This window comes from Papaver somniferum, chromosome 3 (genome assembly GCF_003573695.1).
Source record: "Papaver somniferum cultivar HN1 chromosome 3, ASM357369v1, whole genome shotgun sequence".
Lineage (NCBI taxonomy): Eukaryota > Viridiplantae > Streptophyta > Magnoliopsida > Ranunculales > Papaveraceae > Papaver > Papaver somniferum.
The window spans coordinates 44,168,856-44,240,944 of record NC_039360.1 but is presented as its reverse complement, the minus strand read 5'-3'; the positions used below and the strand labels follow the sequence as shown (position 1 = coordinate 44,240,944).

Below are 72,089 nucleotides of genomic sequence, written 5' to 3'. Positions count from 1 at the left end.
CAAATCTTCCAAAGCTGACAAAGGCGGGAATATCAAACACAACTCTAACCGTAGTCTTCATAAGAAAGGTATGTTTCGTAAAACTGAATCCGGCGTTACTTTAATTAAGGGTGATTGTTATGTTTGTAAAATTCCGGCCATACGGTAGTAAAGTGTAGACAACATAAAACCTTAATAAGTAGAAAGTTAATGCTAATTTAGTTGAAACAAATTAGAACGAGTTTTGACATGATGTCGGAAGTTATTTTAACAATGTGAGAGACTGGGTGGACTCTGGAGCCACCAAGATGTTTGTTGAAACAGAGACCTGTTCACCTCTTATCAGAGGATAGGGATGTCGAGAAACTCTTTGAGTAACTCATCTGCAATAGAGGTTGCATAAAAGGAAAGGTCGAGCATAAGCTCATATCTGTAATACTCCACATGAATGAAGTTTTCATGTTCCGCATATGCAAGAATCTTGTATCTTGTTCTATTGAGATGGAAAAGATTGATCTTAATTAATCTGGAAAACTTGTTGTAACAAGGCAGTTATTTTTTAGCAAGAGTTATAGGACTTAGGGTCTATATAAGTTAACGGAAAATCTGATGAAGTGAACATAGTTGATTCTTGTGCTTTCTTTATGTGATTGATGTTTTGTGGTAGCTTGGAACCGTAAAATTATAAGTCAATGCTAACTGGATAGCATAGGCTGCGTACCCAAATTTAGTTTGGACTTGAACACAAAAGTGAAATGTGAAATCAATTGCTTAAAACTTTTAGCACAAATGTTCAGAGTAATTCTAAGCCTTTAGAATTAATTCAGTTAGGCCTAGTGACATGAGTTCAACCCAAAACACTGTGGTAAAAGATGGTTTATAACTTCCGTAGATGATTGTACGAGGTACTGTCTTGTATACTTGCTTAGGGATAAGGATGATGCCTTAGAAGCCTTAAGATGTATAAACTTGAAGTTCAAAACCAATTAGAAGCCTTGAACATAACATGTATCCTTAAGAGATGATAATTGCCATGTTGATTAGTTCAGGATTACCTGCGGCTTGTGGGGGAGGCAGTCCTCTTAACTAGTATATCCTGAATAGAGTACCCTTAAGGATCAGATGAAACTCCATATGATTTATGGAAAGGTAGATGACCTTCTTATGAATGCGTCAAAGTGTGGGGGTGTTTGACTAAGATTTCATTCCTCTTCCTAAAAGAACTAGATAGAAACCAAAAATGTTGATTGTGTCTTCATATAAGGTATGCTGAGTATACTTCTACATATAGATTTTTGGTTGTGTGTTCTGATTTTTCATACTTTGGTGTGATTTTTTGACTTTGTTGTGAATACTATTACATAATCTAGGGATGCTGAGTTCTTTGAACATGTTTATTCTTAAACCTGTACCTCATTAGAGATGTGTTGTTGATCCCCTAGATTTATTTTCAAATAGTCAGAACTTATCTTAAAGGAAGATGAAGTTAAGGTTGAGCCTAAGAGAAGTAAAACAATTAGACTTGAGACTTCTTATGAAGCCGACTTCATAACATGCCTAGCTTAGTCTAAGCCCTGGACTTGTAAAGAAGCCTTGATATCTACTGAAACCCCATTCTGGTAAGAAGCTTCATTTAGTGAAATGGACTCAGTCCGTCGGAACCTGACTTGGGAGGTTTATAGTTTACCTCCAGAGAGTAAGACCATGAGATGTAAATGAGTCTTTAAGAGGAAACATTAGGTATATGGAACTGTAGAAAAATATTAGGCTAAGTTGGTAGCTAAAGGCTATAAACTAAAAGAAGGTGTATATTTCCTTGATTCTTATTCACATGTGACGAGATTTACTTCGTTGAGATGCTAATTGTTATTGTGTCATAAACAAATTAGAGATACATCAGATGGATGTTAAGACAGCTTTTCTAAAATCGTGAATTAGATAAAGAAATTTACATAGACCAACCTGAGGACTTTGTAGTGAAAGGTTATGATGACAAAGTTTGTAAGTTGAACAAAATTTTGTATGGTTTATAAAATAAGCACGTAAACAGTGACATGGAAAATTTGATCATGTGATAATGTAGTGGATTTAAGTTAATGAATCTGACAAGTATATTTACAAGTAACTTGTTAAGGATGCCTGTGTGATTGTATGCTTGTATGTTGATGATATGCTTATACTTGATACAAACATAGATGTGATTAATTCCACTAAAAACATGCGCTGAATGAGAACGTTGACTTGAAAGACTTAGGCCCTGTTGATGTAATCTTAGGGATGAGGATTAGAAAATAATCTAACATATGTAGTCTTAGTCATTCTCATTATTTTGAATTTTGCTTAAGAGATACAATCAGTGTGATTGTAAGCCTGCTTGTACTCCGTACGATTATTCTTGTAGACTCAAGAAAAAAGGGTAATGGAGTATCTTAACTTGAATACTCAAGAGTTATAGGATGTCTGATGAATTTAATGAACTGTAAGAGTCCAGACATTGCCTATATTGTGAGTAAGTTAAGTAGATATAATTGTAGTCCAGAGCAATAGCATTCAGATGCACTGAGTAGAGTATTATGGTACCTAAAATACTCTATTACCTTTTATTTGATTTATCAAAGGTATCTTGCTGTCCTTGAGGGACTTTGTGATGTAAACTGGATAGTTGACTCAGAGGAGTCTAAGTCTACGAGTGGATATGTTTCACTCTAGCATCAGGGTTTGTTTTTGGAAGATTTACAAACAAACATATATTGCTCAATTCATTATGGAATCTGAGAGTATTGAGTTAGATAAAGCACGAGAGGGGGCCGAGTGCCTAAGATGTTTTTAGAAGACATTCCTCTCTGGCATAGGCCTGTGCCAGCTATATCTATACATTGTGTTAGCCAAGATATAATAGCTAAAGCTGAAAATAACTAATCTCAATCGGCGTTATTTCCATTGATTGGATAAAGTCCAAGGAGAATATCGCGCAATCTTTGACGAAAGGTTTATCCCAAGAGATAGTTAGAAATGCATCGAGGGGAAGGGGCTTAAGCTCATAAATTAAACTTGCCATGAAGGATACTCAACCTTGCTGACTGGAGATCCCAAGATCAAGGTTTTGAATGAGACAACTAATTTGTGGTGGGTAAAGGTAAACACTATCAGAGAATTTTATTCTCTGTCCCTTCCCTATGGTGTAGACGTGATAGTGTGACTGCATGTGAAGGATGACTTTTAAGAAGTCTTAATGAGTTCTATAGTTTCAATTTAAGATTGAAGTGGGGTGTAGCAGTAACACTCTTTATGGAAACTCACCTATCTGAATGAGGAAGTGGGCCGCTTCCTATGAGAATATGAGCTTTGATTCTCTAGAGCATTCTGAAAAACAGGATATGTCCAGGGCCAAATTGGACAAAACGGCACGAGCTTGGCAGCAATCTTGGAGATATCACCCGTGGTTGTTATCACGAATTACATCAAATGCTAGCAGTTCAAGACATAGTTCAATGTCTCTAGCAAGTAATTCCGGTAATATCTCACTAAGCAAAGGTTCAAGACCTCATGGAAACCTCTGCCTAAAATGGTATTTCCTGCGCTTTTATGTGATTTTCGTTTTGATGGTTTTGGTATTACTGGAACTTAGGACCTGAAGGTCACTAAGGGTTCACTAGTTCATGCTTTTTCACTTTGGTGAAAGATACCTATAGTCTCACCATGTGAGAACTAAAGATGAAAGCTCTCAATACTATTACAATTTATGCAATCCATAGTATGACCCTGGGGTCAACACACTTTTGTGTGAGGGGAAGGACGTAGAAATGACTAGTATGATTTCAACACTTGCACGATCAGTCTGTTTGGATCGTGAGGTTGGGATGTTGATTTACCAAGATCTATCTGTGTTTTCATGTTTTATTGAGTTTTCATTCATGTGGGGGATTTTTGGAAAACGATTAATAAAAAAATAATTTTTTAAAGTTTTAATAAAAAATTATAATTTATTGTTTTATTTTGTGAATGAAACTTTTTAGTCCCACATCGTGGAGTTTCCAATTTTTAGTAGTTTTAAGAAACTATATAAACCTTTTAGTCCCACATCGGGGAGTTTTTCTTCTTAAATTGTTTTATTCCATTATATAAAGAAATTCACTACTTTTGTAAAATCTATGGGAAAGGGGTTGCTCTATATTTTAGAGGGACCCCTAAGAGAAAATATTTTATAGCGTTTCTTAAGAGTTCGCGATTTTCCTTAACGGTTTTTTCGGAGTTGCCAAGCTCAAGTTGAGCATCTACTACATATGCTAGTAGTAGGTGTAGTAGGGTGTTTTATCCTAGAGATATCCGTCCTGTGAGGGCTATATCATCACTCTTGAGTGTAACCGGGCGCTAATGTCTTAAGGGCAACGTGTTGAACACGTGACTCACTCTGTTTTTCCAAAGTTTTGCCTTGTTGCTGTTGCGGAGATATAGGGAGCTCATTCGTTTCATCAAATCGATCACTTCCATTATAAAGGAGCTAAGTATCAATAACTTTTTCTTATTTGATTTTTCCTTGTTTTTAATTATTGCACCCAACACATCCTTTCTTATCAGGAAGAGTGATAAGAAAATACCATAAGTGGAGACTCTGCCTACATGCCAAATCTGGCAAAAGAAAATGCCACCCTTGTCATGAACAGCTTGTACAATTGGTTTCCATGCTTCTACATGCTCTTTGGTCCAAATTCCTGATGTTTCTGGATACCTGACAAATTAAAATTAACCTTAATTTAATTTTGCTAGACTTGGTTTAAGTAAAATTATCTTCGCCAAACAAAATATCGAAAATGATCATCTATTCCAAAATGAGAAATGATATACCCTTGAGCTGTTTCAGATACTCCAGTAGCTTCAGTAATAAGAAGGCCTCCATTAGTGGTTCTTTGCGAGTAATACAGGGCCGCATGTGGTTGGGGTACGTGTCCATAAGACCTACTTCTTGTTAGAGGTGCTAAAACAACCCTATCAAAATAAAAATAAAAAAGTTGTTATTATAATTTTCACTTTCAGATACAGCAGCAGGATCATTACTAAACAATACATGCAGTAAGGGTTAAACTCAAGCACAAAAGATTAATCACATTTGTAATAGGGAGCCAGTTTTTCTGATGTCAGGTTAGGCCCGTGATGGTTAGCTGGACAGTTTATTGCAAGGTCCATTGTATTACTGATAATTAACTACAACGTTAAACTGTGGAGAACACAAAATAACACAATTTGAGGTTTTTAATCCTTCAATCTGAGATTACTTAAATCCTTTGATCAACAAATCATAAACTCAAACTCAAAGGGAGAAAAATGATTTGTTTTTGTGCAAATTTTATGAACCCCTGAACCACAAAACAGTACACACATACCTGTGGGAGAGTTGATAATTCCCCATTTTGTAAGGTTTGAGTAGTGGTATTCTTTCCATTTCTTCTTTCTAATTTCCTCACACAGTTTTGCTTTGTATTCCCCTTCTCTGAATTTTGTTCTCTGCTTCTTCAGAATTCTCTCTATCTTTTTATAACGTGAGAAATGGAATCACACACCAATGATTGTCACTGTCACCCCCACCAAACCGACAACTGTGTTTACATTTGAATGGCAATAATATCAGAGTGGCTTGTGGAGGTAGCCACAAGAGTCTGTTTTGTTGATCGCCAGGATATCGTTGTGTTCCTTATGGTGAATATATAACAATTTTGGGACCGAGCTTTATGGGGGTTTGAGAGGTACCCAACATCATTAAAACCAACCAAAATGTTATTTGGGGTTTTAATACGGGGGTTGTCTTAAAGGTCCTACTTTCGTCCTCATACGGATAAAACAAACCCATGTGAATGGTTTTTTTAAGGTATCTGAATACATTATTTATACCATTCCACTGACACTGGATTGGTGCATGCTGAGCTATATCTAGGTAACAAGTTCAATGAGAATGAAATGTCTGGTCGAGTGCATTGTGCTAAGTATAATAATGCACCTATTTCACTTAGGTAAGGAGTTTCAGCTCCTAATACTTCTTCGCCATCCTTCTTGGGACGAAATAGATCCTTATTTACATCTAAGCTTCGACCAATCATGGAAGTGCTAGCAGGGTGCACTTTGTCCATATTAAATTGCATGAGTATCTTTTGGACATATGCAGACTGGTGGATTAATATACCACAAGTTCGGTGTTCTAGTTCAAGCCCTAGACAAAAACAATTTTTTCCAAGATCTTTCATCTCAAATTCAGATTTCAGATAACTTGCGGTTTCTCTTATATCATCAAGAGTACTTATTATGTTCATATCATCAACATAAACGACTATAATTGCAAATACTGAACTTGTTTTCTTTATAAATATGCAGGGGCATCATTCATTATTTGTATTTCCCTTCCCAATCAAATAACACTTAAACGACCACATCTGCACGGATATGGTTTTATCCGTAAAATGAGTGTTTCAACTTAATTGAAAACGCACTCCGTGGTTTAAAGTTACTTGAGTTGGGAAATGGAAGGTCATCGGGCACTTTCATGTATATCTCTGAATCAATATCCCCATAGAGATATGTTGTGACCACATCGATAAGAAGCATTTCAAGTCCTTCTGAAACTACCAAGCTAACTATTTAGCGGAAATTTATGATGTCCATTACAGGAGAATATGTTTCTTCATAATCAATTTTAGGGTGTTATGAGAAATCTTGCGCCACAAGACGAGATTCATATCTTACAACTTCAATCTTCTCGAGCAACAATATATGCAAATATATCATCAATATGCGTGGAGGATCTTTCCATCAACACTATGCACTCTCATAATCCATATAAATTTCTTTGTTTTCTATAATCATTTCAAAAATCGGAGCGTCCTCCAGTATTGATTCATGGACATAGGTATAATCAAAGAAAATTTCATGAGAGGGATTATCTGTATTTATGATAACTGGATAGGGTTGTGTCTTACTCACTCTTATCTTCCTTGGGTGAGTATTTATCGAACCAGGTGGTCTTCCCCTCTTCTTTTTTTTGGGGAGGGGGGGGGGGGGGGTCACGACCGCAGCTACACTTAGACCAAGTGTAAATTTGACACATCTATATAGGGTTCCTTTTCCCGTATTAAGGATTTCTAACCTTGCAGGCACGTTTGCAGCTAGTATGTGTGATCTCGTCACTTTAGTGATATAAGTGAATGCATCGGTCCTTGAATTTGCCACATTCCGAAGATTAGTAATTCTTTTCACTTCACTTTCACATTACGAGGTGAAGGGATCAAGATGAGACAAAGTGGGAACACACCGCGACAATTATTATCGTTTCCTTAAGACATCCTTTTCCATACCTCCCCCTAACGATGGGAAGGTTATCTAATCAAAGTGACCTTCCGAAAATCTAACGGTAAAGAGATCGCCTGTCAAAGGTTCCAAATAGCATATAATTATTAGTTATTACTTAATCTTCTTCCCACGGGTTATGTTTTGTTTTCATATGCTTGAATGTGGGTACGAATAAATATGGTTTTTAATTATTAGTTATGACTGTTAAAATTTGGAATTTAAAGTTTGTTGTTGCAGTATGATGGAGTTGGACATCAAATTGTTGTTTGGTAAGCAAAACCCTTTCAAGGACCTGTCGAGCGATAAAAGCTAAGTCATTTAAGTATTGCTGAAAAAGCGGGGGTATAACAACCACACTCAATAATTCGTTCGACAATGTGTATGGACTAAACTCTGATATAATTCTGAGAGCACCAACTTAAAAGTGAGACTCAGTCAAGAAATATATCAAAGATCTTTATCTCTTTCTCAATAAAATCAGCAAATCGAACAGATAGAAATCCGTGAGCCTGATTGATATGAGAAACAACTTGGAAGGTACCAAAGACCAATTCCCAAGTGTCAGTTAAGTTATATCCAATATCAACTGTGATTGAACTACGCACAACCTATGATATTTCAATTATATTAACAAATATAATGTGGAAAAGAAATAACACAGACACCATAAATTTTGTTGACGAGGAAACCGCAAATGCAGAATAATCCAGGGACCTAGTCCAGCTTTGAAAACCACACTGTATTAAGCTGCTACAAACTCTAGCCTACTACAAGTTAACTTCGGACTGGAATGTAGTTGAGCCTTAACCAAGTCTCCCACCGATTAAGGTACAGTCGCGTTCCTTAGGCCTCTAGAACCACACCGTATTCGACGCAGTTGATTCCCTTAGCTGATCTCACCCACAACTACGAGTTGCTACGACCCAAATTCGAAGACTTATAAACAAATTTGTCTTCCACAGATATTCTATCATTTATTCTTTTGTTCCGTCTTTTGATACAAAGATCAAGGTGAACAACAACTAACTAATAATACAGTCTTATACTCCGGAAGAGCGGCCTAGAAATATTAATGTAAATTTGACACCTCTATATAGGGTTCCTTTTCCCGTATTAAGGATTTCTAACCTTGCAGGCACGTTTGCATCTAGTATGTGTGATCTCGTCACTTTAGTGATATAAGTGAATGCATCGGTCCTTGAATTTGCCACATTCCGAAGATTAGTAATTCTTTTCACTTCACTTTCACATTGCGAGGTGCGGGGATCAAGATGAGACAAAGTGGGAACACACCGCGACAATTCTTATCGTTTCCTTAATATATCCTTTTCCATACCTCCCCCTAACGATGGGAAGGTTATCTCATCAAAGTGACTGTCCGAAAATCTAACGGTAAAGAGATCGCCTGTCAAAGGTTCCAAATAGCATATAATTATTAGTTATTACTTAATCTTCTTCCCACGGGTTATGTTTTGTTTTAATATGCTTGAATGTGGGTACGAATAAATATGGATTTTAATTATTAGTTATGACTGTTAAAATTTGGAATTTAAAGTTTGTTGTTGCAATATGATGGAGTTGGACATCAAATTGTTGTTTGTTAAGCAAAATCCTTTCAAGGACCTGTCGAGCGATAAAAGCTGAGTCATTTAAGTATTGCTGAAAAAGCGGGGGTATAACAACTACACTCAATAATTCGTTCGACAATGTGTATGGACTAAACTCCGATATAATTCAGAGAGCACCAACTTAAAAGTGAGACTCAGTCAAGAAATATATCAAAGAGATTTATCTCTTTCTCAATAAAATCAGCAAATTGAACAGATAGAAATCCGTGAGCCTGATTGATATGAGAAATAACTTGGACGGTACCAAAGACCGATGCCCAAGTGTCAATTAAGTTATATCCAACATCAACTGTGATTGAACTACGCACAACCTGTGATATTTCAATTATATTAACAAATATAATGCGGAAAAGAAATAACACAGACACCATAAATTTTGTTGACGAGGAAACCGCAAATGCAGAAAAACCCAGGGACCTAGTCCAGCTTTGAACACCACACTGTATTAAGCTGCTACAAACTCTAGCCTACTACAAGTTAACTTCGGACTGGAATATAGTTGAGCCTTAACCAAGTCTCCCACCGATTAAGGTACAGTCGCGTTCCTTAGGCCTCTAGAACCACACTGTATTCGACGCAGTTGATTCCCTTAGCTGATCTCACCCACAACTAAGAGTTGCTACGACCCAAATTCGAAGACTTATAAACAAATTTGTCTTCCACAAATATGTCTATCATTTATTCTTTTTGTTCCGTCTTTTGATACAAAGATCAAGGTGAACAGCAACTAACTAATAATACGGTCTTATACTCCGGAAGAGCGGCCTAGAAATATTAGTCACCTCAGAATAACCTAACTGATTAACATAAGAAGTTATTGCGGAATCACAAGAGTCTGAGACGAAGAAATGTTGTGATTTCTTTTTATATCTTACCTATCGGAGATAAATCTCGAGTAAATCTTAGAGAAGATAAAACTCAATAAGATAAAACAAGTAAGATCAGAATATGCAACTACAGAGAAAATGGTTGGATCTGGCTTCATGAATCCCAAATGAGGTCTTCAAGTCGTTAACTTATAATGGTTTTGGAAAACCTAAGTTAAAAGAGAGTTGAATCTAGTTTGCAACTAGGACACACGGAAGTGTCGAGATTAGGTTTTCCAGTTGCTAGAGTTCTCCCTTATATAGACTTTCAAATCAGGGTTGCTTACAATCAAAGCTAAGACAACTTAGTAACAAAGTATTCAATATTCACTGTTAGATGAACTCCTGATTTAAGATTCAAGCTAAGTCTGCTTAGAAATTAAGCAATTAATCTCCATCGTTAGATGATCTTAGCTTGTTACACAGAAATGAAATATACTTATATTTAGATATGGATAACCGTACCTAAACGTGTATATTGGGTTGGCTCAATAATAGTTAACCGAAGTTAGCCATATGAACATTTTTGTCTTAACCATATTCATCTAACACTTCTAGATCAAATATGATGATCAATCAATCATGATAGATAATCAAATGAATCTAATTATTTTTCAAATAAATTTGTTCAATCGTTTACTATCTCATAGAAATATTCATGAATAAATCAAATGAAATCAGTTTGATTAGTGTTGTACAAAGTACTTATACAAGAACCAATTCATGAACATTAAGCCACGGTTTGCAAGGTTAATTTGCACTAATTGAATCATAAATGTTTTAGTTCATGAGTATGAGAATCATACATAGCCAATTTTAGAACTTAACAACTGTGTTCGCAAACTGGGTACGGGAACAGCAGCTCCGAACCTTGGCCTAGTCAAGCCGTTCGCAAACCCGGTTCGCGAACAACTGTTCTGGACCCAACATAGGTAAACATGTTTGTACACTAGGTACACAAACAAGAGTTCCGTAACTTCTCAGGTAAATTGTTTCATACTAGGTACGCAAACAAGAGTTTTGGACCTGAATCATCACAATACAGTTCGCATACTGGGTATGTATACCATGTTGTATCTAGACATGGGTAATCGTTCTAAACTCTTATTTCAATCATTTAAACATCCTTAGAAGACGATAAGGATAATCTTACACATACCATTAGCTTCAAGTAATTTTTAAGTGATCAAATGATCAATACAAAACTTTCCAAGCTAACATCAAATGATTGTCTCACACAAATCATATAAGATGTTCACGGTAATTTTCACATGATCATCTTTTGACTTAATATTTATTTTCCAACAAATAAATTATTTCCAACTAAACTCGTCAAGAATACGATGAACATAGCTAAAACAAAAAGCTTCCAACACGTATTTTGATAAATACATAAGCGAGATAAACTCGGCTCGAAATATCAAATGTGTATAATGTAAAAGTCTAAATAGTTATATGACTTAGTCTCACTAGAAGATAGAATAGAATAGACTTCTGAGTGATAGATAAGTTTTAGTCTCCACATACCTTTTGTTGATGAAGTTCCTCCAAGCTCCTCAGCAGATCTTCTTCTTTAATTGGTGAACGCCGTGAAGTCTTAAGATCAACTACACATTCTATCTTAATCCGAGACATAGCTATAAGTATACTAGAAATCAAGTATATAGTTTCGATCAACTAAGCTTGACAAACAAGCTTGATATAGCAACGCTTGCGAGTTCGACCGAACAGTTCTCTAAAAATCTCCCAATTTGTCAATTTTAGTGACAAAACTACCAATACATATGGATTACAAAATAAATAAACTTTGTAGCTTCTCATCCATCATGCTTGATTTCCTTGGATCTTCAACTTTCCTTGAATTATTCGTTACTCCAAGTACTCAAGCGATTTTGAATGTGTTCAACTCAGCATCATTGTTGTTGAAGATCCGTATCCATAATAATAAGAAAGCTGTTGTTCTCAATCTTTGTTATACAGTTCCATAATATTATTATATCGAATCAAAGTTCAATTGCATCACAACTTTGAAATAATATTGTGGTGATATGTATCATTCCTCCTTAGTCAATACTTCCATATTACAATGAAAACTATTCCCCCTTACATAATGATCCGTAAACCATATGTATGTAGTGTGAACTACCAAATAATTCTCCCCCTTTTTGTCAATATAAATTGGGGAAGGTACGAAAACTACGGAATCATAATGAAATTCTCAAAGAGATAATTCATGAATAAAAGAGAACATAGCAACTTTGTTTCGATGATTTCACATAGTCGAAACTTAGTGTATAAATCAAGGAGTTTATAAAAGATACAAGATAACTCCTACAATATTCCACAGCCGCGCTCCCTACAAAGATGATGACGTAAGGTTTTCTTATATCTCACAAACGTTATATGATTCATTAATCATTATCCGTATATTTTATCAGGACTTAAAGGCATATGATGATTTTTCATTGCTAAGATGTAAAATCACAAGTCACATTCTTTAGTCTAAAATTAGTTGAAGTAATAGTGTAAATCAGAAAATTCAGATGTGTTGTACTTTCTCATCATTTCTTTGGTTATCTTAGCTTAGCTGGTAGAGGGCATTGTTAGAGCATTGCTCGGTCAAACTCGCATGCGTTGCTATCTCAAGCATGTTTGTCAATGTTAGTGATCAAAACTATAAGTCTTGATTTCTAGTCTCTTATAGCTAAGTCTCGGACTAGGATAGTAAGTGTAGTTGATCTCAAGGACTTCATGGTGATTCATCATTCAAGTAGAAGATCTACTCAAGGAACCGGTGGAACTTCTCGACAAAAAGGTATGTGGAGACTTAAACTTATCTGTCACTCAAAAGTCTATCTATTCTATCTCCTACTCTTTGATACAAAAGTCGTATGCTATATATATAGACTATATCATACACATTTGGTATTTCGAGCCGAGTATACCTCGCCTATCTATATATCTAAATATGTGTTGGTAAGCTTTTCTCTTCGACCAAGTTTATCTTTACCTAGTGACGAAAGTCATGAATGTTTCAATCACTTTGAAAATTGCTTTGACGAGAAATAGTGTGACAACTATATAACGTCCTCTAAGAATGTTTCAATGATTGGAATCAGAGTTTAGATTACATAACCAATGGATTCCTTGAACCGAAGTTTTCGAACTTTGTTGATCAAGAGAACCGGAAGTATGGCAAGTGCCAAGTCCGCGAACTGCCGAAGTTCTCAAACCAGAGAATTTCTGCTGGAGTTGACAAACTACTTGCTTGAGACAAGTCCGCGAACCCAGTCCGTGAATCGGCGTAGTTCTCGAACCCGAGAATTTCTGCTGGAGTTTGTAAACTCTATCCGGTGTCTTAAATCCGCGAACCTAGTCTGCGAACTTGAGAAGGTTATATATCTAAAGATGATTTCTTAACTTAATCTTAAAAGACTAAGGAATGCATTTGCAAACCGTGGCTATTAAAGTTCATGAACCGATTCGAGTGAATCAAATCATCTTTGCTTCAATTGTGTCTTGTGTAGTTACATAAGATTTCCTTGCGATTGAACAACTCTCTTAACTAGTTCATTTGAGTCAATTGACCTAGTTATGGTGAAGAAGAACATGGTCGGTATGAAACGCTCATATGGTTAACCTCTTTGGGTATACTATTGTTGAACCAACAATGTACATGTTTGGGTGCGGTTAACAAACCTATAAGCGTACAGTCATTTGTGTATAACAAGCTAAGTTTTCGATCTAACGGTTGAGAAGTATTAACTTGAATCTAAATCAGGTTTTCATCTAACGGTAAATATTGATTGCTTTGTAACTAAGGAAAAACACTGATTTGAAAGGATATATAAAGGAGACATCTAGTATTATGCAAAACTAATCCCCACACCTTATGTGTGATACTAGTTTGCGTGCTAGAGTCGTTTCTCCTTTAACCTTTGGTTTTCTTCTTCTAAAACCAGGTTAACGACTTAAAGACTTCATTGGGATTGTGAAGCCAGACCGATACTACTTTTATCGTAGTTGTGTGATCTGATCTTGCATCTTCTATCGTAACAGTACAATCATATTGATTAGCTTGAGATCGTGAGAGTTCTCCGATAGGCAAGATATAAAAAGTAATCACAAACACCTTCGTCTCATCATTTGTGATCCACGACATCTTGTTTCGCTACCATACAATTAAGATTGTTGTGAGGTGATTGATTAATCTAGTTTGTTCTTCATGAATGTAAGACCGTATTATCAATTGGTTCCTGTTCACCTTGATTATTATCAAAAGATGAAACAAATTTTTTAGGGTTTTTCTGTGGGAGACAGATTGATCCTTTGATAGACTTTTCTTTGTGAGACAGATTTGTTTATTGTTAAAGCCTGCGATTTTGGGTCGTAGCAACTCTTAGTTGTGGGTGAGATCAGCTAAGGGAATCAAGTGCGCAGTATCCTGCTGGGATCAGAGACCTAAGGAGCGCAACTGTACCTTGGATCAGTGTGAGATTGATTGGGGTTAAACTATAGTCCAGGCCGAAGTTATTTGTAGTAGGCTAGTGTCTGTAGCGGATTAATACAGTGTGTGTTCAATTTGGACTAGGTCTCGTGGTTTTTCTGCATTTTCGGTTTCCTCGTTAACGAAATTTCTGGTGTCTGTGTTATTTCAATTTCCGCATTATATTTTGTTATATAATTGAAATATCACAGGTTGTGTGTTGAATCGATCAATTGGTAAATCCAACCTTTGGTTGTAGATTGAAATTGATTGATCCTTGAACATTGGTCTTTGGTACCGTTCAAGTTAATTTCTCTTGTATTCAATTAGACTCGCAGATTTGTATTTGCTTGAGTAAGTATTGAATCGAGAAATTGAGATATAACTCTTTGATATACTTTGAGTCTGGATGTCTAGTTGATTCTATTAAAAGTATATTGGAGTTAGTCCATACAGATTGCTAAGCGAAGTATTGGGTGAGGTTGTTGTACCCCCACTTTTCAGTATGCACATAAGTTAATTATTTGTAAGGCAATGAAGAGTCAATGATTCGTTTCAAAATATTAAGATTGTTTCCATCGATTTTACTAGCTTTTTTTTAATAGCAGGTTCGAACATAAAATCTTTTAATCATTGTTCTGATGTTGCCCTTATTTTTTATGAGAATGATATATACCCTGGATGATAACAGAACAAAGTTCAATCCTGCATCATCTCCATACGGTTCTTATGTCCATGATATTCTCGCAAGAGAAACGACACATGACTATACGTCCAGTGACTATACGGCTATTAAATTGTTAATTCTGTGAATCTATGATTGATAAGAGGCATAACAACATGATTAAAGATTGGATACTGCAAAGTTTTACAAGCAACATTTACATATGTAATCAAGATGAGACAAAACACTTTGGTAACATTCTTTGGGATGATGAACTCAATACCATGCAAAGCACTGGAAAGCAACTAGTTTTTATTTGATTTTATTTAGCAAAGAATAATAGATGCCCACTGCTCCTGGTACTGCCAGTTAATTTGGTTATTTTTACAACATGCTAGAGCAAAGGCTATGGGTAGTGTCACTCCTTCTAAAGTCTTTTATATACTCCATTTGAACATTAGACGGCATGTCATCAGCTGTGTGAAACAAAAGAATCCACCATAAATAGTTAGTCGTGTGGGGTGAAAAAAAACAAGACAGTAATAATATTATACCATCCAACAAAGCTGGAATCTGTAAGTATCTTCGAAAATACTTTTTTTATATACTGTATCCAGTCTTTGAAAGTATCTTCGTGTAAGTCCGCTTTAATCCATTACGACTACTTCTGTAACCTCGTTCATTTTTCCAAGATGAGAATTATAGCATGAAATTGCTGGGGAATCAACCAACAAACTACCATACAATATCGTGTAGTTACACGATAAATAGTTAGTCGTGTGGGGTGAAAAAACAAGATAGTAATAATATTATACCATCCAATAAAGCTGGAATCTGTAAGTATCTTCGAAAATACTTTTTTTATATACTGTATCCAGTCTTTGAAAGTATCTTCGTGTAAGTCCGCTTTAATCCATTACGATTGCTTCTGTAACCTCGTTTATTTTTCCAAGATGAGCATTATAGCATGGAATTGTTGGGGAATCAACCAACAAACTACCATACAAGCTTGATATCTCTACATAAAACATCATTTGGTTTTCTATTTAAAACTCTAGCTACCAACAATCGTATGACTTTTATCGCACAATCATTTCAATTTCATAACCATTTATTTGTCCCTAAAGTTGGTACGCAGGAGGAGAGGACTATGCTAAATGTGGAAGGATAACTACGATGTGCAATCCAACATTCCAAGAGTTATATACACGTCAGTGTCACTTCCCTCGTACCTAACCATCCATGGTGGTGCACGGGCATCAATGGCACTCCATATCCAGATGCAAGAAAAGGCTCTGAGACGACTTCCCGTCAATTTTCTCCAACATCAATGCTCCATGGATCCTCATTGATGACTTCAATGAAGTTATGGATCAATCGGAAAAAAAGGGGTAGAGAAATAACATATGCTCAGACCCTACCATTCCTAAACTTAATTGATCAAATGGGACTCATGGATCTGGGATTCTGAGGCTATCCATTCACCTGGATGAACATTCAGCAAATAAAAGATAACATCCTAAAAAACTCGACAGGAATATGGCAACTCAATATTGGAGAACGTATTACCCACATGCATAAGTTACTCATCTACCAAGAATAGCCTCCCACCATGCCCCAGTTCTGCTTTAAACTATAGCAATTGACTGGCATTAGAACATGAATTATATATAAATTCGAGAACTTATGGCTTACCCACCCACAATTGCAACAAGTGGTACGTTTGGCATGGACCATACAGAATGATGCAGACCCCACAGTAAACCTGCAGCTCAAGCTCATCTCGACCGGTGAAACTCTTTCTTATTGAAACAAGGAAACTTTCGGCCACCTCCCCACTATGATCAAGAAATCAACAACCCAAATCGAAATGACATGGAATTAATGCTCTACCTATACTGGAAATGACTTGACATATTGGTTGATCCAGGAAAAGAAACTCTGAGTTCAGCACATGACATTACTTGATTGTCATGCAACTTACTGGCAGCAAAGATCAAGAATCCAATGGCTACAATCAAGCGACCGTAACACCATTTTCTTCCATACAAAATCAACAATCCATCAAAGGCGCAACAACATTCAGCAACTTCTAGATCAACAAAACAATTGCGTTGCAGACAAAGACACCATTGTCAGACTAATGATCGATCATTTTACCGATCAATATACGACACAAAGTACAGTGATAGATGAAAGGTTGTGTAATAAAATAAATCCAAGGTTAACGCCCCGCCAATACGCTTCATTGAAGGAAGAAGTAACTCCCGAGGAGATTAAAAAAAACATCTATTCTCTATTGGTTCTAAACGTGCTCCAGGTCCGGATGGATATACTACTAAGTTTTTCAAAGTCTTCTAGGAAAAACCCATTTATAGTTGATATAAATGGTATGTATCTTCTTCAACTCCCTAAATATACATCCACTCATGAATCACACAAACCTAAATTTAATCTCCAAAGTGGATCATTCATCCGAACGATCACAATTTAGGCTTATAGGACTTTGTAATGTCACATATAAATCATCTCAAAAATACCAGTCAACCGTATAAGCCCATTACTTTCATTCTTAATAAGCCCTTACCAAAGCGCTTTTGTACCCCAAAGATCTATCCGGGATAACATAACAATCTTCAGCGAGTTATTTCACCATATCAGAATATCAACCAACATCAAAGATCCAAAAAAAACTCTTAAACTGGATATTCAAAAGGCTTATAATAGCTTGGAATGGGGCTTCATTAGAAAAATCCTTTACCCAATTAGGTTTCCCAACAACTTTTATAGAATACATCATGCTATGCATATTAACGTCCACCTATTCTATCAACATAACCGGCACACCATATGGACATATCACTCCAACCATATGAATAAGACAAGGGCCCCACCCTCCTCATATGTTTTTATCATTTGTGTGGAAATACTTTCAACAAACTTATGGAATCTTGAGATACAAAAAGCAGTAGAGGGACTTCGTATTTCACAAAAATGTCCACTGATTCTCCATCTTATGTATGCAGACAATCTCCTCATAACATACGGGGCTTCAACAGAAGGTGTGAATCATCTCCAGTAACTTCTCCAACGATACAGTACCTCAGCAGGGAAACAAATTACTACATCCAAATCCATTATTATTCACCACCCAAAGCTTGAACCTTCACGGGTCAGCGCCCTTCAACAAGATTTTGATATGACCATATCCTCAACACCCCATATCTATCTAGGAGTCCAATTCAAAAAAGAAAGAGTCTCTCGCCATTTATTTGAACCTTTGCTAAACCGGCTAGCACGTAAGGCGAAGGGTTGGGTGACAAAATGAAAAAGTGGGGGGTACAACAACCTCACCCAATAATTCACTTAGCAATCTGTGTGGACTAACTCCAATATACTTTTAAGAGAATCAAATAGACAGTCATACTCAATCTTAATAAAAAGTATATCAAAGAGTTATATCTCAATTTCTCGATTCAATACTTACTCAAGCAAATAGAAATCTGCGAATCTTAATTGAATACCAGAGAAATTAACTTGACCGGTACCAAAGACCAATGTTCAAGGATCAATCAATTTCAATCAACAACCAAAGGTCGGATTTCCCAATTGATCGATTCATCGCACAACCTGTGATATTTCAATTATATAACAAAATATAATGCGGAAAAGAAATAACACAGACACCAGAAGTTTTGTTAACGAGGAAACCACAAATGCAGAAAAACCACGAGACCTAGTCCAAATTGAACACACACTGTATTAATCCGCTACAGACACTAGCCTACTACAAATAACTTCGGCCTGGACTATAGTTTAACCCCAATCAATCTCACACTGATCCAAGGTACAGTTGCGCTCCTTAGGTCTCTGATCCCAGCAGGATACTGCGCACTTGATTCCCTTAGCTGATCTCACCACAACTAAGAGTTGCTACGACCCAAAGTCGGAGAATTTAATAAACAAGTCAATATCGCACAGAAAAGTCTACAGGAATAGATAAATCTATTTCCCACAAAAATACCTACGAGTTTTGTTTCGTCTTTTGATAAATCAAGGTGGACAGGAACCAATTGATATAACAGACTTATATTCCCGAATAACAACCTAGAAATATCAACCACCTCATAATAATCTTAACGATTAGCGAAACAACAAGCTAATCTTACGATTGTACTCAATACGATAGAAACAACAAGATCTGATCATGCAACTACAAAGAAAATATTTGGGTCTGGCTTCAAGTCGTTAACCTACAGGGTCTCGATAGAAACCTAAGGTTAAATGAGAATCGACTATAGCTTATACAACTAGTATCACACAGGAGATGTGGGGATTAGGTTTCCCAGTTGCTAGAATTCTCCTTTATATAGTCTCCAAATCAGGGTTTGCAATCTAAGTTACCTTGGTAACAACGCATTCAATATTCACCGTTAGATGAAAACCTGATTATATTCAAGCTAATATCTTTCAACCGTTAGATCGAACTTACCTTGTTATACAAAAATGAAATGCACGTTCATTTAGGTTTGTGTAACTGTACCTAAACGTGTACACCTAGTTGGTTCAACAGTAGCTAACCAAATGGTTAGCCATATGAGCACAAATCAACCATATTCATCTTCACCATAACTAGTACAAATGACTCAAAAGAACTAGTTAGAGAGTTGTTCAACTGCTTAGATCCTATAGAAGTATACAAGACATAATCGAAGCAAAAACGATTTTGATTCACTCGAATCTATTTATGAACATTATAGTCACGGTTTGCAAATATGAATTCCTTAGTTTATATATGTCTTAGTTCACGAATAAACCGTTTTTAGAAAATAACCCACTCAAGTATGCATACTTAAGTACCCGGATTGAGTTTGTTTTTAGTTCACAAACTCCATAAGAAATTCACGGGACGTGAACTTCCGGCAGTACATGGACTTTAGTTCCGGTTATCCTAAATAGCAAAGTACGTATACTTTGGTTCAAGGATTTTGGACTTACACAAGTATGAGTTCACATACAATGTTTATATCCATTCAAGGTTATATATTCTAAACTCTCATTTCAATCATTGAAACATTCTTAGAGGATGTTAAATAGAGGTTATTCACACACTATTTTCCATCAAAGCGATTTTCAAGATATTGAAATGATCAACATGACTTTCATCACTTGTAAAGATGAACTTGGCCAAAGTGAAAGATTACCAACACATATTTTGAGAAAAATATAAGCGAGATAAACTCGGATCGAAATAGCAAATGTGTATAATCGAAGTCTATATAGCTATACGACTTTTGTCTGAAGATAGGAGATAGAGTAGATAGAATTTTTGAGTGATATATAAGTTCAAGTCTCCACATACCTTTTAGTCGATGAAGTTCCACCAGTTCCTTGAGTAGTTCTTCATCTTTGCATGATGAACGTCATGGAGCCTAGATCTCAACTACACTTTCTATCCTAGTTCGAGACTTAGCTATAAGTAGACTATAAATCAAGACTTATAGTTTTGCCAACGAAACTTGACAAACAAGCTTGAGATAGCAACGCTTGCGAGTTCGACCGAGCAATGCTCTAACAATCTCCCCCTTTGTCAATTTTAGTGACAAAACTATCAATACATATGGAATACAAAATAAATAAACTTTGCAGATTCTCTTCCACATGCATGATCTCCTTGGTTCTTCAACATTACTCGAAATATTCGTCACTTCCAAGTACTCCAATGATTCCAAAGATATCCAATGCCGCATCATCATTGTTGAAGATCCGTATCCATAACAATGAGAAAACAAAAGCTCACAATCATTGTGACACAGTGTCATAGTATTATTACACAGCATCAAAGTTCAATTGTATCACAACTTTGACAACAATATTATGGTGATATGTATCACTCCCCCTTAGCCAATACTTCATCTCACATGAAAACCACTCCCCCTTACATCATGATCCGACAACCATATGTATTTGTAGTGTGAACTACACATTAATTCTCCCCTTTTTTGTCAATAAAATTGGCAAAGGTACGAAAGCTAGTGGGATCCTAATGAAATTTCCATAGAGACACTTCATGACCAAAAGAAAGCACATATCAATTTTTTAGATGCAATCATATAGCCGAAGCTAAATGCATTCATCAAGGAGTTTATAAAGATACAAGATAACCCCTATAATATTCCACATCTGCACCCCCCACAAAGATTTGGCAATTAAGCACAAGTTCAATTAAGAACTCCCCCCCATAAAATGTCATTCCTGAAAGAACAACAAGAGCGACCTTACTTTCACAAGAAAAGAAGGATTTCTTTGGACAACAACAAATCACATAAGAATATGAATTTGTATCCAAAATACTCAATTAAGTTAACCACAAGAGAACCCATGATTAATTTAATAGGAAATGCTGAACATAAGAGAACTTACGGAGCCACACAGTATATACATAAAAAATATGGATCAGGGAAGATCAATACTGCGAAATAAACAAAGATTCATTATATCTTTCATCACTATTTGCACAATGACATATAATAGACTTAATCTTTGTAAACAAAAGATCATCCTTTCTTCCATCATATATTTTCATAATGACATAAAAGGTTTAACATTTGTTTGTCAAAAAGTCATTCAATCTTTTACCAATATTTGCATATCGACATATGAAAGACTTAACTTTTGACCACGTATGGGACAATCACAATTCATGGACGCAAACACACATATCCCATAACAAATTGCAATATATAAAACCATAAAGCTTAATACTGAAAAATCATCTTCCAAACAAACTTTAGAATTTAAGCAAATAAATCTAAAAACATTAAAGATGAAAATCGTTGGACATAGCTATGTGTAATCACAATTATGGCTATTCCAAACTCTAGTTATTCTTCTTGAAAACACAAGAATAAGATTCTCATAAGAAGTTTCCTAGACATTGAGACCTCTGAAAAATTCTTTATCGTCCCCGAACTCCTTGTCGTCAACAGTCATGGGAACATATGGTACGTGAAGAAAGGAGTCAATTCCAACAAACCTTCTAGGCTGAAGATGTCAAACCAGGGCCTTCTGAATTTTAAGAGTTCTCAAAACAAAAGCCTTTATTTGCTGAATCTCCTTCCTTGTCTCCTTTAACTCTTCAAGAACATCAGAAAACTTCTGAGAGTTTGAAGGAACAGCTCTTGGCTTCCTCACATTCCTTCTTTTTCTTTTCAAAGTTGGAGGAATCAGAGATTTTTCTTTTTCCTTCATGATTGATGGTTTAATAATCATATTAACATCTTTTCTATCAGAAGATATGATGCTTGGAGTATCCATATGAGTACGGGTTTGTGAGAGGAAGTCACAAAATAAGCTAAACAAGTAGCCTTTGGTTAAAAAGAGTTTCAGGGAAGGAAAAAGATATGTAGGGTTACGAAACCTATAAACACAAAGGTTCGTGTACACACAACTCTCAACCCTATAAAATGCAGAATTGTCTATTTTAACCCTCCTTTATTGATTAAAAGGGAAGTCCTTTCCAATATCAATTAGATATGAATAGTGGTATGAATTCCAGAATTTACTATGCTCTCAGAGCAAAAACAAACAAAAAGAAAAACAAAACAACTAAATTTTTCTTTTCTTATAGCCAGAGGTATGCAAATTCTTGTCTCTTTTAATCAAGCACATGAGACAAGATGCACTAACCAACACAATTTAAGTTGTGCTGGTATGAATAATAATCTATCCACCATATACCTTTCGATCGGAATTCATAGAACCCTGTTTCACATAGTTATTAGACCATAACTTTCTTTCCAAAGGTCTTGTCTTATCCTTGGAAACTAACTTGTTTGACAAAGATAAAATCTTACATACCTCTGCGGTCTTTTGAACAAGTTTAAGCTTGTTTGCTAATCGATTTGCTCTTCGTTGAAGTTTGTTGACATGCCTTAATTTTTGTTTGTACTTGTAACACTTTGAAAGTTCACGACCCTTGAGCGAACAATATGAGCATGTCAATCTAGAATATGATTCAGGTATCCGAGATGTGCAAGCGGCTAGGCACAAGGTAGAACCTGAAAAATTAGACAGAGAGTTTCCAACGGAAAGGTCAATTTTTTCTTCCAGATTGGTTGAGTTTTCTTCTGAAAGAATATCAAGATTGATGTATGTATTGCCACAATTATCAAAATCAATATTTTCATAAAGAAGTGCAACACTTGATTTTTCATTTTCATTAGAATCATAGTTGTCAGACATTTCATCAAGAGTTGTAGTAAGACCTTTGTTCCCAGTGTATTTCTTTCGATTTGGACACTCATTTGCAAAATGACTAAAACCTTTACACTTAAAGCACTGAGGCATATCTTCGTCATCAGTTTCATTATTATCCCTATTTTTAGGAGGACCACGATTATGGGGTTTATCTGATGACCTGGATTTATCTCTGGAGAACCGTTTACTTCTCTTTAAAAGAAGATACCTACACTGTCTTGTGATCAACGAGACTGACTTGTCAAGATCTTCATCCGATGAATCAGCCTCAGAAAGATCATCTTCAGAGATGCAGACGCTTTTACTTTTATCAAGTAATTTAGTGTTCTTTTGTGCTTTGAATGCAACATCCTTTTTAGATTTGAATGTATGCTCATGATCAAAGATTTTTAATTTTCCAACCAGAGTATTCCTGGAAAGAGTATCAAGGTTATTTCCTTCAACGATGGCATGCTTCTTAGAATCGTATTTGGATGGCAGAGATCTGAGAATTTTCATCACAATATGCTTTTCAGGAATAGTCTTACCCAACGCAAATGATGCATTAACAATTTCAGACACTTTGTGATTAAACTCATCAAATGTTTCTTCATCTGCCATATGAATATTTTCCCAATCAGAATTTAGGTTTTGAAGCCTAGCTTCATTTTCACAGGTATTCCCTTCAAATACGGTTTGTAAGATATCCTAGGCATCTTTAGACTTTGTGCACGTAGTCACATGATGCGGAAGATTTGGGGTAATGGCATGTATGATAACATTTAATTCGTCAGAGTTTTGCTTTGCAGCAAGGATTTCTTCTGGAGTATATGCACCAATATCCTTAGGTCTAGACACATCGCCTTCTGTATCAACCGGAGGAGTACAGTCATTAACAACACGTACCCATGTTTGAAAATCACGAGCTTGAAGAAAATCAGGCATAGTAATTTTCCACCATAAGTAGTTTGATCCATCGAAGACTGGCGGTACGTTTATGGAGATAGAATTTCTGTCCATAGAGTCAGATCGCTACAAACACAGACTTATAAGGTCTTCAAACGTGTTTGCCTGCTCTGATACCAATTGAAAAAGTGGGGGTACAACAACCTCACCCAATAATTCGCTTAGCAATCTGTATGGACTAACTCCAATATACTTTAAGAGAATCAACTAGACAGTCAGACTCAATCTTAATAAAAAGTATATTAAAGAATTATATCTCAATTTCTCGATCCAATACTTACTCAAGCAAATAAAAATCTGTGAATCTTAATTGAATACAAGAGAAATTAACTTGAACAGTACCAAAGACCAATGTTCAGGGAACAATCAATTTCAATCAACAACCAAAGGTCGGATTTCCCAATTGATCGATTCAACACACAACCTGTGATATTTCAATTATATAACAAAATGTAATGCGGAAAAGAAATAACACAGACACCAAAAGTTTTGTTAACGAGGAAATCGTAAATGTAGAAAAACCCTGGGACCTAGTCCAGATTTAATATACACTGTATTAACCCGCTATAGACACTAGCCTACTACAAACTAGCTTTGGTCTGGACTGTAGTTGGACCCCAATCAATCTCACACTGATCCAAGGTACAGTTACGACCCTTACGTCTCTGATCCCAGCAGGATACTACGCACTTGATTCCCTTAGCTGATCTCACCCACAACAAAGGTCGCTGATGTGGTTAGTTTCCATCCTACTTTTGACCAATATGTCATCCACATACACCTTAATGGTGTTAAGGATTTTGTCCTCAAATATGTCCTCCACCAGTCTTTGATATGTGGCACATGCGTTCTTTAAACCGAACAACATCTTGGTATAGCAATACAATCCTCTAGGTGTAAAGAAGGATGTATTTTCTAGATCCTCGGGAGCCAGAGGGATTTGGTTATAACCCGAGTATCCATCCATTAATGTTATCGCCTTATGTCCCACTATTGATTCTACCAGCTGATCGATATTTGGGAGGGGAAAGTTGTCCTTTGGACAAGCTTTGTTCAGGTCATAAAAATCGATACAGATCCTAACCCCTCCGTTCTTCTTAGGCACTATTACCATATTTGAGATCCACGGTGGATATTGCACTTTGCGAATGATTCCAGACACCTGTAGCTTCTTCAGTTCTTCCTCCATCGCCGCTTGTAACTCGGGAGAAATCCTCTGCATCTTCTGTTGGACCGGCTTGAACTTCGGGTCTATCCTCAGGTGATGGCAACATACTTTTAGATCAATCCCTTCCATGTCATGCATCTTCCAAGCGAACGCGTCTATATGTTCTCGCAATAAAGCTATCAGCTGACCCGATTCCTTTTCTGATAACAACGATCCGATCTTTACTATCTTTGGTTCTTCTTCAGTCCCTAGGTTAACCTCCCGAGTGGATTTTAGAGTTGTGAAGTTTGGCTTTGGGTATTTGATCGGTGTCACTGCCTTTGATTGCTATAATATTTTGTCATCTCCGGCTTCATATGACATGACGGCTTGTGAAATCACTTTCTCCAACTCCAGTCCGGCCTTGATCTCTTTAGCCTTGTTCTTTTGTAGCGCTCGCTTGTCTTCATTTTGTTGAATATATACTTGTATGCATTGTCTTGCGGCTTGTGGGTCCCCTAAAACTTCTACCACTCCTCTGTAGGTGGGGAACCTCAGTCTTTGGTGGTAGGCTGAAGCTACTCCTTTGATGCCTGCTATCCAAGGTCTCCAGATGATTGCTTCATATGGTGATACAACATCGACCATACAGAAGGTGGTGAGCGTATCTAGGTATCCTTCTCCATCCGAGACCTGAGTGTAACCTCTCCTTTTGGTATTGTTAGTGTCCCGTTAAAACCATAAATTCTATAAGTCGAGGGGATTAAAATGTCATGGGACAGCTCCATTCGTTTGAATGTGTCGTAGAAGAGGACTTCAACAGAGCTCACGATATCCACTAGTATCTTATTTACACCCCATTCCTCGATCAGTAAGGTAATGACTAGTGGGTTACCATGTGCTTGACCGTTCATATATAGGGACATCTTTAGCTGAAAACGTGATGGGTTGCATCATCCATGCTTCTGTGGGTAAGGTCCTGGCCACGCTAAATATCTCCTTCCCCGCCCGATCTCTCTTATGGATTCATGACGTGATTCCTGCTCCCAAGTTTATCCCTTGAGTTGCGGAATGTGAGATTGTGTTGCATACGAATTGGGTACCCCGATCAATTCTAACTTGGTGTATTGTTGCATCGGGTGTCGGGTCGTCCTGCTTGACAAACTTCCTTAGGTATCCGTCCCGAAGAAAATGCTGAACTATGTCTTTTACTTCTCGGAAGTCATTGGTGGAGTGCCCTCGGAACTAATGATAATGACAGAATCTAGGGTGGTTCTTTATCTCATCGAACTGTATTCCTCTAGTCTTTGGGTATCTTATATAGTTTCACTTTTCTAGCTCTTTGAAAATTTCCTCCAGTGGAGCATGTAAAGTGTGTATGCTCTTGGTTCGTGTCGGGGTTTCTTCCCCTTTTCAACCCATTCCTTCTTTCCCGAAGGCTTTTGCTGCGGACCTGATATTTTCTCGGGTCGCTTCGAGACCTCTTTGGGAGTTTCTTCTGTTGCTGCGCTTGCTTCTTGTACTCCCCTATCCTTGGCTCATTCATGTATTTCTTCTAAAGCTATGTAGTGTTCTTGCATCTTCCGCATATCTTTCAATGTTTGTGGCTTCTCAGTGAACATAAATATCCAAATTGGGTCAGATTTCTCGAGGGAATTTTCAAATCCGAATATTTGTTGGCCGACTGGTACTTTCCCGATATCGGTGCATAATTTCCTCCATCTGTCTGTTAGGGATATCAAAGGTTCTCTGAACCTCCTCGCCAATGTGAACAGCTTGTTTACCCTAGGTCAGCGATGTTGTTGTGCATTTAAGTCTCAAGAAAAGTTTCTATCAAAACTTCATAGTTCCCGATAGATCCCACTGGTAAAGTGTTGAACCAGTTCGTTGCTTCCCCTTCTAGACTGGCAGGGAAGAACTTACACATAGCTACATCATTGTTCTTCCACTGTAACAATGACATCATATACATTTTGACGTGTTCCACTGCATCCCCGGTGCCGTTGATCCTGGATGGGAGCGTTGGAAGCGTACATTTTGGAGGGAACGGTGTTTGTTCTAGTTCTCGGGTGAAAGGAGTCTTTGTTGCTTCACTGATTACTTCTTCTAGTTTGTCATCTTCACCGTTTCCGGAAAGTTTCTTAACCATCTCCTCAAGTTGTTCAAGCTTAGCTTCAGTCGCGCTGTCATATCTCCCGGTTTGTTCGAGTACTTATTCTTCGGTTGATGAATTATCGGTAGGACCATACCCTTCTCTTGCTCGTTTAGGGTCGGGTACACGTCCTCGGTGTGGGGGTGGTGTTCGGGTATATTCTGATCGGGTTTGATTGCTCGAGGCTCCTTGTCTTGAAGATCCTCGTGACCTGGACTCTTGGTTTCAGAGCCGATAATTCTCGCGTTCAAGTGCCAAGTTCCTTCTTTGTATCTTTCTCATAAATTCTTCTTGCCTTCTCTGGTTATCCAGAATCGCCATAAATGTTGGGTCCGTGCTCTCATGGATAGAATGACCATTTATGTGGTTTCCTGGTGCGACCGGTGGTGCGTTCGGGGGTCCCACTGGTGGTGCAACATGTTGGAGATTTCGAGTTCCGCTCATCTTGACAAACCGAATTTGCCCAAGTCTTTCCTCTTCTCTATTGAAATCATTCTGATATTCAGCATGTTGCTTGGATCTTCGGAGGTCATCTTGCATTATCAGTACTTCCTCATCATCCTCTGTGTCTGATGCTGTGAGTCCATCTATCATATCCTCGGGTCTTCTCTGGATCGACTCGACATGTACTAAGAAGGTGTGTTCATCATCCTAAGCCAGGTTGATCTCCTCATTGACAGTAGTCATTCCTCCTGCTGGTTCCAGATTCTCCTAGGGTGGCTGTCGGCAATCACTTCCTTGTCGCGATTCTGTCATTCCCTCTTGCATGTTGGTTCCCGCTACTGTTCTATTCCTCAGGATCCTACCCGTCCCCGAAGTACTAGCCATTAGCTCGGATCCACTTTCTCCTCCGAGAGCTTTTACCTAGTCAGCAAAATATACATCACCTCCCTTTGAAATGTTTTCGAAGAAGTTTTACAAGTACAAAGAAAAGATTTTGATGTTCGTCAGTATGAAGAGATAAGTATGATTCCTCTATTTTGTCACGCTGATCTCAGCAAATTAGTTTGTTTGATCACTAGGATGTTTTTGTGGAAAAAAGTTTCTAATATGTCACTTTCAGTACTCTTACTACACATTAATCACTGTTTTTCCTACATTCTCCCTATCAAAAGTCATTACTCAACCGTACGGATGGTCGGAAAAGTAATTCTTTGGACGTGTGCCGACGTGGTAACTTCCCTTACTGAAACTGAGGGTATCACCACTCGCCAATCATGTCTGAAACATGAACATGACATGATCTATCCTTTTTTATGGTTTTTTCTCAGACTTCCTCAAGGATAGTTCTACCTTGGGATTCTTTTGGTTTTCCATTTATCTGTACAATTTTGAGAAAAGGAAAAAAAGATCTACGCTAAAACACTTCAGGAATCACCTTGAGCGATTGTTCCAGTGACCCAGCGCAAGCCGATCTACTGGTGGTGATATAACACAAAACTTCAAGATCTTTTTGAGTTAGAAAATAAGCCATTTTGGTTGGACGTTTATCAGTTGGTGAGATGAAGTTTCATATAGCTTCAACCAAACATCAATGATATTATCTTGGGAGCTTTGAATCTTTCTAACAACTCAGCCAACAAAAGAATCTAAATAATTTTTGTTAACCAGAAATCCAAAATCAAAGTTCTTAAAAAGAAAATAAACCACCATATATCGAAAGCAAGAAAACAAACTCTTAAGTTTTTGAAAACCTATTGTTAAAGACACTCGGTCCATCTACCAATTTATACATATAACCACAAGAGTTTTTCTCTTAGCTTCGACTAACATCATTAGATGGCTTAGGAGCTTTTGAATCTCTCTTTTAGTGGCTTTTACATTCAAGGTATCTAAAAGATGTTACTCTCTCCCTTTAGTCGGCGCCAGAATGTAGATGTAGAAAATCCTACAACTACATCCAACAATCCACATGAACTTGCAGCAAACATAAGTAAGTGAAAGACTCATAAGCACACAAGATATACGTGGTTCGGCATGATTACCTACGTCCACGGGGGTGAAAGGTTGATCTTATTACTTCACACAAGGATAGAAGCTCTGATTCTCTCTACAATATCCTCTCTATGTGCTCTTCCTCACTTACAGATTTCTTCCCTTCTTTCTCGACAAAGCTCTCTATTTATAGGCTAACACGCTCATACAACAAAGTTACAATGTAAGTCACAGTTCATCCTACTTGATGATCTTGTTGGGTGATGAGTAATGTTCCTTGCGATATTTATTACCCGATCTTGGTATGATCCTGATGAATGTGGTTCTCGATATGCTTCTTTCCGATATTGATGTCTCGATACCCCTTGACCCGACGTCGCCTTCTTTCCCGATTTGAACTGATACCTTTATTCCCTGGCCCCACTTTGACTGAGTTCTTCTGTTCTGCCCACGTCTTCGCCAATGTACTTATCGTCCTGGCTCCCGATGAGTATCTTTCGGTCACATCCGAGTATCTCCTTTACACGTGCTTGGTCCACGAGCACTTGGTTGGTATCTCTTTCTTTGTACTTGGGGTTGTAGGAGATGATTCGGTGATGTGCATCATTCTTTCTTCAGTAAGCCATGGCTCGAGATTGCTCCACCTACATGTGTCATTTATTTACACCTACATAGCCAAAACCCAATGTAATGGATATCCCAATCCTACTCTTTGTATGAAATCCTTTGTATCCTCCTTTCTTTGTGGCTTTCCTGAAGATTGCAAACCCGTAAGGTAATGGAAATCCTAATCTTCGTGGCTTCCCTAAGATTCCTAACCCGGTAAGGGAAATAACGTGTTTGGTATTCTCTCTACCTTTCCTATCACAAAGTCCTATAAATAGACGTCTCAACAACTCCAACATCCTTCATCGATATTTTCTTCTCTGCCCATCCTTATCCGTAACCCTAATCTTTCATCCCCGTCTCTCACACAAGGTAAGCGTTTGTGATTGGATATACGATTTCTCTGTTTCTGCAGGAATTAGGGCTCTTTCGTTATGATGTTTGATTTTGATTTTCAATACTTGATGTTTTCGTTTGATATTGTTTTACTTTTAGGTTATTGTCTCAATTATATATGTATTTGCCTCTACAATTCGGCGTTGTTGGATTTGATTGAATCTCATTATGGTTTAGTAGTCTGATTTAATATGGATTCGTCTTTGATCGTAAGACTTATTGTTATTTTTGGTTTGATTGAATGGCGATTGTGTTAGATTCTGATCTGATTCAAGATTAGGTTAATGTTTTGTGCATGTAATTTAGTGTGATTCTGGGATAGTTCATATTGATTACCTGGATCGGATGATTTGTAATGGATTGTTATCTCATTGATGCACCTCATTGATAGTTTCTAGGTAAGATCTTTAATCTCGAGTTCATCAACTTGGACATAGGTAACATGAAAACTAGAAACTTAGAAAGTGGATGCTAGAAAATACACAAATGTTATTTTGATTTAATGATGATTATTATTAGATTACGGTTGAAGGTTAGGGTTTGACAATGCTTTGGAATCTTTTCTCCTATGCCATCAACTTAGACTTAGGTTTAGACTAATTCTCTGTATGGATTATGTAGTGTGGTTTTGGATTAAAAATTTCTTTTGGATTACTTAGATTGAATGGTTATTGTTTAATGCAGATGCAGATATTCGTGAAAACTCTTACTGGGAAGACCATTACTCTTGAGGTCGAAAGTTCTGACACCATCGACAATGTTAAAGCCAAGATTCAGGATAAGGAAGGAATTCCTCCTGATCAACAGAGACTGATCTTTGCTGGTAAACAGCTCGAAGATGGAAGAACTCTTGCTGATTACAACATTCAGAAAGAATCTACTCTCCATCTCGTGCTACGTCTTCGTGGTGGTATGCAGATCTTTGTTAAGACTTTAACTGGGAAGACCATTACTCTTGAGGTCGAAAGTTCTGACACTATTGACAATGTAAAAGCAAAGATTCAGGACAAGGAGGGAATTCCCCCAGACCAACAGAGATTGATTTTTGCTGGTAAACAGCTCGAAGATGGTAGGACTTTAGCTGATTACAACATCCAGAAAGAGTCTACTCTCCATCTTGTCCTTCGACTCCGTGGTGGTATGCAGATATTTGTGAAGACCCTTACTGGTAAAACCATTACCCTTGAAGTAGAAAGCTCTGATACAATTGATAATGTGAAGGCGAAAATTCAGGATAAGGAAGGAATTCCTCCGGATCAGCAAAGATTGATTTTTGCGGGCAAGCAACTTGAAGATGGCCGTACGCTCGCTGATTACAATATCCAGAAGGAGTCTACACTTCACTTGGTGTTGCGTCTTAGGGGAGGAATGCAGATTTTTGTTAAGACATTGACAGGAAAGACGATCACTTTAGAGGTGGAGAGTTCTGACACAATCGATAATGTGAAGGCTAAGATTCAGGATAAGGAAGGGATTCCTCCAGACCAGCAGAGATTGATTTTTGCAGGGAAGCAATTGGAAGACGGAAGAACCTTGGCAGATTACAATATCCAGAAGGAATCAACACTTCACTTGGTTCTTCGTCTACGTGGTGGTATGCAGATTTTCGTTAAGACCCTTACTGGGAAGACAATCACATTGGAGGTTGAGAGTTCTCATCCATTGACAATGTGAAAGCAAAGATTCAAGATAAGGAAGGGATTCCACCTGATCAGCAGAGGTTGATTTTTGCTGGAAAGCAATTGGAAGATGGAAGAACTCTTGCTGATTACAACATTCAGAAAGAATCCACTCTTCACCTTGTCCTGCGTCTTCGTGGTGGGGATTATTGAAATGTTGTTGGTGCTTGCAGGTGGTCGTCGAGTATGCCAAGGAAATGTGATTTTTACTTTGTCGTCTCACTGTTCAGTCTTCTATTCTAGTTCTTTTATTTGTCGTCTTGAAACTATGAAATGTTAGCTGCTTTTTTATCTTCTGTCAATACTAGAGTTTGGTTTAAAGTTTCGTGAATGATAATATCTACCCAGTCTTTAAAAGCTGGAAAAAATTTGGGAGTTCTAGTATGTACTTTTCGTTGTGCTTTTCTTGAATGAACAGACAGTTGCTTGGATCCTTTTTTTTCTTTCTTGTTTTCCTTTTTGCTCAGAGCACTGTCACCCTGTCAGCCAGGCAAGGGTACATTTGTTGGGGCAGTCTTTCCTGCAGTTGCTCAAGAAAACAAGCATCTGGACTAGTCCTACCAGGGTGACCATAGATCCATTTTTCCTGGGCAGCAGGTTTGGCTTTCAATTCTCAATACTAAACCTCATTCAAAACATAAAAGTAATGATGATACAAATTAGAGAATTACATTTGGCTTCTGAAAATTAATTAGGAACAAAGTAGTTAAAGAACAGCTTGATCTAGGAACGGGTAATCAGTATAGCCAACAACTGGATCAGGTATTGCAAATGTAGCCCTGTTGTACTTGTTAAGAGGTGCATCAAGCTCAAACCGTCTAGGTAAATCAGGATTTGCTAAGAACAAGCGTCCAAAAGCAACAAGATCAGTATGGTTTTCTTTGATTGCCTTGTTACCTTCTTTCCTGTCATAAGCTCCAGCAACAATGAAAGATCTCTTAAAAGCCTGTCTCATGGGTAGAAGACTGTAAGGAGTTTTTGAATTATCTTCAATGGTAATCATCCTTGGCTCAACCACATGAAGATATGCAATTTCATACTTGTTCAATGATTCAGCCATGTAAATGCCAAGGGAATTCGGGTTTGAATCTGCTGAGTCCATGTAATTAGCAAATGGAGAAAGTCTCATGCCAACTCTATCTGCTCCGATTTCTTTGACAACAGCTTCGACGACTTCTAGAGCGAAACGACAACGCTTTTCTATGCTCCCACCGTACTCATCTGTTCGGTCATTGACTTGGTCCTTCATGAATTGATCAATAAGGTATCCATGTGCACCATGAATCTCAACTCCATCAAAACCTACATATATTGAGCATGTTCCATTATCAGTTGGTGTACATTTTTCTCGTTCATACCCCATTTAAAAAGCAACAGGTTACATTACCAGCTTCAATTGCATTCGTTGCAGAAAGTCTATAATCATTGATAACTTGTGGGATTTCATCGACACTTAGTCTCCGAGGAGGCATACAATCCCCTGATTCCGCTCGAGCATTTCCAGCTTTTACTCCCTTGTCAGTAGAAGAAATTGGAGCTTGTCTATTTGGCTGATAATCTAGTCACATAAAAATGAAAATGTTATCTCCACGGGAACCCTCCTTTCCTGTTTGGATGAGTAATAATGTACCATTAGACGAAACCCTTCCCACATGCCATAGCTGGCAGAAAAATATTCCACCCTTTTCATGGACGGCTTTCACAATTGGTTTCCATGCTTCCACTTGTTCCTTGGTCCAAATTCCAGGCGTTCTAGGATACCTGCACAAAATAGTGATAAATTTTTGAAAAGGCCACATCAAACTAAAATCAGTAGAGCTTTCTATAGATGAAAACTAGTTAGATTGATGATTTTGTAGAAATTACCCGAGGGAAGTTTCGGATATTGCAGTGGCTTCTGAAATGAGAAATCCACCATCTGTGGTTCGTTGAGAGTAGTACAAGATGGCATGTGGTTGCGGAAGGTAATCGTAAGATCTTAACCTTCCTAACGGTGCCAATACAACCCTGTGAGAAAGCTGAAACTTTCCCATCTTGTATGGATTCATTAGAGGTATTCTCTCCATTGCATTATCTTGCCTTTCTTTTGCTTCCATTTTTCTCTTAACACCTTCTGGACTTGTGTTGCTTCTCTCATTCAGCTCCACTAGCAACTATTTATAGTCCAATTATCTGGTCAATTTTCACCCTTTAGTCAATCATAACTAAACTTGCTGCCCAAACTTCCCAACAAAATTTGAGTATTTTGATTTTGATTTTTTTTCTTATCTATCTTTCCAAGTGGACTATGGTTGCATGTGCAACGTGTTGCCATTCTTCTTCGGGATTTTTCTCTTTGACCACCATATGCACACATGCAAATCAAATGAAAGTGTCGGTTCCTCTACGGCTCTACTTCCGTAATCCCCTTGCTTTCTATACCAACAGTCGCACAAGTCAAAGCCCAATGTTACGGAAAACCCGTTTTATGAAGAAGATGGCGAGACTCGAACTAGCGACCACTCTCTACATTCCCAGTTATGAACCCTGAATCCACCCAAGCATTTCAGTTTCAACTTATTGCGAGATCTCTGTACTGTGAGTTGACTTCCTGTTAACTCTTTTCAATCAGCTCAAATCATCGTTGATTCAAGCTATGGCTCGTCTGGTAAGAGTCTAAGGCTATCTTAACAGTTAGACTGATTTAGTTACTGTATTTCCTTAACAAATCTCTTGAGATTTCATTATTGTTAATTGCGTTTAGCTTTCTTATGGATTCTAATCACAGTAATTTTCCCTGATTAGATTTGACGCCCAATTAAAGTATGATGATTGACTTAGCTGAAAAAAAGAAAAAAAAATATGTATTTCAATTAGCCTTAACAAATGAGATTAGATTCAGTGTCGAAGTTCAAAAATCACTGTTTAAGCTATGTCTCCTCTGATAATTTTTACTATGTTTTGTTTGAAATTGGTGTGAGATTGGAACAGCTTAACTGGATTTCATCTAGGCTTCTTTTGCATTCATTTATAGTTGTTTTGTTTGCCCAAACTGTGTTGTAGATTTTACATGGGTCCGGCACAAATAAAAATGTCTTGAAGGGGCGAATTACAGCTGAATACAGTGGTGTTGATATTGAAGTGGTCCAGAATGCCACACAGTGTCCCGAGTTTCTTAAGATGAACCCAATTGGAAAGGTACATTGCCATTGTCTAGTGAGAAACTTATACTTATTTTCACACTTGTCTTTATTTGTGTTGCTTGTAGGTCCCTGTACTGGAAACTCCCGATGGTCCTGTTTTTGAGAGTAATGCCATAGCACGGTATGGTGAGGCACACCACTCTTCCTTTCACAACTTAGGGGTGATGGCTTTGCCAACGTGTATGCAATTTACTGTTTTCTGCTTTTACTTCAGTTGCTCGCTTGAAGGAACACAATCATGACATGGTATTACGCTTGCTGATATAATCATGACATGCAATTTGGCGATGGGTTTCCGTTATCTCATGACGAAGAGCTTTACTTTGGAGTTCCCCCATGTTGAAAGATATTATTGGACGATGGTTAACCAGCCAACTTTCTTCAAATTATTGGGCGAGGTAAAGCAGGCCGAATCTGTTCCACCAGTTCCATCTGCAAAAAGTCCTGCTCCGACAAATGAAGCAACAAAAATGAAGGCAGAAAGTGAACCGAAGACTCAGACCGGCAAGCCTATAGCAGAAGAAACCCCTGGGGAGGATGAGGCACCAAAGCCCAAGGCAAAGAATCCTCTTGATTTGCTGCCTCCTAGTAAGATGATCTTGGATGAGTGGAAGAGGCTTTACTCAAATACCAAAACCAACTTCCGTGAAGTAGCTATCAAAGGTAATATCTTTTCATTAACTATTAACTTGATACCTACATTGTAATTCGCGCCACCAGGATTGATGTATGAGTCCATGTCTAATCAATCGTTTCTTGCCCAAGCTCCATGATTAGTTATATAAGCTTTCACGAGTAGGTCATTCTCACTACAATCTACTTGAGTGTATATGGTTCTGGCCCAGTTTTGTCGAACATCTTAGCCCAGTTTTGTCAAACATCTTATAGATTTAAACAGGGTTGATTTGGCAGTAGTTAAGTTTAAACAAGATAATCTTAACACCCTTGTAATATACTAATATCTTCATGCGTGTCTCAGCAAATACTCTAGAAGTAAAATCCTACAATATATGAAGTATACACAGTACACTAGCTTTGGTTGATGGCTAATGCCACATCTTCGACCGGTATTATCTTATTAATCTAGAAGCCCTACTTGTGCCTTAAATATGGCCTATTTATGGTTCCGAGTTTGTGCATTTATCTATTCCCGTCGTTGAGTTTTCCATCGAGACCATGTAGCTGATTGTGCTGAGATGTAATATGAAAGGGGTCTTCTCTGCATGGTTAATATAAAAAAAGTTGCATATAGTTTGCTTGCTTTTTGTTACTGTCTTTCTCTAGAATGATTCTTCATATTTGGCGTTTCATTTATTTTGCAGGCTTTTGGGACATGTACGATCCAGAGAGATACTCTCTGTGGTTCTGCGAATACAAATACAATGAGGAGAACATCGTCTCTTTCGTCACATTGAACAAGGTCGGTGGTTTTTTGCAGCGTATGGATTTAGCTCGCAAATATGCATATGGAAAAATGCTTATCATAGGTTCAGAGGCGCCCTTCAAGGTGAAGGGATTGTGGTTGTTCCGTGGGCCAGAGATACCCCAGTTCATTATGGATGAATGCTATGATATGGAACTCTACGAGTGGACAAAGATTGATATTGCTGATGATAACCAGAAGGAAAGGGTGAATCAGATGATAGAAGATCAAGAACCTTTTGAGGGAGAAGCACTATTGGACGCCAAGTGTTTCAAGTGATGCGTTGCCTTTTCATATCTTTTCTGGATTCTGGAGAAAGCTAAGTATTACGTTCCTCTGAGAGTAACTATATTTCTTGGTGTTGTTTTTTGAGGTTTGTGTGATATTGGTAGTTAAGTTTTGTGTAGTTCTATTGTTTGGCCTGGAGCTGCGTTGTTGTTTTTTGCAGACTTCTCTAGTGTGTATATCGCGTGCATACCGAGGATAACAAAAACAAATTGGAGGTGCATAATCGACATGCTTTTTTTTTTTCTTTTGGGTCCAAGGGGCACATCAATGATGGGGGAATGCAGGAATTTTTGTTGTGCTTGGCCGTGTTTAAACTGCCATTGTTAAGCTCTGGGAAGCAAACTTCCCCTACGCCAATGCAATTAGGATCCAACTTGGGACTTCTTGGTACGACCTCCAAGTCTCTAACCGAGCTAACTGCGAAACAGTCGCATTGTATGACGGACCTATATATAACTGTACAGGTAAGACAAAAAATTAATCACTTGAGATTTCTTCCCTGGAAATCTAATTGGTTGTCAAAGCTATGTCTCGGAGGAGCCCAAACTTTCACTTCAAACTTTTCTCGATGCTTCAGTTTTGTCAAATTTACAAGCTTATTATAGGGGCGGCATGGTTTATTAGAGGTGCGGCATTGTGATAGTAATGTCCCTTTAGTTGGTTAGGGGATGTCCACAAGGGGGTGTAAATTAACTACATTACCCTTTTCACCTTAAATCAACCAAAATCAAATCAATTTTTTTTAAACCTAATGAATCAGAAAAAATCAAATCAATTTTTTTTTTCATCTTCTTCTTCATCTTCTCTTCTCCTCCATCAACTGTAACCTCCATTAAAACTGGAAATTTCGTCGTCTTCGATTAATCAGCGATTCGAAAATTAATCAAGTGTAATGACTTATATGAGGTATATTATAAAAAACTCAGTTAGGATTTAGTTTATTTTGTTCGATTTAAGTTTAATTTCTATCAGAAATTAGGGTTTTAGGTGAAAATTGAAATTCAAATTTCTGGGTTTATGTGAGCTACGGTTGATTTTAATTCTATTACGAACCGTAACTGGAGAATTTGATGTTGTTACGATTTGTAATAGTTCAATTACCAACCGTATGTTCTTATATCTAAAAATTTTCTTCAGTCACGGTTGGTAACCATTTTTATTTACCAACCGTAACTGAGTTACGGTTGGTATCGAGCATTTGGTTACTAACCGTAACGGAGTTACGGTTGGTATCGAGCATTTAGTTACCAACCGTTACTGGTTTTACAATTGGGTTTTTCCCCAAATTTAACCAGTTACGGTTGGTAGTTCATCTTTTACGAACCGTAACTATGAATTACGGTTGGTTACGAGCGAAATGCCAACCGTAATTAGTTCTGAGAATGTAAGAAATTGATTTTTTTTTACGTATTTGAGCAACAAAAAGCTAGTTGGGACTAATTTAGAAGTATACCTGATCATTTTCAAGCATTGAGTTTTCACTTTGTTGGTTAATTTCTTCAATTGATTGAGATTGACCTTCACTTTGGGTTAAAATTTCTCTACCATCTTCAAACTTTTTTTTTAAGACTCTAAAATCTGATTTTGTTTTGATTTTGAGTTAATATAAGTGAATTTAATCATTAACATTAAACTTGATTATCATCACTAAACTAGGTTATCAATTATGAGGGTTAATTTGTCATTTCCAATTTTTTGATAAAAGACACCTTGAATGATCATGTAGTGACCCTTTTTGTCCTATTAAAATGCCGCCCTTCTAATAAACCATGCCGCCCCTCTAATAAGCTTGCAAATTTGTTCAGCGCGTCACTGTATATTGGCTACAAAACTATGATGTAAGTTTCTAACATTAACTAAAAGTCAAAAAAATAAGGGGGATTTTGTGTTCCCCCTGAACAATAATAGCTAATTTGCGTTGCCCCTTTTTGAATTAGTAATAGGTGAAACCCCCTTTAGTCATAACTGTCGTTACCGCAGTTAAATGTGCACGTGCAATTCACGTGCGAGACATTGTTTTTAGAAATTTTAAAATACCCTCAAGCCTAAAATAGAAAATAGACATGGCTTGGAATAATACCCGTTGATTCTTATTGAGTAAGACGTGTCGTAAGATGAAACAAGGTGGAGATCTTTTTTCTTTTTCTCCATCTTCGTTCTCCCATACGAACAAACAAAGGAAAAATAATTGATTGAAGTTTGAGTTAGTCATAAGAAAGCAAAAGGTTTAGAAATCCATAATGAGAGATTAAAAATTAAATTGGAATTGGGGTTGGATATATGTTTACTGATGTTGATTTATATCTTGATCTTCATTATCCTGAAATCAAATTGAGATTTATATATGCTTAGTTATACTAGCAAAAGATGCAGGTGATTATCATAACTGATCATAGAATCGTTGATCTTAATCGATCATAAATCAGTAAGAAAATAACCCAAAATTTAAATTTTAAAGTCATGATCATATGTTCCTGGGAAATTTCAATTTCAATAATGGTATGGGTATACTATGGTGATTTTTGAAATGGGTTTGATTAGTAACTCGATATCCTTCGTCACCTAGCTAGAGCACCCACTTAAACCGTCCACCATTAATGGCGTCAACTGCAGTTCAAAATTATGTCCTTATTTGATTACGATTTTAGTGATTGATTGAAGAGTGCTTTGGGTATGTGAGAAATTGCGCTTTTATGTTTCGGCAGCAGCGTCTGGTGAAGCAGTAGAAGGAGAGGAGTGATTCACAGGGGCAGTGGTGTATTCATGGATGACCAGTGACTTCCTTGGGTTTTGTTTCGTCATCACCGAGACGGACTATCTGCGGCCGTTGATCTTCCCATCCGTGAAAGAAGAAAGGATTTAGGGATCAGAAAGCGCCACATACGCAGGGTAAGAATATCTATTTACGATTTAGATATTTAATGTACACATGCGAATTGCATGTACACATTTAATTGTATGTTAATGGCAGTTAACAGGGGGTTTTACCTATTATCAATTTATAAGGGAATAATGCAAATTAGATATCATTTTTCAGGGGGAAACACAAAATCCCCAAAAAAATAATTGTGATTCCATTTCTAATAATTTGGAATCTTTGGATACATCCAATATAGCTCTTTGATTTCTACATATCAAGAAGCAAGAAGTTAGTTTGGGCATGGAATTTTTGTTTTTCATTTCTACTTCTCTTCAACTTCTGGTATCCAAACGCGTTAAAACTGATTTATCTACAATGTAACTTATATAAATAATAGGTTTGGGACCAAAAATATTTTTTATTTTAAAAATATATTATATTATCGATAATTTAATAAGTTATCATTTCATAATGAGGTAGGATCCATGGACACTCTTAGATGGACAAGGTCAGACAACATTTGTGACATTTTCTCCGCAAAACCCAAACGACAATGAATTTAAGTGTAATATTTTGATGATATTTTCCTCTTATAAGACTCTACATTCCTACAAAAAATGAACACAATTCGAGATGTATAAAACGACCATCTACCCCTTTGAATATCAACCGTTCAAATTGGTAGATGGTGAAGTTTGCTATTTCGAATTGCGTTCATTTTCTGTAGGAATGTAGAGTCTTATAAGAGAAACATATCATCAAAATATTACACTTAAATTCATTGTCGTTTGGGTTTTGCGGAGAAAATGACGCAAATCTTGTCTGACCTTTGTCTATCTAAGAGTGTCCATGGATCCTCCTTCTTTTATAATTATACTAGATCTCATGCGTTTCAAATGTATCTGTCGATTCATACATGTCGTAACTGTCTGAGAAGAATCGGACCGATCGATCCATGTCAAAATATTTTGAGGATTTGGTTAATAAACATGTCCTTGTCCTCGAATCTTTTAATATTATGTATGTAAGTCATACCACCCTTTGGGACAAACATAGTTAATCGTTAGAGAAAATCCTATGGGCAGTAGAACATTACTTCGTTCACTACTTCAAAAAAAATATCATCAAAGGTCATTCACCAAACTTGTAACAAAACTAAAAACACCTAAAATTACTTTAAAATCAATTAGATTAATCTTGCAAAATATATTAGCATTAGAATTTAACTGTTCTCTTTGATATAAATTGTTGGGTTCCCAATTTACATAGATTTGTGTTTATTCATTTTCCTAAAATTTAATTCTTGATCCATTTATTTTCTTGTCTCTTTACCTATTATCATGAACTATTTCTCAAGCATGCATAACTACACGAAGTTGGGAAAAAATGACAAAAACAGAAATCATGACAAAAAGGGGGAATAAAGAGAGATGTGAAAAACTGAATCGATTACAATTAATTCACGCCTAGCCTTACATAATCCTATGAAGTAGGGGAGAAATAAAGGGGAACAAAGAGAGATGTGAGAAACTGAACCGATTACCATTAATTCGCGTGTAGCCTTCTGTTTGGTAATTTTTTTTGTATTCTTCATTTTTCTTCCTGCCCCCTACCCGATGATGAGTGCTAAAAAGTGCATATTTCTATATATTTTTCTTGGCATTTAACTCATCTTTTGTGCAGTAATTCTACATTTTATCCCATATTCTGTATTTTCATTGTTTTCAAGAATAAATATTTTTCTTACTTAATTTTTGCATTTTTAGGTAATAAATAAAGTCTGGATGACTTGCGGAGCGGAAAAGAGCAGAAAAGTAGTGAAAAGCCGGGAAGAATTACGCAAGGAAGCCGCAAAGAATGGAGCGCACGTCCAAAAAGCTAGGAATGGGCTCAAGGAGGAAGAATTGTTCTTAAAGAAGATTTGGGCTTGGCATACCCAAGGCCCAAAACCCTTACTCAAACACATTTCCGCTATCCAAGCCCGTCTCGGATTTCAGCCGTCAGATCGAAGCATTTCAGCATCCTACGGTCGCTCCATCATCGCACATCAAACTCCGAAGCCCCCGCTTTACATCGCAACGCCCATCTCCATCTTGGGTCGTCCATTTTGCTACATCCCTTCATCCGACGGTCGCTCCACGCTTACCTCCGTATCGCCGTTGGATCCACCTACCATCTTCCCATCCATCGCTCCTTGTCGCAGATCATCAAACCTCGCTGAACCCGCCTAACACCCAAGTATCGAACACCCTATACCCATCGCCAAACACACCCTTCTCCCAAAACCATCGAATCCATCTTCTTCCCCTCTCCGTCTGCAGAACTCGTACGCCATCACCACCACCTGCTCCTTCTGCCACCACCACCATCCTTCATCATAACACACCAACCCTAAAACCCATCATCACTACCACTTTCACCAACTCTATAGACTTCTATTCCACCAATTTCACGCCTCACCAATCTCATGAACCCTAGATGTGAAATTGGTAGAATAGGTTGAAATAGAGTTGTAATTGAAGCATGGGAAGGAGTAGAAGACGTTGAGGAAGCATGGGTCGACGAAATAGAAGAAGAAATCAGAGAGTTAGGTGAGTGAATTTCGTATTTGGTGAAACCCTAATTTTAATGATTTAGGGGATTTTGATTTTTTTTTTGTTGTAACTATAAAAGGGTGTTAGGGGTTGTAAAATGGGGTATCTCTGGCTAGCCAGTGAACAGCATGCTTTGAGTTATAAATTTTACTTCTTGCAATATTAATTTGATAATTGATATATTTTCACCTAGACTGTGTTTGTGTTTATGATGATAATGGTCATGTATATGTTCTAGTTTCATCTGCTAGGGATTTGAGGAAGCCCTAACTTACTGTTATGTATTACACTATGATTATGTTGTTCTTTATTGATAAACAAGTTTAGGAAAGAATCAAAGTTAGTAAATCATCATTCTACTTTCACATTGTATGTTATGAATACATGGTATGTTATGAATACATTGTAGTTAGACTTATAGCATGTTGATAAAACTACAACTCATGTTCAATCAGACCACTCTTAATCCTTTGACTAGTTGTGTCTTAACCAAGACAATTAGTGCTTTGGAGTCATACTTTAGTTGATTTGATCTTTCTATAGGAGAAACTCCTTAGATGTAGAGAACCAAGAATGGAATCTTAATCCTTGCATCTTATAAGGCAAGAATAACATAATCTAGTGAATACATGGTGTAAGTTAGAGGTGGACTTAATAACCCTAGTAACTCAATCCTTTCTATCAACTTTTGTCACTAGCTCCTTTGAATTCGGTTAACTTTTGAAACTTAGAGAACTTGAGCAAATCCTCCAAGTCCCCGTGGACAAAACTCTTATTTACTTTTTCTTGCTTCAACTTCCCTGTGCACTTGCAGGCTAGTTTAGGTACTTCTTTCCCGACACACCAAGTTTTTGGCGCCGCTGCCGGGGACTCGGTAGCGGTTTGCTTGTTTTCTGTTTTCTTTCTTGTTAATCTTACTTGTCCTGACCTGCAACTTGTTCCTGTTTTCTGTTTGCTCCTGCTCTTGCATTGATCTTGTTTTTGCTTCACTAAGTGCATTGCCTTGCACTACCTTGCACTGACTGTTATCGCAGCTGCTGTTGCTGTGAAGCTGCTGTTGCTGCTGCTGTGCTGCTGCAGTTGTTGTTGCTGCTGTTGCTGTGAAGCTGCTGTTGCTGCTGCTGCTGTGCTGCTGCAGTTGCTGTTGCTGCTGTTGCTGTGAAGCTGCTGTTGCTGCTGCTGTGCTGCTACAGTTGCTGTTGGAGCAGTTCTGCTAAAGTTGCTAAGGAAGATCCAAGCCCAACTGGGCTAGTGCAACAAAAAAGGGATAAAAAGCCCAAATTTGGGCTCCCTCCAAAATTCAAGTAAGCCTAACCCATGAGCTAACCCAACTGGGCCTCATTAAATTTATCTGGGCTTGTATTTAAGTATTTATATTTGGGCCTGTAATAATTTTTATTTTTATTTTTCTTTATTTTCTATTTGGGCTTGTAATTATTTTTATTTTTATTTTTCTTTTTTCTTTTATGGGCTTGTAATTATTTGTTTGTTATTTTTCTTTTCTTTTGTGGGCTTGCTAGATGTTATTTCATCGATCAATGATCTTGTTAGGATATGGTTGTGACCTTTAGAGACCAATCAAACCGACTAATTAGAGTCAATCCAATAGACCCAATTGACATACCCACATCCTCTGAGGAAAACACACCGGACCAACCTGAGATAATGGAAGAACCCCGTAGCCTCAAGGATTACATGTACCCCACAAGGACAAGCCAACCCTCGTGCATTGTTTTACCAGAAGCTACTGGTCATTATGAGCTAAAATCGAGCACAATACAAATGCTTCCCGTGTTTAGAGGAATTGAAAATGAAAACCCTTACCATCACGTGAGAGAATTCGAGGAGATTTGTGGAACTATACGTTTCACTCAGATGTCTGACGAAACCCTAAAATTGAGACTATTCCCTTTTTCTTTGAAGGAAAAGGCCAAGTCATGGCTGTATGCCTTACATCCACAGTCAATTAGGACATGGGACAACCTCACAAAAGAGTTTTTCAAAAAGTTCTTCCCTAATCACAAGACTGCGACAATTCGTCAAAATCTGAACAGCTTTGTACAATTAGAAGGTGAAACCTTAGCTAGATATCTTGACAGATTCAATGAATTGTTGCTTAAGTGTCCCCATCATGGTTTTGAGAAATGGAGACTTGTGCAAATTTTGTATGAAGGTTTAGATGTCTCCACCCGAACAATTGTAGAGTCTATGTGCAATGGACTCTTCACAGATAAAAGTGCTGATGACTCTTGGTCTTTCCTAATTGAAGTTGCTGAAAAAACTCAACAATGGGAGTCCATTCGTGAACCTAGAAAGACTACACCTGTAGATAAGGTCCATAGAATTGAGTCTAATTTTGAGGGAAATGCAAAAATGGCAGCACTAGCAAGAAGAATAGAAGCATTAGAACTTCAGAAAAACGTAAAACCTTCTACCACTGCTTTCTGTGAACATGTCGAAATGGCTATCTGTGATATATGTAACGGTTCTGACCATCAGGTCAGTGATTGTCCGGAAATGCATGCATTCCAAGAATCTAGGCTGGAACAGGCACATGCTATGTTTCAAAAACAAGAGCATAACCCTTATTCACAGACCTACAACCCAGGATGGAGGAACCACCCCAATTTTTCATGGTCTAAAGGACCCATTCAAGGAGGACCATCTCAACCCACTCAAAGCTATCAAAACAATCAAGGCTATCAATACCCTAAAAATCCTCAACAGCAGTCGTACCCTCAATACACTGCTGACAAGAAATTGTCTAGCATTGAAGAGAGTATCAATCAGTTGACCCAACATCTGATGAAGAATGAGAAAGCAACTGATCAACGAGTCTCCGCTCTAGAACTACAGATGGGTCAAATTTGCGATGCACTGAATACAAGAGAAAAGGGTAAACTTCCTAGCCAGCCCCAACAAAATCCAAAGAGGATATTTCAAGCAGGCACATCATCTTGCAATGAAACCTCACCCGATCAAGCCCATTCCATCACCACTCTCCGAAGTGGTAAGATTGTTGAGAACAATGTAGGCATACCACAATCAAATGAATCTGAGCCAAGCATATCATTGCCTACACCACCAAAGAACACCTCCAACTTAGAAAAGGAGCCTGAGCACATTAGCGAAGCCGACAATCCCACTGTTGTGAATATCCCTCTAACTCCTAATGCTCATGTTGCTCCATATCCTCAGAGGTTAGTTCGCCAACAGATAAGCACCCACTACAATGAGATGTTAGAACTGTTCAAAAGAGTCAACATCAACATTCCTTTTCTTGAGGCAATTAAGCAAATCCCTGCATATGCCAAATTCCTCAAAGACTTGTGCACTCAAAAGCGCAAGATTAATGTGCACAAACGTGCTTTCTTAGCTGAACAGGTGAGTTCCATCATTCTGAACAAAACTCCACCTAAGTTTAGGGACCCAGGTTGTCCAACAATTTCTTGCACTATAGGAAACACATGGTCAATAAAGCTTTATTAGATCTAGGTGCAAGTGTGAACCTCCTGCCATATTCTGTTTATGCGCAGTTAGGTCTTGGAGAGAAGCCAACACCCATAACTCTCCAATTGGCGGACCGATCCGTCAAAGTCCCTCGAGGAGTGGTAGATTTTGATTAAGGTTGAAAGTTCTACTTTCCTGTAGACTTTATTGTCTTAGACACTCAACCTGTACAAAACCCATAGTCACATTCCTGTCATTTTAGGACGTCCTTTCTTGGCGACGTCTAATGCGATCATCAATTGTCGTAATGGAGTGTTGAAGCTGTCTTTTGGAAACATGACTGTAGATGAATGTGTTTAATGTTAGTCAACAACATGTGAATCTTGATGATGAGGATGTACATGAGGTCAATATGATTGAGAGTTTGATACAAGATTCATTGACTGGCATTATGTCAAAAGATCCCTTGCAAGCATGTTTGGAAGATGTTAACTTGGAGTTGTATGATGATGAATACATTGGTGAAGTCCAATCTTTGCTCGAATCTGTACCTCAAATGGACATCACTAAATGGCAGACTACAGTGGAACAACTCCCACTTTCTGAGAAGTCTGTTATATCTTCGGATGAGTCTCCTAAGGCCAAACAGGAATTGAAACCATTACCTGATACTTTGAAGTATGCATTTCTAGGTCCTTCTGATACTTTACCTGTTATCATTTCTTCACGATTAAACATAGAACAGGAAAACAAGCTTTTAGAGTACTTAGGAGCAGAAAGAAGCCTTAGGATGGACCATCTCAGATCTCAAAGGGATAAGTCCCACCATTTGCATGCATCACATTAATCTTGAAGAGAATGCCAAACCATCTAGGGAAATGCAAAGGAGACTTAATCCTAACATGAGAGACGTTGTTAAGAGTGAGATCTTGAAGCTACTTGATGCGGGTATCATATATCCGATTTCAGATAGTAAATGGGTTAGTCCCATTCAAGTTGTGCCTAAGAAGTCAGGCATTACTGTAGTTCGGAACGAAAAGAATGAGTTAGTCCCTTCACGTACAACCACAGGATGGCGAGTATGTATCGACTACAGGAAGTTGAACACAGTAACAAGAAAAGATCACTTCCCCCTTCCCTTCATAGACCAAATGCTAGAACGTGTGTCTGGACACAGTCACTACTGTTTTCTAGATGGCTTTTCCGGTTATAACCAAATTCACATTGCACCGGAAGATCAGGAAAAAACTACATTCACGTGTCCATTTGGGACATTTGCTTTTAGACGTATGCCCTTCGGGCTGTGTAATGCACCTGCTACTTTCCAGCGTTGCATGATGAGCATTTTTTCAGACATGATAGATAGTTTTCTCGAGATCTTTATGGATGATTTCTCTGTGTTTGGTTCTCTTTTGACGAATGTTTGGACCATCTGGTCCTTGTGTATCAGATGTAAGCAAAAGAATCTGATTTTAAACTGGGAAAAATGCCACTTCATGGTGAACTCCGGCATAGTTCTAGGACACATCGTTCGGAAAAAGGAATTGAAGTAGATAAAGCTAAAGTCGACCTCATTCAACATTTACCCAACCCCACTCTGTGAAGGGGATTCGATCATTTTTAGGTCACGCTGGGTTCTACCGGATTCATCAAAAACTTTAGCCAAATCTCGCCTTTGTGTAACTACTCAAAGATGTTGTCTTTAACTTCGATGCTGCTGTGTGAAGGCGTGGGAAGAACTCAAGACTCTCCTCACCTCAGCTCCTATTGTCCAACCACCCACTGGGAACTACCGTTCGAACTCATGTGTGATGCCTCTGATTATGCCGTTGGCGCTGTTTTAGGACAGCGTGTTGATAGACTACCATATGTGATATACTATGCTAGTAAAACTCTTAATGATGCTCAACTCAACTATTCGACTACCGAGAAGGAGTTACTTGCCGTGGTATTTGCATTAGACAAGTTTAGATCTTATTTGATAGGATCTAAGATCATCATATACACTGACCATGCGGCTTTGAAGTATCTTCTTTCTAAGAAGGATGCTAAAGCTCGCCTTATTCGATGGATACTCTTATTACAGGAATTCGACATCGAAATCCGTGATAAGAAAGGTTGTGAGAATGTGGTTGCTGATCACTTGTCCCGATTAACTAGTGAGTCTATTGATGAATCTGAGCTGATTAGAGAATCATTCCCTGATGAACAATTGATGTCTGTGACAAACCTTCCTTGGTTTGCCGACATTGTTAACTACCTTGCTACAGGTAGAATGCCCTCACATTGGTCGAGACAAGACCGCTCCAAGTTCTTGGCTGAAGTTAAACATTTCCTTTGGGACGACCCATATTTGTTTAAGTACTGCCGAGACCAAATCATTAGGAGATGTGTACCCGACATGGAACAGAAAGATGTGATATCTTTCTGTCATGACCAAGCATGTGGAGGGCATTTCAGTGCCAAGAAGACCGCTGCAAAGATCTGCAGTGTGGGTTTTACTGGCCATCGCTGTTTAGAGACTGCCATGAGTATTGTATTGCTTGTGAGCGCTGTCAGAAACTAGGAAGTATCTCGAGGAGAAACATGATGCCGTTGAATCCGATTTTGATCGTTGAGATATTTGATGTGTGGGGGATTGACTTTATGGGTCCATTTCCTATTTCTGAAGGCAAATTATACATCCTAGTTGTTGTTGATTACGTTTCGAAGTGGGTTGAAGCTGTTGCAACCAAGACAATGACCACAAGGTGGTACTCTCATTTCTGAAGGAGAACATATTTTCACGTTTTGGTACCCCTAGAGCTATAATCAGTGACGGTGGTTCACATTTCTGTAACAAGTACTTTGAGTCTTTAGTACGCAAGTATGGCATAACCCACAAGGTTGCAACTCCGTACCACCCTCAGACAAGCGGACAAGTAGAAGTTTCTAATAGGGAAATTAAGCACATTCTGGAGAAGACGGTCAACCCGTCAAGGAAAGATTGGTCATTGAGATTGAATGATGCTTTGTGGGCCTATAGAACAGCTTATAAGACACCAATTGGCATGTCCCCTTATCGTCTGGTGTATGGAAAGCCATGTCATCTTCCTGTGGAATTAGAACATCGAGCTTACTGGGCTATCAAGAAACTTAACTTTTCTCTCGACAAGGCGGGTGCACAACGGAAACTTCAACTCAACGAGTTGGAAGAATTGAGAAATGAGGCTTATGACAGTGCCAGGTTATATAAGCAGAAGATGAAGATATTTCATGACAAGCGTATTCTACGCAAATCCTTCACTCCTGGTCAGAAAGTCTTGATGTATGACTCCCGATTACATCTTTTTCCAGGAAAACTGCGTTCCAGATGGAAGGGTCCATACCTAGTACGCACAGTTTTTCCTCATGGAGCTGTAGAGCTGGAGGATGTTTCCAACAAGAACGTTTTCAAAGTCAACGGGCAGAGATTAAAGCCATTCCTTGAGCCATTTCCACCCGACATTGAAACAACCAACCTGGAGGACCCAGTCTATGTGGACTAAACTGGTCCACTCTTTCCCTAAATAACCAAAAAGTTTTCCAAATGTTTCCCTAAAAAACCAAAATTTGTCTTTTTCCCATCAAAACCAAATGTCTCCCAACAAAACCAAATTTTTTCCCAAAAAGTCCAATCCCATTAAAAACCAAAATTTTCTTGTAGATAATGTGTTAGTTAAATTTCCTTTTGTATATATTGTGCTCATCCATTGTGACTCCTAATATGATGGATTTTTTGCCTTGAATAACGGAGTTTTAATCGAGGTTTCGCCGTACAATCGGGTATTCTCTCTCCTTTTACTCTACTCAGCATGTTCCTCTTCATATATTGTTTTATAATTATTTCCATATTTTGAAACATTGAGGACAATGTTTAGTTTAGGTTTGGGGGTATAGAGTAGATACCACGATAGTATGCTATAATTGAAAACGAACTCCTTCTTCTTTTGAAAAAATCGAAAAAAAAATTCAAAAAAAAAAATCAAAAAAAAAATTAAAAAATGAAAAATCATAAAAATGGAGCTCATTTACCTTGAAATGTTGACTCTTGTGCAAATATGTAATTATTAGGAGTCTTAGTCTAGATATTTAGGCACCCTGATTCTAGCACAATTCACATTGTGATAAGAAATTTGCACGCGCACGATCTACCAATACATGTATGGCCTCGATCTTCAAGGTGTTTGATAGGAAGTTACGATTGCCAATCACTTTAGAATACTGAACGAAACTTGACTAGCTTGTTCTTTGGTTGGTTGGGATAGAAGGTGGAGGTTACATTAAGAAAGACAACCATCGAATTTAACTGGGTGCATCAAAAAGGGCTACCTCTTGCAAAGTGTCATGTAATTTTTGTTTCTTTTTGTTATGTATCAAAAGAGCTACCTTATGTAAAATCAATTTCAAGTTCTTGCAAAAAAAAAAAAAAAAAAAAAAAAAAAAAAAAAAAACGATGTATATATTCAGAAAAAAAAAAAAAGAGAAAAAAATATCAGAAAAATACAAAAAAATCAAGTATTTATCAATTCCATCATCTCTTGTTCCAAAAATAAAAGAGAGTAGTCAATGTAAATAAGAGTCATGTAAATTGTCATTTTGTTGTTTCATTGTAATAAGCAAGGAGGGTGTATGCCATTGATGTACAACGCGAGTAATTGTGAAATACCTCCAACTCATTCACAATTCTCGTAAAGTCCGGACAGCTAGCTAGATTTCGACCTTGGTTCTTAGCCTGAGAAACTATCTCTTGGTGATTAGTAGTCATAACTTCAGATCTTTCTTTACACATGTGTAGATACACTTTACACTCTTATCACATGTCTTTTTTTTGTTATCAGTGCTAGGATTGTGCCTTTGATAGCTAGATTGACATCTCCATTTTTCTGTGAGCTTAAACTGTTTTGCACATGTCACATTTGATGGAATCTGAGCTTATATTTTGACCTAGAACTTTGTAGGTACGTTCTAAGCAAACCTTCACGAGACTTCAACTCGTCCACTAGGGACACTTAGTGGTTTAAAAGGCTTAGTGCATACGCTAAATGCATTCGAGAGACCAGCGACAGTGGTATAGTTAGGATTTCCTTAGTTTTGTTTTACTTGAGGACAAGTAAAATTCAGGTTTGGGGGTATTTGATGAGTGCTAAAAAGTGCATATTTCTATATATTTTTCTTGGCATTTAACTCATCTTTTATGCAGTAATTCTACATTTTATCCCATATTCTGTATTTTCATTGTTTTCAAGAATAAATATTTTTCTTACTTAATTTTTGCATTTTTAGGTAATAAATAAAGTCTGGATGACTTGCGGAGCGGAAAAGAGCAGAAAAGTAGTGAAAAGCCGGGAAGAATTACGCAAGGAAGCCGCAAAGAATGGAGCGCACGTCCAAAAAGCTAGGAATGGGCTCAAGGAGGAAGAATTGTTCTTAAAGAAGATATGGGCTTGGCATACCCAAGGCCCAAAACCCTTACTCAAACACATTTCCACTATCCAAGCCCGTCTCGGATTTCAGCCGTCAGATCGAAGCATTTCAGCATCCTACGGTCGCTCCATCATCGCACATCAAACTCCGAAGCCCCCGCTTTACATCGCAACGCCCATCTCCATCTTGGGTCGTCCATTTTGCTACATCCCTTCATCCGACGGTCGCTCCACGCTTACCTCCGTATCGCCGTTGGATCCACCTACCATCTTCCCATCCATCGCTCCTTGTCGCAGATCATCAAACCTCGCTGAACCCGCCTAACACCCAAGTATCGAACACCCTATACCCATCGCCAAACACATCCTTCTCCCAAAACCATCGAATCCATCTTCTTCCCCTCTCCGTCTGCAGAACTCGTACGCCATCACCACCACCTGCTCCTTCTGCCACCACCACCATCCTTCATCATAACACACCAACCCTAAAACCCATCATCACTACCACTTTCACCAACTTTATAGACTTATATTCCACCAATTTCACGCCTCACCAATCTCATGAACCCTAGATGTGAAATTGGTAGAATAGGTTGAAATAGAGTTGTAATTGAAGCATGGGAAGGAGTAGAAGACGTTGAGGAAGCATGGGTCGACGAAATAGAAGAAGAAATCAGAGAGTTAGGTGAGTGAATTTCGTATTTGGTGAAACCCTAATTTTACTGATTTGGGGAATTTTGATTTTTTTTTTTTGTTGTAACTATAAAAGGGTGTTAGGGGTTGTAAAATGGGGTATCTCTGGCTAGCCAGTGAACATCATGCTTTGAGTTATAAATTTTACTTCTTGCAATATTAATTTGATAATTGATATATTTTCACCTAGACTGTGTTTGTGTTTATGATGATAATGGTCATGTATATGTTCTAGTTTCATCTGCTAGGGATTTGAGGAAGCCCTAACTTACTGTTATGTATTACACTATGATTATGTTGTTCTTGATTGATAAACAAGTTTAGGAAAGAATCAAAGTTAGTAAATCATCATTCTACTTTCACATTGTATGTTATGAATACATGGTATGTTATGAATACATTGTAGTTAGACTTATAGCATGTTGATAAAACTACAACTCATGTTCAATCAGACCACTCTTAATCCTTTGACTAGTTGTGTCTTAACCAAGACAATTAGTGCTTTGGAGTCATACTTTAGTTGATTTGATCTTTCTATAGGAGAAACTCCTTAGATGTAGAGAACCAAGAATGGAATCTTAATCCTTGCATCTTATAAGGCAAGAATAGCATAATCTAATGAATACATGGTGTAAGTTAGAGGTGGACTTAATAACCCTAGTAACTCAATCCTTTCTATCAACTTTTGTCACTAGCTCCTTTGAATTCAGTTAACTTTTGAAACTTAGAGAACTTGAGCAAATCCTCCAAGTCCCTGTGGACAAAACCCTTATTTACTTTTTCTTGCTTCAACTTCCCTGTGCACTTGCAGGCTAGTTTAGGTACTTCTTTCCCGACACACCACCCGACAAATCTTAAAATCACAACATCTTCTTTTTTGGAAAAATCTGGCGTTTAAAATTTGTTTTAATTTTAAAAAATAATAAAAAAACTAATTTGAAAACTAAAATCAAATTAAAACAAAACAAAGAAAAATTAACCAAGGGTGACTAAATATTTACCTACCTTATGACACATTTTCTCACCCTAGTACCACTACTTCTTCCACCACCACATTATCGTCACCACTCCACCAGTCTCACCAATACCCACCACCATTATCCCCACCGCCGATCACCACCAGCACCCACCATCACAACCACCATTAAAGCTTAATTTATCTATCTTAGGACCCCTTTTCTCACGATACTACCACTACTTCTTCCACTACCACATTATCGTCACCACTCCACCAGTCTCACCAACACCCACCACCATTATCCCCACCACTGACCACCATCACAACTACCATTAATGCTTATTGATATGGTTAATATCAAATAAATTTATTGTGTGTCAACAAAAATATATTCATTTGATTAATTAAAGAAACATTTATTAGTATGAAATATCAATTGAAATATCAACATTTTAATTAAATGTGATCATTTATAGCGACAAATTTATGTTCTGCAAGTATAAATTTGATCGTTCTTTATCTAGCCTAACTTGTCCAAACTTTGTTTTGTATTCTGGAAATGTAATAAATTTTATTTTAATACTAAAAGCCGTGATTTATTCGATCGGGTACTATAAATAGCTGGGGATCCCATTTGGGTCATCCAGCGGTCATGATCATATTGTCTTATATGATTTAGTATCCTCCTCATAATATTTGCGTTTTGTTCTTACCAGTTGTGTTAAAAACAACCAACTACATCTATCACAATAAAATATTGCCCATTTTGGAAAGACACAAACTATTATTGTCCGCTACTATTCACTAACATCCACCACCGTACGTAAAAACCAACCACGCCCACTATTTTTTCCACCACCAGTAATGTTACCACCTCCACCACTCACAAATATTCGCCACTGTTTCCACCACCCACTGCTTCTTTCACTACAACCATTAAAAATTATTAATATAGTTTTTGACCGTGGTTACTGTAGTACAGTGGTAAAATCAATGGGTGATGATACCAATTACCTGAGTTCGAAACTCGCCAGCACCAAATTCTTTATCGATCAATATATATATATATAGTTTTTAATAAACTTATTTATTAATAAAAATATGTATTTATTAGATTCATTAAATGAACATTTATCATGAAAAGTTAATTAATCATTCATCATGAGCAATTAATATGACACTAATTAATAAAGTATTTATAATGGTTAGTTGAAAAAACCACGGCCATAGATTTATCCCTCCTAGACAAATCTCGGCCGCTCTTTATCTAGCCTAACTTAGCCAAGCTTTGTTTTTATTGTTTTAAAAAGTAATTCCTCGCTCGGAGGTTCAATATCGACTAATTTTACAAAAGTTATTTTATTATTGACTTATTACAATACAAATACAAACACTCCAAACATCAATCACATTTTAACACTTTCTTGTTGCAATACAACGACATGACTTTGGATCTTTTGAGTGCACTACGAATTATTAGGAATTAATACATTTTAAAGAAAAACAAATCAATATTGAATCATATTTTGAGAAAATTTAATACGTATGAATTTATTTTTGTTTTTTTAGTAGTATTATTATTTTAGTATATTATTTAGGACTTATTAATGCTTAATGGAGACATTCGAAATATATAATTTTATCGAATTTATTATTTAATCACTAAAAGCCCAAATCGGGACCATGATTTTACCATTTTAATTAAAATATTATATTATGGAATACTATTTTAAACAAGTTATATAGTAGAAGGTGTGACGATTTTTAAATTTGGAGGACTATGAAGATTGAAATAAAAATTTGAACATTCTAAAAACTTACCGTATGATATGCTTCTGCTTTTCAATTTCTTGGAAGTGCCTACCTCCAAAAAAAATTACTGTCCCTTGGTTCCCCTTTCGCTAATCTTTAATATTCACTCTCAACAAATCCAATGAAGAGTGGAACTTATTGCAGTGGAAGTATAGGGAAAGTAGAGAGGCAGAGAGAAGTTTATATTAATTAGAGTAATAGGATTACATGGATACAATATCCTTTATATACATGTAAAGTTAACCCTATGTATCTAGTTGGGACGCACATCCATGGGTCGTAGGTCCTGTAACACTCCCCTTGTACGGTCCAATATAACTTCTTATGTAGTGCTCCAATATAGTGCTTCGAATATAGGCCTTGAAATGTAGTCCCCTCCTTGATGATTAGTGTGTCTAAGTCAGTGGATTCATTAAAACTTTGCTAGGAAACCCAGAGGGACAAAACCTTGGTGCAATTATTTACATGTAGTTGTCACATGTTGTGCTTTACATGTAGTTCATCACATGTATTACGATCTCAAAGACCACAAAGTCAAAGTTAATTGCCTCGTTAAAACCTCGTCAGGAAAAACCTAGAACGTCATAACCCGAACTAAGGAAAAAGAGTACCATGTAAAGTTGACGTTGAAAAGAGTTGGACTCATATACGTTTCCTCATTAAAACCTTGACAAGGAAAAATCCAGTGGGACAAAACCTTGATGAAGGCAAAAGAGTACAACGCTATAAATGCAAGTAAAGGTGATCTGTTGAAGTTGATCACTTTTCTCCGCTGAAGTTGACTTGTTTCTTCACAACTCCTAAGACAGAAAATACCCGTGGGAAAGACAATAGTTGGGAAATTATATTCTCTATGTTTGTTGTTGTCTCATTGAAAAACCTTGTCGAGTAACAAAACCTTGTGGTAAAAAAACAACCTAGGTGAAGGAAAATAGCTCAACACACCATTAGGTGCTCCCCATGATGTCGGAAAAATGCATTAGTCTAATACATGCACAAGGGTTCATAACATCATTAGGAACTCCCTCTTATGTCAGAAAATTTTGTTAGAGCACTGCTCGGTCGAACTCACAAGCGTTGCTATCTCAAGATTGTTTGTCAATTTAGTTGCCAAAACTATAAGTCTTGATTTCTAGTCTACTTATAGCTAAGTCTCGGATTAGGATAGTAAGTGTAGTTGAGATTTAGACTCCACGGCGTTCATCGAATGAAGACGAAGAACTACTCAAGGGAACTTGTGGAACTTCATCAACAAAAGGTATGTGGAGATTTGAACTTATCTATCACTCAAAAGTCTATCTACTTTATCTCCTATTTGAGACAAAATTCGTATTGCTATATAGACTTCAATTATAGACATTTGATATTTCGAGCCGAATTTAACTCTCTTATCTATTTCTCGAAATATGTGTTGGTAAGCTTTCTCTTTAACCAAGTTCATCTTTAACTCTTGACAAAAGTCAAAAGATGATCATATGAAAATTTTCTGGTATGTAAACCTGGAATGTTTTATATTGATTATTTCAATAACTTGAAAAATCTCTTTGATGCTAATAGTTTGTGGATAACAACTATTGCCATCCTCTAAGAAAGTTTCAATGATTGAAATGAGAGTTTAGAACAAGTAACCATCTTTGGATATAAACATAATGTGTATCCACATTTGTGTAAAATCCAAAACCGGGAACCTAAGTATGCATACGCGTACTTGTACTAGATGGTTGTTGGAAGTACGGAAACTAAGTATGCCTACCCGTACTTGTACTGGCAGAAGTTTGGGTTCCGTGAATTTTTGCCGGAGTTTGGAAGTGTGAAATGGTATGCGTACCCGTACTGGCGTAACCAAACTCAGTCCGGCTACTTAGATATGCGTACCCATTTGCATACTTAAGTAGGTTACTTTCTAAAATCGGCTTGTTCATGAACTAAAACATTTATATAATAAGGTTTGCAATCTTTTGCAAACCGTGGCTATGATGTTCATGAATTGATTCGAGTGAATCAAAATCGTTTTTGCTTCAATCGTGTCTTGTATACTTCTATGAGATTTAAACAATTGAACAACTCTCTAACTAGTTTCATTTGAGTCATTTGAACTAGTTATGGTAAAGATGAATAAGGTTGATATGAAAGTGCTCATATAGCTAAAACATTGGTTAACTATTATTGAACCAACTAAGTGTACACGTTTAGGTTCGGTTACTCAAACCTAAATGAAGGTACATTTCATTTGTGTGTAACAAGATAAGTTTGATCTAACGGTTGAAAGATATTGGCTTGAATCTAATCAGTTTTTCATCTAACGGTGAATATTAAATGCTTTGTTACCAAGGTAACATTGATTGCAAACACTGATTTGAAATCTATATAAAGGAGAACTCTAGCAACTGGGAAACCTAATCCCCACACCTCCTGTGTGATACTAGTTGCGACTAGAGTCGATTCTCCTTTAACCTTAGGTTTTTCACGAAATCCTATAGGTTAACGACTTAGAGACTTCATTAGGATTGTGAAGCCAGACCCAACTATTTTCTATGTAGTTGTGTGTTCTGATCTTGATGTTTTCTATTGTGATTGAGTACTATCTTATTTAAGATTTGCTTGAGATTTTATCTCCGATAGGAAAGATTGAAAAGTAGTCACAAACTCCTTCGTCTCATCGTTTGAGATTCCACACTATCTTGTTTCGTTAATCGATTAAGATTAGTGAGGTGATTGATAATACTAGGGTGTTCTTCAGGAATATAAGTCTGGTTTATCAATTGGTTCCTGTTCACCTTGATTTATCAAAAGACGGAACAAAACTCGTAGGTATATCTGTGGGAGACAGATTTATCTATTCAATAGACTTTTCTGTGTGATACAGATTTGTTTATAAGTCTTCGACTTTGGGTCGTAGCAATTCTTAGTTGTGGGTGAGATCAACTAAGGAAATAAAGTGCGCATAATCTGGCGTGGTTCTAGAGGCGTAAGGAATGCAACTGTACCTTGATCAGCGTAAGATTGATCATGGATCAACTACATTCCAGTCTGAAGTTAACTTGGAGTAGGCTAGTGTCTGTAGCGGCTTAATACAGTGTGGTGTTCAAATATGGACTAGGTCCCGGGGTTTTTCTGCATTTGCGGTTTCCTCGTTAACAAAACTTTTAGTGTATGTGTTATTTCTTTTCCGCATTATATTTTGTTATATAATTGAAATATCACAGGTTGTGCGTTGAATCGATCAATTGGTAAATCCAACCTTTGGTTGTTGATTGAAATTGATTGATCCTTAAACATTGGTCTTTGGTACCGTTCAAGTTGTTTCTCTTATATTCAATCGCGATCGCAAAATCTTATTTGTTTGATTGCAGATTGAATTGAGATATTGAGATATAACTCTTTGATATACTTTTCTTAAGATTGGGTCTGACTGTCTAGTTGATTATCTTGAAAGTATATTGGAGTTAGTCCATACAGATTGCTATGCGAAATATTGGGTGAGGTTGTCAGACCCTCGCTTTTTTTCTTTAGTTTATTCATTTGTAGGCATTTGGGCAATCTCTTTAGTACTACACATGTAATCGATAGACTTCAGACAATTTCTTTGGTTTATCCAGTTTTGGGCGTTTGGAAAATCTCTTTAGTCCTACACATGTTATTGATAGACTTCAGACAATTTCTTTAGTCTCATAATTGTCACGCGATTTTTCGACGCAAATTTGAACGCGATTTAGTATATAAGTATGACACATTTCCATCACACTTTACTTTGGTGACTTGAATGTTAATAAGACATTTTTGTTGATTCTGGAAGTGACAACGTTTAGCAGACTGTCAAGTTTCATTTCTTTGATTCAGATATTTTCAGTAATATCAGCGTGATATTTACGTCTTCAACGTTCAACATACTTGGTGTTGTTAGTGTTGTCTCGCTAAAAAACTTGTCGAGTAACAAAACCCTTTGGGAAAAACTATTCTCGATCGAAGGGAAAAATAGTACAATACAACTTCGCATTTCAAGGTAAATATGTTGACATTATTCCTAGCATCTTCTTCTCAATTGAGTGAGACGAGGTTAGGATAACATATGTTTAGGTTGTTTAATTCAATTCTCGTAGATCCATCCGATGGTGGATCTCTCACGGATATTATCACGATGGACGCAATATCTGGGGAAGTGAGATGAAGCAATCTTCTGCTTTATGTTGTGTGTAAAAGATGTTTTATCATTTTTCTTTAGTAGAACTATAAATCATGTTAGTGATTACTTGAATGTTATAATGGTATCCACTAAGACCCCTTTGGGATGATGTGCTCACTCGTTCCCACTTCAGTATTTTCAGCTATCAGAACAGATGACGGCGCGAAGATATTTGTTCCCATATTTTATAGCTTTAGTAAAATAAAAATGATACATATTGTTGATGGTGGATTTTCAACAGAGGTCAAAATCATAAAATCATACTACATGTTTTTGACACGGCTTCAGGAACGCATGTGACGATTCATATTTTACGAGACATGATGCATATGTCACTCGAAAGGCCTCCCTAGAGCGTTCGAGGCTGCTCATTTCATCATGACCTCTATGTAGAATAACATAATTGGGCGGTTCTCCTCAGATTGAGAACTTAACGCCTTCAGGACGTCAGTGACACTCACTGTTCCCTGACTACATAGAGAGACCCACCTCTACATAGAACAAAGATTGGGCGGTTCTCCGTAGATTGAGAGCATTAACGCCTTCAGGATGTCGGTGACACTCAGTGTTCCCTGACTATGTAAAGAGAACGTGTATAGACCCAGGAGATCCTCCATACATAATTGTTGAGAGGGCAAACGCCTTCAGGACTTCGGCAACACTCGTTGTTTCCTGACTATGCACCTTACAGAATGGGTATGACGCTTTAACTGGCTAATATCCCTTCTGCAATAGATTAATTCTACCGTGACATTCGCCACTGAATTCCTAGAAGATATTCTATTTTATATCATCATTCTGATTTCATGATCGAATCCACGACTGATCTCATGAAATGGTGATAGATAAATTATTACTCCGATTTCATGATGGAATCCACGGCTGATCTCATGAAATGGTAATAGATTACTCCGATTTCATGATCGAATCCACGGTTGATCTCATGGAATAGTAATAAACAACCATTACTCTGATTCTATGGTCGAATCCATGATCCCATGGAATGGTAATACTCAATTTATTATTCTGAATCCATGGTAGAATCCACCGCTGATCCTATGGATTGATAATAAATAACTATTCATTTTTACTCAGTTTCATGAATTATTCTCCACTGAATTTCGTAAATTGTTAATAAATACTCAACAACCGGGCATCTGTACCATCACTGAGTAAGCCCCAATAAATGGTGCAAGTGTACTCGACAATGATGCACGACCGAGCACCCGAATGCACGAACGAGCATTCCAAAATATGGACAAACGAGGAATCCTACACATGACAGGAGAGAGAAAATAATAAAGAGGCACTGATAGACGCATTTATGTGTCTAATTTGTCCTTAATGTTTCGTATTGTTAGTATTCGTTTTCGTCCTTATTATGGTGTTTTGAGTGTTTGTAGGTATTTTTTGGAAATAAATATTTTTGGAAATTTTGGCTCGAAAAGTTGCCCGGGGCACCCTTGGAGGACACGTGTTATTTGGACTCTCACCGTTGGTTAAGGGGCACCTTATTTGCTATTATCACTCCAGCTGTTGGATAAGGGACAACCCTTTCTTCTTCGTTTAAATATGTTTTGGCGGGAAATTTTCATTCTCAAACTGTGGATTTTTCGATCGGAATTTGGAGGGGTTAGAGGTTAACTCAATCGCTGAAACTTCATGGGTAGACGTGATATGACAATAGAAAGCTGGTATGGGTGTTCGTTTGAATCAGAATTGGCTCAATATTGTCATGGAGTAAAGCAGAGCAACACGTATCCGAGAGAAGTATTTCACGGATTTTCCCAAGCTTTGTTGTTCTTTGCGTGTGCTTAGAAAGATCCAGCCACCAGTTAGGCCGTGTCAGAGATAAACAAGGAGAGTTTTGCAGCTGTATACGCGTGAAGAATTAAATCAGGGAAGAAATATTCCCGAATCTTGCATGGATATATTCTTGATTAACTGTCGGATATATTGGAGTTATGAGGAGTAATCCGGGGTCCTGTCGAGTATATATAAAGTCCTGGGGAACCACAAAGAGGTTACGGAGAGTTTGGGAGAGAAATAGAGCACCACATAGTCGAAACACCAAGTTGCAGAGAGACCTGCTGTTGCTTCCATTGAAGAACACGAAGAACGGACCATTCAAGACCGTCGTTAACAACGACTCACAGCCATGGATCGTACATCAGAGGCAGACTTATTTGCTACAGCGTTCGCGACACAGAGTCGTGGGTCTTAGAGCAACAATAACAGTGACACATCCTCTGTATCGTCCTTTTTTTTGGTTTGTAACAAATATAATTGTTACAAAACCCGGTTTTGAATTATTTGCGGCTAATTCTCCCACAACCAAGGAAATGAGGAAGCTATTTACGCATGAATAATTGGTAACTATTTTATTTTCTTTAATATTTAATTATAATTCACTGAATCACTGCTTTTGCAGAGTTTTAAATTGTTTGCGTAATTTTCCTAATCAGTTGTGATTCAATTAGATAGGTTATGCTTTGTTTAGATAATCTATGCTTAAGGGATACAATTGATGTTTGAGAATTTGCTTGATTATTAGTGAGTTAAGATATAAAGGACTTAAAAGATAATTAGAGTTTTGGATTATTTACCATCATTAATTCATGTGTAATAGTGGAATCAGTGTCTTGGTTATTTTCTCATATGTCGAAGTCAATTTTGTAATAAGTTTTCTTTACTTTTAAGTTTTATAAGTCTAAAAATCCATTGCTTTCACAAGCCTCAACGAACCTTATCTCTACAACATTATTGAGACATGGACTGAGACACGGACGATGTGGTGACACGGGCATGCTGCCTTGACCGACCAAGGCCGTCCCTAAGGCTTGCAAGGAGCTGGTCCCACACATTCTTATGATTTTAACCTAATTTTCTCAAATTGCTCATATTAGGTCCAAACTCTTTCCAACCAACTTGGAGTTTGCTCAAACGACCACCAAGGGCCGGCCTCATGCCCTCTTGGACGGTCTTTCACTTTTTCATAATTAGGTTTTATCACCTAATGCTCAATCGAGCACTATTTCAATAAATGATGAAACCGGCATTTAATCATCATTCTTTCACCAACCGGTCAATCAAAGACCCTGCTTTGTGCTCACTCGAGCACTTGGGCGCCACATGGACGTCCATCATCCCATATGGTCATGACCTATTTTCAGCAATTGCTCAATTGACGAACAATTGATCAAAAATTAAGGTTTCGAATAAACGCTCCACGAATCACCATTCTGAGCAAGATTCAAACACTAATAAATTTGCATTGATTCAACAATGAACATCTGGATCAATCACATAATATCTGGTAGTCTACCAATATTTTAATAAACGTCTTATTGGGTCACGTTACCAATAAATCCGCTGAATTGAGCAATACTTGCTCAGTTGCTCGAATATTGATCCAATATTCAATATTCAGTAATTCGCCGAATTGAGCAATGCTTGCTCAGTTTCTCAAATATTGATCCAATATTCAGTAATTTATCAGTAATTTATCAGTAATTCGTCGAATTGAGCAATACTTGCTTAGTTGCTCGAATATTGATCCAACTATCAATATTCGGTAATTTATCAGAATTGAGCAATACTTGCTCAGTTGCTCGAATTTAACAGTATTTGCTCAGACGAGCAATATCAACACAAGAACACGTATGTTCAATCCAACCACTGAGCATTCATCACTCATGCTCAATTCAACAAAACTTAGACTCACTGTCTAATCTGTCAACAACTGACTAATCAAAAACATGTCTGCTCTGTAGACTCCACAAAATGTGAGACATCAATCACAGTCTCATGGGGGATATCACTTAGGGTTTTGGTATGGCGGCCTACGGCACGTGGATACATCCACGACGAGAAATGTGAGTAAGTCATGCAAACGGTTGAAGGAGTTAGCAAAGTAGTGGGTGGAAGGTTAACCAAGTCTCCGCACGACCTGGAATTGGTTTCACCACGATTCCCCACTTTCTCACTCTTTCACTCAAGAAACCGTCAGCTTACAGGGATCAATGTGTTTACTATTCTGACAATATAAATAAGTCTCTGAATCCATGATTGAGGATTATCAACATTCGTCTACACAGAATTTCTCGAGCAATTACTCTCAAGAATTCGTCAATCTACCAGAACTTATTCGAACTCATCAGTTCATTATTGCAGAAACCTTCAACACATCCACAATCCTTGATCATCATTGATCCCACACAATTCTCAGCTTCCCTCCTACAGATCAACCCATCTCCCTCTTTGCGACTGAATTGACTCTGGAACGACCATTGACTTGGTTTAGGCCGGAGTCTTACAGATTGATCTCTCGAATCTAAGCACTCCCTTTGCAGTGCATATGTGTGAGGTTAAGAAGTTTGGTCGGTTGAGGAGTCTCGACAACACGCTCGTTTCTTCAATTACCTGAAAAACCAGCGAACCGTTTTCCCCATCTACACATATCTTTTACAGTTTTCCTTATTTATCTGTAAAACAACACATTAATGTATTCAGATCACCTGAGAGATTCTCATTTGTAAGTTATCAGATAGATTGGGTTAATTTACTTCACTTTATATAATTACGATTCTTAAATCGATAATTTTGATTTGATACTTCAATCAAGAAGTGATCCTATTATCTAAGCAGCTTTAAGAGTTGGTGCGTGACATTAGGCAACCTGTATGGACTAAACTCAAACACAATTCCGAGAGTTACAACTTAATGAATCTTATTCAGGAATTATATGAAGAGCTTGTATCTTTTTCTCTCACAATCAGTATGTAAACAGAGACAAGTCCGTGAACCTGATTATTCCGTGAGAGTACTTAGATGATACCAAAGATCAATATCCAAGATCAATCAAGTCGTATCCAATAATTGCGATGGATTTATCTGCTTGAATTAATTTATATACAACCTGTGATATTCCAATTATAAAGATAAATAATACAATCCGAAAAAGAAATAATACAGACACCAGAAATTTTGTTAACGGGAAAACCGCAAATGCAGAAAAATCCCGGGACCTAGTCCAGATTTTAACACCAAACTGTATTAAGCCGCTACAGACACTAGCCTACTATTAATACTTCATACTGGAATGTAGTTGGTAGTTGAGACAAAATTTACCGTCACAGTGCTTCAATTACAGTCGCGCTCCTTACGCCTCTTAAATCCCACAAGACTCTGGGCAATAGATTCCCTTAGTTGGCGTCCTTTACAACCTAAGAGTTGCTTTAACTCAATTGAAGACTTTAAACCAATTTTCCTCCCACAGATAAGCCTATATGTGATTTCCATTCTGATCAAACATCAAGGTGAGAAAGGAAATTGATTACAATAGACAAAGTCTAGCAGACCTAAAAATTCGGTCTTATGACTCCCAAAGAGCAGCCTAGATTATTATTCACCTCACAAGTAGATACTTGTGGAATCACAAAATTTATCTGAGATGAATAAACTTTGTGATTTATATCTATCTTGCCTGTTGGAGCTAAAGGCTCACCAATCAAAGCAAGATCAGGATACACGAAATATCAAGATGAAGATAGTTGGACCTGGCTTCACGAATCCCTAGGTGAAATCTTTTTAGTCGCTAAACCTAAAAATATTTAGAGGAGAGGAAGACTATAGTTTACAACTAGGACACATAAGAATAGTGTCAGGGATTCAAATATCCCAGTTGTTTGAGGTTCTCCTTATATAGACTTTCAAAATCAAGGTTACTTTAGATTTAAGCTAAGGTAGCTTTGGAATCAAGCAATCAATAATCACCGTTAGATGAAAAACTTGACTTGAGATTAACATAATAGAATATACACTCTGGTTATGATGAACCATAACCGAATCGTGTACAATGACTTGTTCATGAAAGGTTAGCCAAAACTATCCAGACGAACTAACTTAGCCATTTTCATATAAAAAAATAAGACTTTAATCTTGAGTCACAAATGTGATCAAACATGTCTAGATAGTGTTTTTAGAGAGTTGTTTAAATGCCAATTATCTCATAGAAATAATTCTGATGCATCTGAAAATATTCGACAGGGTAAGTACGTGTACCTGATACGTGTACTGTATTCCTGTTCGTGAGTATTTTTGTCATGGTACGTGTACCAGGTTTGTATACCTATAATACAAAAACAGGTTCAGGAATCCACAAATCTTTTACGGTTTGCATACTAGGTATGCGTACTTTTATGGTTTAGAAACCAACAAATCTTTTCCAGTTTGCATATCTGGTATGCGTACCAAAAAGTCGTTGTCGAACTGTAGATACATCGGTACATGTACTGGTACATGTACTGCGGCTCCAGACTTATAATTGTTGTCCCAGTATGTGAAATGGTATGCGTACTGTCTTGTATCCAGATTTAGAGTATTTTTATATCTCTCTAGTAATCAATTTGAAACATTCCCGAATAACATCAGTGACATATATCACTGTTCCAGGCTATTTTCAAATGATTAAATCTTGAATCATCGTTTAGGTCATAAAGAATAAATTATTTTTAACCAAATTCATCAAGTATAAACAAATTTTCTTAAGCTTAGTAAGCATATTTCAAAAACGACTAACAAGATAAACTTGACTCGAAATTTCTATTATGCATTTATTGTCTAATTTAGTCATGCTACATTGTATCATAGATAAAAAGGTGAAAACTTGATTAATAGGTGGTTCAGTCTTCACTTACCTTTTGTTGATGAAGTTTTCCAAAAGCTTCGGTTGATCTTCGCCTTCAAACCGTAGAATGTAGTGATGTCTGGTACTCAACTACACACTTTTATCCTAATACGAGACTTGACTAAATATAGACTAGAAATCAAGATATAGTTTTGATCAACTAAATTTGACAACAACTTTGAGATAGCAACACTTGTGAGTTCGACCGAGCAATACTCTAACAGTAAGGATCGTTCCCACAGAGACCCGCGTAATTGATTAATTATTTGAATCGGCAAACTAAAGTAAAATACAAAGAGGGGTTGGTTGAATTAAAGTAAATAACAAATAATAACAAATAAAAAAAAGATGATTCAGAAATCCTTCGTCGTTACCAAACGTTAATCGAACCAATATACTTATCTATCTTCCGTCAGAATCATTCATCGCCAACTATAGAATAGTAGGTATGCTTAGATATCCCCAAAACTGCTTTAATCACCGGAAAATAGGTACGCGTAGTCACCAGATTCTATCCAACTTAGCCTCCTTGAGGTACGCTTACAGGGTGTAACTCGATCGAACTCTTTAGGATTTGTGAATTTAGATTTGATCCTAGTAGCTAGACTCAGTACGCCCGGTCCACTTGTTAGTGTTGTCTTCTCACACGATTGCTTCAAAGAATCCTTCTGCAATTTCTCATGTTCTCTACTTGTGTAGGAGACGTACGACAATTACGGATCATTCCAAATCTCTACTAGCAATAGAATGATCAATAGAGTAATACAATTGTACACTTGAACAATATAGAAATCAATCATAATCCCTAATTATAGTGGGGGGAAAACGATGATGATCAAAACTTCAAACAAACTTGTATTAATTAATCAAACTTCACGTTTAGAACGTTGAATTCATCCTTAATTAACCAAAGGTTTAGCTACACATGTTTACAAAAGAGAATGGGTTCCCCCTGAAAGGGTAAACCCTAGGTTTTAATATAGAATATGTGATATGAGAGATAAAATTGTGTTTCCAAGGTGTCTAGATGTTTGATATTTGTCTTGAGGGTCTTCTTATATAGTGCTCACATGGTCTAGGGTTTTGAATCCTTCCAAGACCGCATTTTCCTTGATTTAGAAGCCCAAACTCATATCAAACACCTTAATTACGGTTGGATTCAGACCAGCCGTAACTCTGACAAGAAAATAATGTTAAAACACCCAGAGTTAAGGTTGGTCTCGAGTCTTCCAAAGCTGGTCATAACTCCTCATGTACACTTTTTGTCTTTCGCAATTTCCGTCGCAACGTCGGATTGACCTCATTCTTTTTGGGTTGCATTCATATCGTCGTCCTCTATAATATGGAAATGACTAAATATCCATATATCTTCATCTAAATTTACGGCTGGCTTGGGATCAATTGTAACTCCTCATAGTGGGATTCAATTTGTTTCTACGGTTGGCTTTAAGGTACTTGTTACCAATCATAAATCTTCCTGGAAATTGTGTCCAAGATTTGTCTCTGAACCTTCCAAGTCCTTCTTTTCATGCGAGAATGAACTCCTTTCCTATTTTTATTTCATTATTAACACAATTTCCATTGATTTCGGATGATTCACCTAAAGAAACGAACAAAATAGAAAAGTTGAGTAATACAAGGATAAAATGCAAGAACCATAGCAACTATTATTAAGTATTGGACAGTATAAACTTTTAAATTAAACATCTATCAAATTCCCCCATACTTAGATTTTGTTAAACCTTAGGTAAACCACCTAAACAAATATCAAATACAATAACTTCATTTCGTTGAGGATACGGTTGCACTTAGCAAATGCAACAAGCCTTCCTAGGTGTCCCTAGTGGACAATTTATAGTCTCGTGAGGGCTTACAAGAGGTATACTCGCAAAACTTGCTCCAACTTCAAAGGTTTCCAAAGTCCCAAACTTCCATGGAGCTAGGAGGACATAAAGATTATCAATATAATGTCAAGAGGTCAGAAGTATAAGAGAAAATTCAAATATAAAGTGCGATTAATCTAAGGAAGCGTGACCGGTAAACATATGCCCTATGAAAGAATTCAGGTTCAAGAGCAACCAATAAGCATTTCGCCTTGACTTCTGCCTCACAAATAGGGTTTTATGATAATTGCACTCAATAAGACGGCTTTTATATGGGTCTTACATGTGTGCATGTAGGAATGAAGATAGAAATCCTACACACGTTGAACGGTGAGAAGGAAACCTTCCGAAATAATTTCAAGAGAGCCCACAAGATCGTGGGAAATAAAAATCTTTGTCTGATAATCTCTAAGAAAGGAAATTAACCACTATTATTAGGATGGAAATACTCACTCACCTTCACATTCGATCGACAATAATGATAACACCACCCTCCCAACATCCAATAGAAATGTCTTCGGCTCGTCGTCTTTATCTTCTTTTCATATTCGGCTTCAACTGTTGGTGATAACTTCATATATCTTTAACAATTTGTAACTCTTTTTCTTCAGTTTCCTTGTTGCTTGAAATTTCTTTATATTTTTTTTTCTCGTGGCTTTGTTGATGAAATAACAACTTAAATGGAAATATTTTTTGTCTTTCTTCCTTACCCATCAAGTTCGGTGGCTTAGGAATATATACAATGTCTGATACGAGTCACCATTGCTACCTTGCCTCATTCATTTCGACTAAATCTGTACAACATGACATCCTCGATCCTTCTGTCATTTATGCACCTTGCGCTACTTACCAGCAAGCTTTACACAGTTACATGCAGGCATGTAGTTTTCCAGCTTCGAGTTTGGCGTGGACAAAACTGCCTCCCATCCCATGAAAACCTTGGCTGTATTTTACTTCGACGCTACTATGAAAGAGTTGTCTAGAAAGTTCACAATGACAGACTGCGATTCCACCTTGCTGCAATGAAACAGAATCAAGCACGCTCAACACTATCTACTTGTCTTGCCTTTCGTTTGGCTTAATCAAAGAATTGGGCCTAGACAATTTAACTCCATACTTTGTTATAGGCTCGGGATCCCTTTATTTGACACTGGTAGCCTTTGGCCCAGTTGTAACAAGAAAATGGATACCTTTGGGGATCATGCTCTACGCTACGCAAGTGATGTTGGGCTTAAGTTCCGTGACGATCTTGTTAGAGATGTTTTTGTTGATATATGCTATAGAGCTTGAGTTTCGGTCAGGAAAAAGGTGTCTCTTGGTTTTCTGTCTGATAATGATAGTGCATTGCGGCCTTCATATGTTTTGGTCTACAATTGGGATAATGGTAAAGATGTTTGTTTCGATGTCACTGGAGTCTCACCCTTCACTGGTGGTGGTATCCGTGCTTTTATGCCTGGTCGTGCATTATCCAATGCAGTCCTTCGTAAACACAACAAATATCTCGACAAATGCACTGCCCACGGATATGGTTTTGGTATTTTGGCTTTCAATACCCTTGGGGAATTAGGTGAACATACTATTAGTTTTCTAAAAGTTATTGCTAGTTATGATGCCACGACCAAGGTAGGCAATTTTATTTTTCATATATTAGGGGTAACTATTCAAAAAGGGGTCGGTGCCCAGCTTGTTGCTAGGTTACCGGTTAATTTCATTGATTATATTGTAGATGTTCAAGCATAATTTTTGCTTCAAAAAAAATAAATAAAAATTATGGTTACATTTTTGTATTTTTTTTAACTAAATTATAACTACAAAAAAAATAAAAAATTAACATGGCCATAAGAGAAGTACTTTACTACTTTGATCTTCACAACTTGTATTGTCTTCGTATATCATAAATTTCAATCTCTCATCTTTTGATCTTCTTTGCTGTTGTAATATATCTTCAACTTGGATATAGAATTATGCTCGTTATATTGTAATTCGTAAGTCTTCAACATGTATATAAAACTCTGCTCATTGTATGTTTCTTTACTTGAATATGAAATTCGCTTTTCCTTGTATTGTTGCTTGTAAACCTTAAACGTCAACTTTCTACATAGATTTTGATGTCGCTCCCTTGTTGATGATGATGTATTTCTATGAACCTGTTATTGTCGAGAGAATGGTGCTAAATGCAAATCAAAGTACAAGAAGGAGGATTTCATCTTTAGACGTCACCCTCATGATTGACGAAATTAGCACTCAAGAGATCAAAAATAGTGCTGAAATTTGTGCTAAGTGGGGTAGCTCACAATTCTACCCGGAATTAGCGTACGGTGACACACACTCTAAAAGGATAATGTTAGAGTATAGCTCGGTTGAACTCACCAAGCGTTGGTATGTCAAGTTTTGTTGTCATATTTTAGTGTGTCAAAACTCATCTAAAGTCGCTTGATTGTAAACTAGAGTCAACTTCGTTTAGGTTAGACTAGAATGTCTAGGAATGTTGAGACATACAAGTATTACTCCGAAGACATGAAGAATATGAATAAGAAGCGAACTACAACGACAACATCATCCTTCCTCTTGAGGTTAGTAATATTGACTTGAACTGTTTCATTCCTAACGTATCTTTCAAGTCGTGCTATATTGAAAACATAACTGCGAAGCTGTATATATTGTACATATTGTATAATACTCTAGTGATGTGACATGGTCATATTTGTGTGATCATAGTATTAGGGAATTAGACTACAAAGTATAACACTTATCTTTTGAACTTCGTAGATATGACATCGACATAATCTTGTATATATTGTTATGATTATGTGAATGGGTTATGGGAAAGATTTCATCCTAGGAAACAATGTTTTACATTTGTTTAAAGGAAGTATATTCATGAACTTGTTTTATGAATCGAATGGGAAATCGTTAGGCTTATTTGTATGGCTATTCATTGCAAATTTTTGGATTACCAATATGTGTGAGATGGTAGAACCGATCGTAACTTTGTTATGTATATTGGTACGACTAATCACAAGTGTCTGACTTATGATTTGGTATGAATAGTTTTTATTAATTAGTGTAACCGATCCTAAGTAATCACCATGAGATGGTATGATTGATATTTGTAACCGGTGTGAACGATCCTAGTAATTGGTGTGACCAATCAAAGAGTGTTGTGTAATCGATCCTTATAATTGGTAAACGGTCCTAGTAATTGGTGTAACCGATCCTGGTAACTGGTGTGACTGATCACAAGCAATACCATGAGAATATGGTAAGCGATCCTGGTAACTTGTGTGACCAATCACAAGTATTTTCATATTGAGGTATAACCGATCCTAGTGATTGGTAGAACCGATTGAACCCATGTATGTGATTTGATATTTGATCAAACACAGAGTAATCTTGGAATACAGGTGAACCAATTCTAAACTGAAAAGGCGAGGGTACCCAAATATACCTCAAGATAAAACTTTTCCTACCTATAAGTCCTTTCTCCGAAAGTGATTGTCTATGGACTGAGTCGAGACAATGCAACTAGTCGATTCACACTTCGTGTGATCGTCTATGGATAGAGATCGAGACAATACAACAACCAAGTATGTTACTTGATAAAAAGGTTTGGACTTAACCAAACACAATAGGATTCACTTATCAAGTAAATAGGAATTAACGTTTGTGTAATTTACTTTAATTGTAATAAAACAATTATAATGTGGAAATATAAAGTAAATGACACAACAAGATTTTGTTAACGAGGAAACCGCAAATGCAGAAAAACCCCGGGACCTTGTCCAGAATTGAATACTCTTAGGATGAAGCCGCTACACAAAATTACACCTAACTTCGTATAGTTGATACCAAGCGACTAAACCTATAGTTCACCTAGTTCCGTCTGTATTCCCACGCCTCCGACCTATGAATAAGTCACGTACTTGGAACAATTCATGTAGTTCGTATTCCAAACAGTAAAGGAATAACAAATCTGCTTGGTATCAACTCTATTCAACCAAGTGACATGAGTTGAACAAAGGCTCTTCTGTTTATCTTAACATAAACTCCTTTGTCAGGTCCTTAGATCTATCTTATGTTCAATTACCGAAGTAATCATTTAAGATGAAGCCAACAACACTATTACTGATAGACGCATTTATGTGTCTAATATATCCCCATTGTATATTGTGTTAGTACCCATTTTTGTACTTATTATGGCTTTTTATGTCCCTGTAGGTATTTCCGGAGAAATAAGCTTTTGCGGCGAAATTGGCTAAGAAAGTGGTTTTTGCCCTCGTGGGAGAAAATTACTATACGGACTCTCACTTTGGATAAGGGGTAACCTAATTACTAAGGGGTGACCCATTTCCAGGCAGCTGCTAAAGGGACACCAGAACTGGATAGGGGGAGGTCTTCTTCAAATTTCAAATACTGGTTTTTGGCGGGAAAGGCCATGCATATCGCTGTTGAATTTTGATCCGATTGTTGGAGCTGTTTTAGGGAGATTAAACACCGGAAATTGATTGGGCTGGACGTGATATGGATATAAAATTCTAGTATGGATGATTTCAT

At 37.3% G+C, this 72,089-nt stretch overlaps 3 protein-coding genes and 1 pseudogene across 5 annotated transcripts in view; 2 read left to right on the top strand and 2 right to left on the bottom strand.

Annotated features, from left to right (window-relative positions):
* The window catches only part of LOC113361201 (12-oxophytodienoate reductase 1-like), a 12,538-nt gene extending 7,084 nt beyond the window's left edge, over nucleotides 1–5,454 (bottom strand). The window contains exons 1-3 of the mRNA XM_026604522.1: nucleotides 5,361–5,454; nucleotides 4,825–4,965; nucleotides 4,578–4,708 (exon numbers count right to left, since the gene is read on the bottom strand). Of these exons, the coding sequence (XP_026460307.1) occupies nucleotides 4,578–4,708; nucleotides 4,825–4,965; nucleotides 5,361–5,419 (331 nt within the window). The 5' untranslated portion in view covers nucleotides 5,420–5,454. The remainder of the gene's footprint in view (nucleotides 1–4,577; nucleotides 4,709–4,824; nucleotides 4,966–5,360) is intronic.
* A 24,645-nt stretch (nucleotides 5,455–30,099) lies between these two features.
* Nucleotides 30,100–32,510, top strand: LOC113356013 (annotated as a pseudogene).
* Nucleotides 32,511–32,687: 177 nt separating this feature from the next.
* LOC113356014 (putative 12-oxophytodienoate reductase 11) lies at nucleotides 32,688–34,190 on the bottom strand. The gene is made up of 4 exons (XM_026599012.1): nucleotides 33,944–34,190; nucleotides 33,708–33,838; nucleotides 33,465–33,635; nucleotides 32,688–33,379 (listed from the first exon to the last, which is right to left on the bottom strand). The coding sequence occupies exons 1-4, from the start codon at nucleotides 34,171–34,173 to the stop codon at nucleotides 32,784–32,786; spliced, it is 1,128 nt and encodes a 375-aa protein (XP_026454797.1). The 5' UTR covers nucleotides 34,174–34,190; the 3' UTR covers nucleotides 32,688–32,783.
* Nucleotides 34,191–34,563: 373 nt separating this feature from the next.
* LOC113356015 (elongation factor 1-gamma-like) lies at nucleotides 34,564–37,210 on the top strand. 3 transcript variants are annotated; one of them, XM_026599014.1, is made up of 5 exons: nucleotides 34,564–34,724; nucleotides 35,120–35,254; nucleotides 35,325–35,380; nucleotides 35,474–35,922; nucleotides 36,582–37,210. In XM_026599014.1, the coding sequence occupies exons 4-5, from the start codon at nucleotides 35,529–35,531 to the stop codon at nucleotides 36,959–36,961; spliced, it is 774 nt and encodes a 257-aa protein (XP_026454799.1). In that variant the 5' UTR covers nucleotides 34,564–34,724; nucleotides 35,120–35,254; nucleotides 35,325–35,380; nucleotides 35,474–35,528; the 3' UTR covers nucleotides 36,962–37,210. The 3 variants fall into 3 exon arrangements, with proteins under 3 accessions (XP_026454799.1, XP_026454800.1, XP_026454798.1); XM_026599015.1 differs by having other exon boundaries at nucleotides 35,325–35,385; XM_026599013.1 differs by having other exon boundaries at nucleotides 35,120–35,380.
* Nucleotides 37,211–72,089: the final 34,879 nt, after the last annotated feature.

Coding starts and splice junctions, on each gene's coding strand:
- LOC113356015 (XM_026599014.1), top strand. CDS start 35,529: ATGACATGCAATTTGGCGATGGGTTTCCGTTATCTCATGACGAAGAGC. Junction 35,923..36,581: donor CCGTGAAGTAGCTATCAAAG/GTAATATCTTTT, acceptor TTTATTTTGCAG/GCTTTTGGGACATGTACGAT.
- LOC113356014 (XM_026599012.1), bottom strand. CDS start 34,173: ATGGAAGCAAAAGAAAGGCAAGATAATGCAATGGAGAGAATACCTCTA. Junction 33,839..33,943: donor ATATCCGAAACTTCCCTCGG/GTAATTTCTACA, acceptor TATTTTGTGCAG/GTATCCTAGAACGCCTGGAA. Junction 33,380..33,464: donor AACGAATGCAATTGAAGCTG/GTAATGTAACCT, acceptor CAATATATGTAG/GTTTTGATGGAGTTGAGATT.